Genomic DNA, 71,007 nt, shown 5'->3' on the forward strand with positions numbered 1-71,007 from the left:
TCACTGTGTGACACCAACCCGAGTGACGTCACTGCCCCTATTACACCTGCTTGTCGACAGGGGTAACAGGAAACCCAATTTCAGCGGCTTAAACCATGAAAAGGCTTTATGATCCCACATCGCAGGCAGTCCTGACGTAGGGTAACTCCAGGGTTGGCTACTTCAGCAGCTCGATTTGGTGCCACCCAGAACCAGGTCCTTTTCCCCTTTACCACCCTCTACTTGCCCCTTCATTTGCTGGCAAGATGGCGGCGCAGGTCAATGTAGACACGCCGAAGTCCTGTCGGAAGGACTTCCTGTGAGTTTCTTTAAAGAGTCCCTGGGTGGTGCAAACAGTTAACATGCTCGGCTACTAGCTGAAAGGTTAGAGGTTCAAGTCCACCCCGAGGCACCTTGGAAGAAAAGCCTGGTGGTCTAATAAAAAAAAAAAAAATTTTTTTTTTTTTTTGGTCTACTTCTGAAAAATCAGCCATCGAAAACCCTGTGGAGCACAGTTCTACTCTGACATGGATGGGATCACCATGAGTCACAACCGACACAATGGCAACTGGTTTGGTTTGGTTATTTTTTAGTTTCTTAAGAGCCGGTAAACGTTGTCTAGAAGGGCCCATTCCCCCCGGCAGAGTTTCCTGTGTAGCTCATTGACAGGCCCATTCCTAAGCCAATCACAGACAAGGAGAATGGCACCACCATGGCTAGCTCAGCCAGTCAGGATTGGGCTGGGCAGAGCTGGGCCCTCATTCCCCGAAACGGTGGGCCACATGGGCAAGGAAGAAAGAGGAGGCTGCTGTGTGCCAGCCAGCAGTGTCAGAATGTGCCAGCGTCAGGGTTGGAAAAAAGGGTTTCACACCCTGTTCTGTTTCCTGTCAAGACTGCACAGTGTTCAGATGCCCCGCTTGTTGAACTGGGATCAGGGGCAGTCCCAACAGTCCTGGCTCCCGGAGTGGGTGTAACTTGCTGGGCCTTGGTGGGGACAAACACTGCAAACTCCGGGTGTTTGGGTGACTGTTCGAGCAGGTGGCTTGGGCACCTGACCCTACTTCACAGCCTTCCGGGGCAGAGACTGTGGCCTGTGTTGGCTTCTTCCCATGCCAGCCTCTGCGGGTCTCCTACGGAAGGCCATGGTGCGGATGGTGAACACACTCAGCTGCTAACCAAAAGGCTGGAGGTCCTTCCAGGCAGAAAATCTCCGGAAAAATCCAGAGAACAGGCTCTAAGTGATGGTGTGGAGTTTAGCAATGAATTCGAGGTGCCGTACACCCCGTCTACCGTGCCGAGGGGCTCTGTTCTGATGCCTGCCCCCTTTCTGTGCTTCCAGGTCGGGCTGCAGGCCTGGGGCCCTGGGTCTAAGAGTCTCTGCTTTTCCTCTCACTAGTGTGTGGCCTTGGCAAATCCTAAACCTCCTCGAATCTCAGCTTCCCTGCACCTGTTACTGAGGGATCAGACAAGGATTAATTAATTCAAGAAAAATCTCTTGTTTCTTTGAAGAAAATCAAAGACACAAGGGAAAGATTAGTCTGAAGGACTAGTGTACCCCAACTACCATGGCCTCCACCAGACTGAGTCCAGTACAGCTAGATGGTGCTCAGCTACCACCACTCACTGTTCTGACAGGGATCACAATAGAGGGTCCCGGACAGAGCTGGGGAAAAATGTAGAGCAAAATTCTAACTCACAAAAAAAGACTGGGCTTATTGGTCTGACAGAGACTGGAGAAACCCTGAGAGTATGGCCTCCAGACACCCTTTCAGCTCAGTAATGATGTCACTCCTGAGGTTCACCCCTCAGCCAAAGATTAGACAGGCCCATAAAACAGTAACACACATAGCTCAACCAGGTATACAAGGCTAAATGGGCACGCCAGCCCCGGGGGCAAGGGCAAGAAGGCAGGAGGGGACAGGAAAGCTGGATGAATAGAAATGGGGTTTCCGAGGTCAAGAAGGGGAGAGTTTTGACACGTCACAGGGTTGGCAACCAATGTCACAAAACGATATGTGTATTGACTTAGGAGATAATATTGGAGCCATTATTCCTTGTCCTTGAGTATAAAGAATGTACCCAGCTAGAGCTGGACTCACAAGGACCCACAAGGACTCACAAGGACACATCAACTGGGCCCTGAGGTATTAATTAAGACAATAGCTAGGACAATCTTGGAAAACATCTTTTAGGGCACCTTTCACATAAACAAATCATAAAACAGCACAAAATACCACATACTTTCCACTTGTCTCTGTTTCTGTTAGCATTTAGTGAACAGTAAGATTTGTTGGACCGATGAAGACCCTCCTGACTGTCGTTACTGAAAACTGCACCAATGATTGTTAAGAAAGACAATTCAAAATGTAGAATCGGGGAGAGTTAGCAGGTTCTAGCCAACCTGTGAAAAGGTGAAGCTTCCAATGGTTTTGCCCTTTTGTAATGTTAATATGTACTGATGGCTGTAACCTTCCTTGGACTCCGCAGACAAGCCTGTCCGTTTCCTGCTTTTGCTTCTTTAAATATATGCTGAATAAAACTTTTCTTTTTGCTTTGCTAAACTTTGTGTTTTTACACTAGAACAGTACTGTTTAATGAGAAACTAATTTGCTCTCTAAGCTTTCATCTAAAGCACAATAAAAAAAATCTTTTAAAAAAATCACTCTTTTTAACACGTTTTTTAATTATACCCATTGCTAAACCTATTGCTGTCAAGTTGATTGCAACTTACAACGACCCTATAACATGAATAGGAAACCCTGGTGGTTAAGAGCTACTTCTGCTAACCAAAAGGTCGGCAGTTCAAATCCTCCAGGTGCTCTTTGGAATCTTTATGGGGCAATTCATCTGTGTCCTATAGAGTCGCTATGAGTCAGAATTGATTTCACAGCAACAAGCTTGGTTTTGAAAACCCTGGTGGCTTAGTGGTTAACAGCTACGGCTGCTAACCAACAGGTGGACAGTTCGAATCTACCAGGTGCTCCTTAGAAACTCTATGGGGCAGTTCTACCCTGTCCTATAGGGTCGCTATGAGTCGGAATTGACTTGATGGCAACGGTTAATATGAATAATATTCTTGTGAGCACCCTCTGCTTCTTTATTCTTGCCTCAGGAGCAGAGTTCCCTCCAGCAGCAGCAGGAACCCACACCCGGCGATGGGCATGGCCTCCACCGGGTAGACAGTGGGAGGCAGGAGAAGGTCCTCTGGGAAAAGAGCCCTGTGAGACAAAGGCTGTCGTGTTGAGAACAGCTGAGGTGGTCCCAGGGCCACCCCAGAAGGGCAGATTGAATTGTGACCCCCTAAAATATATGTTGGAATCCTAATCCCTACACCTGTGGAGTCGGCCCCAGAAACAGGTCTTCTTTGTTGCTTTAATGAGGCCGTGTCAGTGTAGAGGGTGTCCTGCCCTAACCACTTCTGAGTTGTACAGGGCAGAACAGACACTGAGACGAGCAAGCACATACAGGGGGAGACAGGCGCCACGTGGAGATTGCCAAGGAACAGAGGAATGCTGGGGCTGCAGGAGCTGAAGGAGACCAGGATCTTCCCTAGAGCTGACAGCGAGAGCCTTCTCCTGGAGCTGGTGCCCTGAATTTAGACTTCCAGTCTCCTGAACTGTGAGAAAATAAATGTTCTTTAGAGTGCCCTGTCACAGCAGCCCTAGGAGACAAAGACCTGGGGGTTATAACAGCTAAAGAAGACACAGGAGGGCAGGAAGCAGGAGGGACGGGGACAGTGCGAGACACACTGGCCAGGAGGCCTCGGTGGGTGTCCAGAGAGCTCCTGCACAGGGAGAGAAAGGTAGGTGTGGAGCCGGGGAGAGGGCCAGGCTACCACGTGAACTCTGCTGTGGAACCTCAAAGAGGGTATGGGGCTGCTCACCCTTTCTTCCCTGAGAACGTCTTCCTGTCCCGAGAGCCCCACGACAGGGGAGAGGTGATTGGTGACCGTGTTCCCCTGGCAGGACCATACACACCCAAGAGAGCTGGCTTACCCGGGGAGAGAAGCAGACGTGATGGCCTGTGCACCTGTGTTGGAGCCAGCAGGGGGCAGCTGATTTCTCCACAGCGTGGAGTCCAGCAGACAGACACACCAAGTCCACCTGGTCTGGGAACTAGGAAGGGTTGATTTTTGTTCAGAACCCAAGGTGGATTGAGCAGTGTTTTTTGTGAATTCATGTAAACTTGAAGAGTACCTGGCGGTAGGCAGTGGTGTGCAGGAGCTGGTTTGTACCACGATTGTTCAGGAATTTTGTTAAACTTTTGGCAGGCTGAAATCAGTCATGGTGGGGGTATTTACACCACAAAAATTGGCAAATGCTGCCGGTCGGGGCTCCCCCACCCCCTCCTTTGAGTCAGTTGTTGCACTTTTACCAGCGTATCACTGAAAGTGGGTGAACAAATAAAGATAAATACTATTTCAAAAAAAAAAAAAAGGAAGGAAGGAGGGAAAAAGGAACTGAGAAAGCCAGAGCTACAATGGCCTTAAAGATCTGGTCCAGTGCCAGCTGTTAAGTAACTGCCTCTCAGCAAACCATATTTCTGCCCTGCTTTTTTATGAGCGCTAAATGAAAGGTTGGCCTTCCAAACCCACCCAGAGGCTCTTCAGGAGAAAGACCTGGTGATTTGTTTCCATAAAAATTACAGTGTAACCCCGTCTCCAGTATAAGCCAGGGAGAATGAAGACAACCAAAGACCCGAGGGAAAGATGAGTCCAAAGCACTGATGGACCACGACTACCACAGCTCCACCAGACTGGGTCCAGCACAACTAGACGGTGCCCGGCTACCACCACTGACTGCTCTGACAGGGATCACAATAGAGGGCCCCGGACAGAGCTGGGGGAAAATGTAGAACAAAATTCTAACTCACAAAAAAAGACCAGACTTACTGGTCTGACAGAGACTGAAGAAACCCAGAGTACGGTCCCCAGACATCCTTTTAACTCGGTACTGAAGTCATTCCTGAGGTTCACCCTTCAGCCAAAGAGTAGTCGGGCCCATAAAACAAAATGGGACTAAAGGGGCAGACCAGCCCAGGGCAGGGACTAGAAGGCAGGAGGAAACAGGAAAGCTGGTAATAGGGAAACCAAGGTCAAGAAGGGGAGAGTGTTGACATGCCGTGTGGGTGGCAACCAATGTCATGAAACAATATGTGTATTAATTGTTTAACGAGAAACTAATTTGAAAAAAAAAGTACAATAAAAAACAATTACAGAGTAGAAAATCCTATGGGGCAGTTCTACTTTGTCACCTGGGGTCACTATGAGTCAAAATCGACTATGAGTTGAAATCAAATCAACCCCTGGGTGGCGTAAATGGTTAAGTGCTTGGCTATTATAAGTTCTGCAGTTCAAATCCACCCAGAGGTGCCTCTGGAGAAAGGCCTGGCAATCTACTTCCAAAAGAGCACAAACATTGAAAACTCTGCGGAGCACAGTTCTACTCTGACACACATGGGTCACCAAGGGTCCAACTGAGTGGAACCCAGTCCAACGGCAAAGACAAGCGTTTTAGTTTTCCTGGGTTTGCTCCCTGTGAGGTTATGCCAACAGGTGCCACTAGAGGGAGCCCGTAGGGCGCGTGGAGATGGGACTCGCCCTTCCTGTCTGCTTCCTGAGAGCATCGCCCACCAGTGGCAGTTCCCACCCGCAGCTGCAGTTTGCAGATGTTTTAGCGCTCACAGAACCACCCTTATTGTGACCACCCTTATTGTGGGCCTCACAGTGCAGCCCACAGACCGGCAGCACGGGCATTGCCAGGGGCCCGTGAGAGAGGCACGCTCAGGACCCACCGAGCCAACAAACCAGAAACTCAGGAGGTGGTTTCCCAGGCTGGGATTCTGTTCTGACAGGAAGTAGCAGTTGTCAAGTTTTTGTCAAGGCCATCCATTGCTATAGCTGAGCATCTGAGCTTCAGTGGACCTCCTGACTCTCCACACTGGCTGCGTTGTCATCTTGGCGCACAGTGGGTCTTCGCCTTTGTCTTCAGGTTCCCACCCTCTTCACCTGTTTCCTGCTCTGCTCTCTTCAGCAAGGGCATGTCAGCTCTAATTCCTTGGCCCTTCTCTTCCCAGGCATGGTCTCCCTCTGCCCTGGTTCAGCAATATTTGTGATTTCTAAGGAGCCCCTGCCTGTTGCCGGGCCCCACTTGGGAAATCCAGCTGTAAGTGAATCCCTCTCATCTTCATCCAGGGAAAATTCTCTTCGATTTAGGAAAAATATTTGTTAGAATCAGAAGACCTGACGCAGCTTGTCCTCAGAGCCTTCTAAGCAGCTGAGAAACCTCAGAGACTATATTTCCTTCCTGGGGAAATAAAATAAGCTTGTTGATTAGAGCCCCAGAAGGAAGCTTTCCAGCCAACCATCCCCAAAGAGCAAAGGAAGTTTATCTTCACTGGAAAGGCGACCACCACCGCCCACCGCAGCCCCACACAGTCTGAATTGTCTGGAGATGTGGCAAGACGTCATAAGAGACATTTAACCCAGAGTGAATAGTGGTAAAACATCACGCCTTTGAGACGCACGGCACGGCACCGTCCCACTACAGAGGTACAGAAGCGATGTTGTTGTTGTTGTTAGGTGCTGTCAGTTCCGGCTCGTGGCAACCCCATGTGCCACAGAACGAAACGCTGTCCAGTCCAGTGCCATGCTCACAATCGTTGTTATGCCTGAGCCCATTGTTGCAGCCACTGTGTCAATCCATGATGCGATAGGCTCATTTAATCTCATGGCGGTTTTTTCCCACCGATTTGAGGATTTCTTTACTCACGTGAAAAATCTTACAAAAGCATACAAATAAAATCATCTTTTTATTTCATGAATCATTTTTATTGAAAAGAAAAAAAATTGATGAACTCGGGATAGCTGTCAGACTCCAAGGCGAATGTCTCTGGTGACAGCAGAGCCCAAGTGGGAGCACCTTGTTTCTCTCGTAAGGCGTCAGCAATGCGTTGCCGACGGGCCTCTCAGACCGAGCAAACACAGGCTCTTCTCTGCCTTCTAAACAGGATCCTCGCTGGGAAACAGGACCCTGAAGCCCAGTCTTATGGAATAGCAAATGGATAGCAAATTCTGGCAGAAAACAATTAACTTCCACGTTTCCTCAGCAGGGGATTAAGGAAAAGATTGTCTATAAAATTATTAGAGCAACACATTAGAAGTACCATTTAATGCTTGTTTTTTCATGCTTCACCTTTCTCAAAAGCACTTTTGTACAGATTAAGCCTGTGATGTAGGCAAACACACCAAAAAAACGCATTGCCGTCAAGTTGATTTCGACTCACTATGACCCTACAGGGCAGAGTAGAACTGCCCCACAGGGTTTCCAAGGAGCGGATGGTGGAGTCGAACTGCTGACCTTTGGGTTAGCAGCCATAGCTTGTCATAGCTCTTAACCATTGTCTCGCCAGGGCTCCAGGAGGGGGGATCTTGCCTATTTGACAAGTGAGGAAACTGAGGCACAGGGAGGTTGGGGGGTCTGGTTCAAGGTTGCACTGCAAGGTACCTTTAGAGCTACAGCTCAGGGCTCCTGACCTTCCAGCTCTGTGTCCTGTGGTTGTTCAAAATGCCATGCTTTGTTTTTCAGTTTTAAAAAGGGATTGTTCCATCGTTCAACATTTATCACGTACCTGCTATGTACTATTTTAGGGGCTGGACATGAAGCCAAGGTCCCTTCCCTCAGGGAGCTGACATTCAGGAGTTGAGATACAGCTTGTGGCCTAGATAATTCTAGAAGCAGGAAGGGCCATGCTGACATTAAGGAGGAGCCCTGGTGGCTCAGTGGTTAAGAGCTCAGCTGTTAACCAAAAGGTCGGCAGTTTGAATCCACTAGATGCTACCTGGAAACCTTATGGGGCAGTTGTACTCTGTCCTATAGGGTCCTTATGAGTCGGAGTAGACTCGACAGCAAGGGGTTTGGATGAGTTTTCTGGGAAGTTGGTAAAGGTCATTCAGAGGAAATGACATTGAAGCTGAGTCTTCAAGATGCTACTTACTTTCTGAGCAGCCTTTTCTGACTCAAGTTGCCAAACGGAGATCTGGGAAGACAGCCTCTCATGAAGAAGGAGCGGCGAGTGGAAACAGGCCTGGTTTGCTCCAGGGACAGATAAAGAGGTCAGTCTGCAGGAGAATGATGAACGAGAGGGGGACTCTGAGGAGAGGAGGGAAGAAGGCTGGTGGGTTGGCTTGTGACAGTGATGCAGGTCAACATGTTTGGATCCTTAGGGCATGGGAGACCACTGCCGGCTGAAGGAGTGTCACCTGATCGAATTTCTGCTTTTAAAAGATCACATAGTAGAGGTGGAGCCAAGATGGCGGAATAGACAGATGCTTCCGGTGAGCCCTCTTTACAACAAAGACTCGAAAAAACAAGTGAAACGAGTATATTTGTGACAAGCTGGGAGCCTTGAGCTTCAAAGGCAAGCTTGGACAACGAACTGAGGGGCAGGGGAAGGAAGAGGCCATTCAGAAGCAGACAGGAGTTACCGGACCTGAATCGCGGGGAGCCCTCAGGCACCACTCCCAGAGCGGCGGCTGCAGCGGCGGGCTGGTCCTAGGGTTAGGCCGCAGTTTCCTCAGGGAGAAGCAGCCAGCCATACAGCCTACTCACACCTCTGGAGCCTGAGGAGAACGGTGCTCTTGGCAAAAGCTAAGAACTTGCGTATATTTTACCGTGCCCCACCCCCCCCACCCCCAAGCCGGCTTCAGCGGCCAAATTCCCTGGGCCTGAGATAGGCCCTGTTGAGCACCTAGAGCCATCCTCTCGGCCTTGGGGAAGGAAAAAATTTGCATTTGGGGGAAAAGATAATTTGCTAGCTCCACTAACTGGGGGAGCTTAGGACAGAAGCAGCTCCTATCCAGGCATAAACTGTCCGTGGATTTTGAGCATCTTTCCCTTCTGCATGGACCTGTGTGGGCCTATTTCAGGAGAATAGGCCCTTGTTGGCAGACTCCAACCATTTCAGTTGTGCGGTGGAGAGGTGGGTATTTAATATTTGACATTGCTTTGCCTATTAAACAAGGTCCTCACCTACCCACATCAGGGACCTAAGCACTGGTAGCCCCACTCAGGTCACCCAGCCACCCGCGAAAGGGGTCCAAAGATAACTGGTACTTCTCAGTCCTTACAACCAAAAACTTTGGGTGCCCATGGTCTCTCTGCAGAACCCACCCACCTGCACACTCTAGGGAACAGGGACGTGTTTTCTTCAGAAACACTCGGGGGTTGGTTCTCAGCCCCCTGCCTTGTTCAGAGCGTGAACCCCTGCTGCAATCAGACACCAGTATATATACCAATTACCCCTGCCCCTCTAAGACTCTACGACAGAGCCTATACCACACACTTGATGATCAGCTACCTGGAAACCTCAGCTGAATTCATACAAGAAAGCTGAATGGACTCCTAGACTGATATATCTGATAACACCTCTAGCCAGCTGGGGACAGGACACCAGAGCTCCGAAGGTGAAAATAATCAAGCTAGCTTACTCAAGCAACCCATAGGGGTATACCAAAACAAAACAAAGCAAGCAGCTACGACATAGTAAGCAAGCATAAACTAATACAATAACTTATAGATGGCTCGGAGGCAACAGTCAATATCAACTCACATAAAGAAACAGACCATGATCATCTCAACAGGCTCTCAAAACAAAGAATCCAGGGATCTTCTAGATGAAAGTGCATTCCTGGAATTACCAGAGCCAGAATCCAAAAGTTTAATATACAGAACCCTTCAAGACATCAGGAAGGAAATGAGGCAATACACAGAACAAGCCAACGAACACACAGATAAAGCAACTGAATAAATTAGAAAGATTATTCAGGAACATAATGAAAAGTTTCATAAGCTGGAAAAATCCATAGACAGACAGCAATCAGAAATTCAGAAGATTGACAATAAAATTACAGAATTAGACAATAGAAAGTCACAGGAGCAGAATTGAGCAAGTAGAAGGTAGAATTTCTGAATTCAAAGATAAATCACTTGGCACTAATATATTCAAGGAAAAATCAGATAAAAGAATTTTTAAAAATGAAGAAACCTTAAGAATCATGTGGGACTCTATCAAGAGAAATAACCTATGAGTGACTGAAGTACCAGAACAGGGAGGGATAACAAAAAATACAGAGAGAATTGTTGAAAACTTGTTGGCAGAAAACTTCCCTGATATCATGAAAGATGAGAAGATATTTATCCAAGATGCTCATCGAACTCCACAAAAGGTAGATCTTAAAAGAAAGTCACCAAGACATATTATAATCAAACCTGCCAAAACCAAAGATAAAGAGAGAATTATAAGAGCAGTGAGGGATAAACAAAAAGTCACCTACAAAGGAAAGCCAATAAGCTCAGACTACTCAGCAGAAACCATGCAGGCAAGAAGGCAATGGGATGACATATTTAAAAAACTGAAGGAAAAAAATTGCCTGCCAAGAATCATATATCCAGCAAAACTGTCTCTTAAGTATGAAGGTAAAATTAAGACATTTCCAGATAAACACAAGTTTAGGGAATTCGTAAAAACCAAACCCAAAACTACAAGAAATATTAAAGGGAGTTCTTTGGTTAGAAAATCAATAATATCAGGTATCAACCCAAGACTAGAACACTGGGCAGAGCAACCAGAAGTCAACCCAGACAGAGAAATAAAAAAAAACAAAGGAAGATTATTTAAGAAGAAAAAAAAGCTCAAAACAGGGTAACAGCGATGTTATTATATAAAAAAGACAACATTAGGATAATAAAGAGGGAGTAAGAAATGCAATCATACACCTTCCATATGGAGAGGAAGATACGGCGATACAAAGAAGTAAAAGTTAGGTTTAAATTTAGAAAAAGAGGGGTAAATAATGAGGTAACCACAAAGGAGACAAACTATCCTACTCATCAAAATAAAATTCAAGAAAAAAACACAGACTCAGCAGAAACAAAATCAACAACAACAAATATGAGGAAAGGACAATATATAAAGATAATCTACTCAGCACATAAAATTAAGTGGGAAAAAGAAACTGTTAACAACACACAAAAAAAGACATCAAAATGATAGCACTAAATTCCTACCTATCCATAATTACCCTGAATGTAAATGGACTAAATGCACCAATAAAGAGACAGAGAGTGGCAGAATGGATTAAAAAACAAGATCCGTCTATATGCTGCCTACAAGAGACGCGCCTTAGACTTAGAGACACAAACAAACTAAAACTCAAAGGATGGAAAAAAATGTATCAAGCAAGCAACAATCAAAAAAGACCAGGTGTGGCAATATTAATTTCTGACAAAATAGACTTTAAAGTTCAATCCATCAGAAAGGGTAAGGAAGGACATTATATAATGATTCAAAGGACAATACACCAAGAAGATATAACCGTATTAAATATTTATGCACCCAGTGACAGGGCTGCAAGATACATAAAACAAACTCTATCAGCATTGAAAAGTGAGATAGATAGCTCCTCAATAATAGTAGGAGACTTCAACACACCACTTTCGGTGAAGGACGGGACATCCAGAAAGAAGCTCAATAAAGACACGGAAGATCTAAATGCCACAATCAACCAACTTGACCTCATAGACATACACAGAACACTCCACCCAACAACAATCAAGTATACTTTCTTTTTCTGGTTCACGTGGAACATTCTCTAGAATAGACCACGTATTAGGTCATAAAGCAAGCCTTAGCAGAATCCAAAACACTGAAATATTACAAAGCATCTTCTCTGACCATAAGGCCATAAAAGTGGAAATCAATAACAGGAAAAGCAGGGAAAAGAAATCAAACACTTGGAAACTGAACAATACCTGCTCAAAAAGGACTGGATTATAGAAGACATTAAGGATGGAATAAAGAAATTCAGAGAATCCAATGAGAATGAAAACACTTCCTATCAGAACCTTTGGGACACAGCAAAAGCGGTGCTCAGAGGCCAATTTATATCAATAAATGCACACATCCAAAGGGAAGAAAGGGCCAAAATCAAAGAATTATCCCTACAACTTGAACAAATAGAAAGAGAACAACAAAAGAAACCCATGGGCACCAGAAGAAAACAAATACTAAAAATCAGAGCTGAACAAAATGAAATAGAAAACAGAAAAACAATTGAAAGAATTAACAAGACCAAAAGCTGGTTTTTTGAAAAAAAACCAACAAAATTGGTAAACCACTGGCCAAAATGACAAAAGAAAAACAGGAGAGGAAGCATATAACCCGAATAAGAAATGAGATGGGTGATATTACAACAGACCCAACTGAAATTAAAAGAATCATATCAGATTACTATGAAAAATTGTACTCTAACAAATTTGAAAACCTAGAAGAAATGGATGAATTCCTAGAAACACACTACCTACCTAAACTAACACAGAGGTCGAACAACTAAATAAACCCATAACAAAAGAAGAGATTGAAAAGGTAATCAAAAAACTCCCAACAAAAAAAAAAAAAGCCCTGATCTGGACAGCTTCACTGAAAAGTTCTACCAAACTTTCAGAGAAGAGTTAACACTACTACTACTCAAGGTAATTCAGAGCATAGAAAAGGATGGAATACTACCAAACTCATTCTATGAAGCCAGCATAACCCTGATACCCAAACCAGGTAAAGACACCACAAGAAAAGAAAACAGACCTGTATCCCTCATGAACTTAGATGCAAAAATCCTCAACAAAACTCTAGCCAACAGAATTCAAAAACATATCAAAAAAATAATTCACCATGACCAAGTGGGATTCATACCAGGTATGCAGGGATGGTTCAACATTAGGAAAACAATTAATGTAATCTACCACATAAATAAAACAAAAGAATCACATGATTTTATCAATTGATGCAGAAAAGGCATTTGACAAAGTTCAACACCCATTCATGACAAAAACTCTCAGCAAAATAGGAATAGAAGGAGAATTCCTCAACATAATAAAGGGCATTTATAAAAAGCCAACAGCCAATATCACCCTAAATGGAGAGAGCCTGAAAGCATTCCCACTGAGATCGGGAACCAGACAAGGATGACCTTTATCACCACTCTTATTCGACATTGTGTTGGAGGTCCTCGCCAGAGCAATTAGGCTAGATAAAGAAATAAAGGGCATTCAGATTGGCAAGGAAGAAGTAAAAGTATCTCTATTTGCAGAAGACATGATCTTATACACAGAAAACCCTAAGAAATCCTTCAGAAAACTACTGAAACTAATAGAAGAGTTCAGCAGAGTATCGGGATACAAGATAAACATACAAAAATCAGTTGGATTCCTCACACCAACAAAAAGAACATTGAAGAGGAAATCACCAAATCAATGCCATTTACAGTAGCCCCCAAGAAGATAAAGTACTTAGGAATAAGTCTTACCAGAGATGTAAAAGACTTATACAAAGAAAACTACAGTACACTTCTGCAAGAAACCAAAAAAGACTTACATAAGTAGAAGAACATACCTTGCTCATGGATAGGAAGACTTAACATTATAAAAATGTCTATTCTACCAAAAGTGATCTATACATTTAATGCAATTCCAATCCAAATCCCGAAGACATTCTTTAATGAGATGAAGAAACAAATCACCAACTTCATATGGGAGGGAAAGAGGCCCCGGATAAATAAGGCATTACTGAAAAAGAAGAACAAAGTGGGAGGCCTTACTTCACCTGATTTTAGAACCTATTATACCTCCACAGTAGTCAAAACAGCCTGGTACTGGTACAATAGATACATAGACCAATGGAACAGGATTGAGAATCCAGACATAAATCCATCCACATATAAGCAGTTGATATTTGACAAAGGCCACAAAACAGTTAAATGGGGAAAAGACAGTCTTTTTAACAAATGGTGCTGGCATAACTGGATATCCACCTGCAAAAAAAATGAAACAAGACCCTTACCTCACTCCATGCACAAAAACGAGCTGAAAACAGATCAAAGACCTAAATATAAAATCTAAAACGATAAAGATCATGGAAGAAAAAATAGGAAAAACGTTAGGAGCCCTAATACATGGCATACAGTATACAAAACATTACTAAGAATGCAGAAGAAAAACTAGATAACTGGGACCTCCTAAAAATCAAACACCTGAGCTCATCCGAAGACTTCACCAAAAAAGTAAAAAGACTATCTACAGACTGGGAAAAAGATTTTAGCTATGACATATCTGATCAGCACCTGATCTCCAAAATCTACATGATACTGTAAAAACTCAACTACAAAAAGACAAATAATCCTATTAAAAAATGGGCAAAAGATATGAACAGACACTTCACTAAAGAAGACATTCAGGAAGCTAACAGATACATGACGAAATGTTCACGATCATTAGCCATTAGAGAAATGCAGATCAAAACTACAATGAGATTCCATCTCACTCCAACAAGGCTGGCATTAATCCAAAAAACACAAAATAATAAACGTTGGAGAGGCTATGGAGAGATTGGAACACTTCTACATTTCTGGTGGGAATGCCAAATGGTACAACCACTTTGGAAATGAATTTGGCACTTCCTTAAAAAGCTAGAAATAGAACTACCATACGATCCAGCAATCCCACTCCTCGGAATATATCCTAGAGAAATAAGAGCCTTTACACGAACAGATACATGCACACCCATGTTTATTGCGGCACTGTTTACAATAGCAAAAAGATGGAAGCAATCAAGGTGCCCATCAACGGATGAATGGATAAATAAATTATGGTATATTCACACAATGGAATACTACACATCGATAAAGAACAGTAAGGAATCTGTGAAACATTTCATAACATGGCAGAATCTGGAAGGCATTATGCGGAGTGAAATTAGTTGCAAAAGGATAAATATTGTATAAGACCACTATCATAAGAACTTGAGAAATAGTTTAAACCGAGAAGAAAACATTCTTTTGTGGTTACAAGAGGAGGGAGGGAGAGAGGGTAGGAGAGGGGTACTCACTAATTAGATGGTAGATAAGAACTACTTTAGGTGAAGGGAAAGACAACACACAATACAGGGGAGGTCAGCACAACTGGACTAAACCAAAACCAAAGACGTTTCCTGAATAAACTGAATGCTTCGAAGGCCAGCGTAGCAGGGGCAGGGGTCTGGGGACCATGGTTTCAGGGGACATCTAAGTCAATTGGCATCATAATAAAATCTATTAAGAAAACATTCTGCATCCCACTTTGAACTGTCTGGGGTCTTAAACACTAGCAAGCAGCCATCTAAGATGCATCAATTGGTCTCAACCCACCTGGATCAAAGGAGAATGAAGAACACCAAGGATACAAGGTAACTACAAGCCCAAGAGACAGAAAGGGCCACAAGAACCAGAGGCTACATCAGCCTGAGACCAGAAGAACTAGATGGTGCCTGGCTACAACCGATGACTGCCCTGACAGGGAACACAACAGAGAACCCCTGAGGGAACAGGAGAGCAAGGGGATGCAGACCCTAAATTCTCATAAGAAGTCCAGACTTAATGGTCTGACTGAGACTGGAAGGACCCCAGTGGTCATGGCTCCCAGACCTTCTCCTGGCCCAGGACAGGAACCATTCCCGAAGCCAACTCTTCAGACATGGATTGGACTGGACAATGGGTTGGAGAGGGATGCTGGTGAGGAGTGAGCTTCTTGGATCAGGTGGACACTTGAGACTATGTTGGCACCTCCTGCCTGGAGGGGACATGAGAGGGTGGAGGGGGTTAGAAGCTGGTGAAAAGGACACGAAAAGAGAGAGTGGAGGGAGAGAGCAGGCTGTCTCATTAGGGGGAGAGTAATTGGGAGTGTGTAGCAAGGTGTATATGGGTTTTTGTGTGAGAGACTGACTTGATTTGTGAACTTTCACTTAAAGCATGATAAAAAGTATATAAAAAAAAAAATCACATAGCATTTTCAGATAAAGATGGCCGAGTGACCTTACAAGCTGAGCTTTCTCCTCCTTGACTACAATAGAATGACAGTAGAGAAGACAGGTATAAACCCAAGAGGACAAGGAAAAAGGAAGAGAGCAGCAGCCGGGCCTCCACGGGGGAGGACGACGGAAGCTCCCTGCTTGGGCCCTCCCACAGTCTGCTCACGTGTCCCTTCCTCTGGCTGGTTAGTTTGCATCCTTTCCCTGTGAGTATAACACATCAGCCAGTTCTGTGAGTCTTCTTAGCCAGTTATGGAACCTGTAGCCAGCTAGTCTGGAGTGAGGGTGGCCTGGGATAGCCCTGAACTTGTGGCTGTTGTCTGAAGTGAGGGCAGCCTTGGGGAGATGCTGGCTCTGACTCTGCAGTTTGGTGCTCTTTGCACCCCGTTCCCCTCAGGTTATGGGAAGAATTCTATGCCGCTGTGGGTGCGGTGGGTCTGTGGGGCTGGGCGAATCTCTCTGAGCCTTTGCTCTTCATTACTGAGCCTGCGGTTTGAGCAGCACATGGAACAGGGGCCAAGAACAAAGGCTCTGGAGAAGAATTACCGGGCTCAAGGCCATTAGCTGTCTGTCCTTATGCCCGTTACTTTACCTTCGTATACCTGTTTTCGCTTCTGTCAAATGGGAGTGATAACAGTGTCTCGTGGGGTTGCTGGGAAGGCTGAAGGAAGCAGTTCCCAGGAGATACTCGGCGGGCACTTGGGGAAGGCTAGCAGCTATGAGCACCGTCACCATCTAGCAGGATTCCTAGGTATGTGAACAGGGACAACCTTGAAATCTGAATCTCCAGCCAGTGACTTCTTCCTCCTCTCCCCTGCAAGGCGCATCCCGCCAGCACTTGAGTATTTCCCGCCTTACACTGGCACGGGGGTGTCTCGTCTAGCAAGCAAGGGCAAGGGCCAGGTCTAATACTTATCTCATACTCATGTTGTGCCAGGTATATCGTTCAGAATTTTAAGTATTACACACACATTTATAAGCATGCACACAATGTATTTTGACACACAGAATGGAAATAGGTGTCCATATTCAAGACGTTTTCTTGCCCTCTCCTGCCTCTGGCCACCTCCTTCCTGGGTGATCATGACACCCAGGAAGGGCAGAAAACTTTAATCAAGGACAGTGAGTCAAGGTGCTGGCTCCCAGGCTGCGATGGAGAAGGGAAGAGAACATGCAGGCTCCAGCCATTGGCCAGAGCCTGGCCACAAGTCCACACAGCTCCTTCCTCCACCAGAGCATATGTGCCCAGGTCACTGAGAAGAGATGGGTCTCCTTCTACTGTCTTCTCTGCAGGGAACTCAGTCCCCTTGCCTCACGAGAACATCAGCAAGGTCCTCAGTTCCTTCCAGCTTCAGGTTCTGGGGGAGGATGGAAACGTGTACGCACTTGGGTTACCGAGAGCATAGCAATCAGACCAGCTTCTAATCAAGTAGCGAGGCAGTGACTACAAAGATGGCAGATAAAATTCTATCAGCAAATACAATTTTATGAGAAAGCTGATTTCAAATCCCTGCTGATCGCAGGGGGGTGGGGGTGGGGGGCAAGCCTCTCCTGGTGCCTACAATAATCCCTAAAACGCCCGAGAACTATGCTGTTTACCTCAAACAAGCTAAGTGAAGCAGATGGGTCCTGTCCACCACTAGGAACTATGACACATTTTTATCAAACTGAACTTGAGCTGAGAGCTGCCCATAGCTCCGCAGGCCCAGCAGACCTGTCCTCACACAGCACCTGGCACCCGAGGCTTCTCCAGCCCTCATCCTCTTGGCCCTGATGCCTCATACCTTTATAACAGCCATGACGGCCACCCTCTAACTCTCATCTTTGCTCAGGTTTTTCCGTACCTCCTAACTCTTCCCTCACCTCACCCAACCCTCTCTCACCCCAGAAATTCTCTTCGCCAATCTCAGGCACCGTTTCCCTGAGGACTAAGCAATTCTAAGAAGCCTTTTTTGCCTAACTTCACCACAAACCATCTGCCTGCTTGCTTTACACGGGCGGCAAATACGATGTCTTGGCATTCAACATCCACTACACCCTTCCTAGTGCCCCTTCCGGTACCACTGAAACGTTCCTGTTGGGGTCCTCGTCATCGTCTTCATTGCTAATCATACCTGATGGCCTTTTCTAAGTCACTCCCAGGCGCCTGATTACTCCTTTTGGTTGAAAGCACTGCAGAAATCACTGTTGAAGGTAGCCCATGGAAGAGCCGATAAGAGGTTCAAATGGGTTGACACAAATAGGGAATGCCCCCCCACCTACCAGGTATACCTACCTTTTCATTGGCTAAATGTAGGAGACAGGCAAAGGCCAAAGGTATGGAGAGGTTCTGGGCCATGAGGGGAGGCAGGCTGTGAAGCAGAGGGCAAGCATTACGCTCGGTCACTGCAGTTCCAAGAAGCAAGGGCTCTTTCAGCAAGCACGGACGATACACATGTGCCGTGAGTAAGCCGACAAGAACCGATGAAACAGCTCAGGTGCATTTTATAAGCAGGTTTTTCCAGTTTATTTGGAATTAAAAAATCGCTTGTTCCATTCCAGTCATTGGAATGAAAATGTCATTTTCAAGTAACAGGTGCCATGGCTTGTATTAACTTATCGACCAATACAGAGAAGAACTAGAAACACTGCTGAAAGTGTTATATAAAACTGACCACACAGCAGGTCATGTGGGAAGGGGCCCATCACATAGCCCAGGCTGGGGCACCCTTAGCCAGAGCTCAGAGGGGCCCATTAGATAGCTCAGCTGGGGAACCCTTAGCCAGGGCTCAGAGGGTCCATCAGATAGCCCAGGCCAGTACACCCTTAGCCAGGGCTCAGAGGGCCCATCAGATAGTGCAGGCCAGTACACCCTTAGGCAGGGCTCAGAGGGGCCCATCAGACAGCCCAGGCCAGTACACCCTTAGCTTGGGCTCAGAGGGGCCCATCAGATAGCCCAGGCCGGGCACCCTTAGCCAAACCTCAGAGGGACCCATCAGATAGCTCAGCTGGGGAACACTTAGCCAGAGCTCAGTGGGACCCATCAGACAGCCCAGGCCGGGGCACCCTTAGCCAGAGCTCAGAGGAAAGAGACAGTAAGCCCCCTGGTGTTGCCAGCACGCACCTCTTCTTCAGGTCCTTTGTGAGCCCACTGAACAGCTTCTCATCAGCCACCTCCTCCAGGCCCCCTTCTTTTTCCATCTCACTGTGGTTTGCCTAACAGAACGACACGTACACAGCAGACATTTACGACCGGTACATTTTTGAGAGAGCAAGGTACAAAGCTGTATCTTCAAAAAGAAAAGTCTACATCTGAACAAAAGCAGGACATTTTCTTACTTTCTGAAGAACAAGGGTCTACATAAAGGGAAGCAGCACCTCAGTCCTGGACTAGGACAGTGATGTTTACCTATTGATGTAAACATGGATGTCAAAGACCAGTAAAATCCTGGAAAAGAGGACACTGCAAAGAGGCTTCTAGAGCCCTTGGGGAAACAGAAAATAACAAAACAACAAAAGCCACGACCGTTTATCGCTTCAACTGGACCCCACAGCTACAGGCAGCGCCGACTGAAGCGTTCCACTTAGATAATAATAATCTGCTGCCTCCTTGCTCATAGGCAAGTCTTTATGAGAGAATACCATGTCCGGGATTGACATTAAAATAACTCTGAATACGTGCATGGGGAGGTGAAGGGCGTGGAGTCGGGTGAGAGTACAGATAAAACACTGCTAACTACCGGGAATAGAGATCCGTTATACTGTTCTCTCTACTGTTTCCTCTACTTTTCTACATGTTTGAATATTTTCATAGTAGTTTCTTTTTTCCCTTAAAGAATGAACCCTTACTAACCAGAATTCCTGGAAGTAGGGTATTACAAGTCACTTAAAGTTTAAGCAGAACCCTCTCCCACTTTTTAGAAAGCACACCTCTCTTCAAGCATTTGCCTCCCATTCTGTTTTAGTTGATAAAAGCCCTCTGAATGTGACTGAAGCTTTATCTGATATCCTGTGTACAGCTCACGGTCTTCCATCTAAGCAAGAACTTTCACTTCTCAGGCAGCAGGAGAAGGTATAAGACCACGGGCTGAGTGTGGACAACTCACAGCATTCCCAAGCGGACGGGTACAGATGAGGAGATGGAGGGTGTTGCTAGCGGGGAGCATCAAGGTAATCTCCGTTCTCTAACGGAGAAAGAGATGATCTGACAGCATAATACATGTTTTTTTTTTTTAAACTACTTTCTTACTTAAAATACATTCCCCAAACCAGAATTACTAGATTAAAGGGTAAAACCTCTTAGGGCACCCGAGATGTAGTTGTCATCTGCTTTATGTCAGCTCAGATCGCTCCCAGTACTCCGGTATTTTCCTCAACCTCAGTGCTGAAACACAGCTTAATTGCTAAAACTGTTCTTTTTTTAAAGCAACATAAAGATATCTTCATTTGTTATTACCAGCAAGGCTGAATAATTTCCCATTTTTATTGCTTTTGTGTAACCTGCCTGTTTGTGTACTTGGTTCATTTATCTTTTAGAGGCTCGATGTCTTCCTTACAGTTCTGAGTGCTTCCTGTATCAGAGCTATAGACCAAATCAAGGAATCCCAAGACTCTTGGAAACCAGCCACTCCAGTGCCCACACACGATGGGCCATCTCGAGACGGGTGGAAACCCTGGTACCTCTGCGTCCACTTGCTTCTTTGAGAACTTTGTCAGCAAACCCCACATGCTCTGCTTCAGCTTCTTCATGTCCATCTTTTTGGCAGTCTTGGCATAATGAATCTCAATTTTATTTACCTGAAATAGGTATACGACAAAGGAAAACTAAGCAGGAGAAAAACACATCTACCCATGAGATTCCACCACATGAATTCATTGTAAAAACAAAACTCTGGAGTTCAAACAAACAGGAGTCCAGTTCAAAACAAGGAGTTCCAGAGCTCTCTTTGGACATACTAGAATACAGTCCCTCATCTCAAATCTAATTTCTTTTTGATCAAGTGCAGTCTACATTAAGGCTAGCATGGAATTCCACTGTAACAGTGGTAAGTGCATCAGATATACATGAAAGCAGCAAGCCTGTCACTGGCATGGACTAGACATGCTCACCTAACACAAACCGAACCTGGCCAAGATTCTCCAGAGCCAAATAGCTAGCCTTACCCAGTGGTATAAACACGTTTTCTCTGCCTTCACTCACACACTTTACTTGTGATGGCTCCACCCTAGTCACGTGGCTTATCCAGGTCTTCGGAGAGATGGACAGTTCCACAGAAACCTAACTAGCAACCGCTCACTCCCTACAGCCCTGTTTAAGACGCACCCACTCAAAGAGCCACAGGCTAAACCTGAGAAGAAAAAACTCAAGCTGAGACTAGCACGACTGTCACAGATGAGGCAAAATAAACAGACCTCAGGGGAATGGTGCAGTTCTTGGCTGCTCCGTCCTTACCTTCTGAGGCTCAGCCACCAGATTCGACTCCCCATAGGTCACGATGTCTAGTCCTTGGACTTCGGGGGCATTGTTATTTTCTTGCATTGTCTTAGGTGGATGGCCAGGATAAAGTGTGAGGTCAAAGGCCCCAGTAGGTCCCACGAATAAGTCATCCGACTCTTCGTAATCACTGTCAGCAGCCTGGGCAAGGAAACAGCTCTTAAATGTTCGACGGAAGCTGTCAAGAGGGGCTTAGACACCTCCTTACACAGCAAGGAGAGAACATCCCGACGGTGCACGAAGTGAGTCAGGCCTAGGATGACTTCTAGGGCCTCTGGCTGTCTTCCTAAACAAATCCAGCTCGGGTGCTATCTACCTGGAGATCTCTAGACGGGGTGAAAAGAAATTTAATAATCATAACTGCCAGAGCATTCCCTTTGACTTCTGACCTATTTAGGATTTCATTTTACCAAAAGCATTCCTCAAACACAAGAGATGAATCACTGACTCAGTTCCTCGATCACTATCGTCCCTCACTCAGAGAGGACACAGATCCAGAGGTCACCTGGACTCTGCGCCTCACAGTGCAGCCCAGAGACCAGCAGCACGGGCATTGCCAGGAGCTTGTGAGAAAGGCATGCTCAGGACCCACCTGGAAAAAAAAACAGAATCTCAGGAGGTGGGGCTCAGAATCTGTTTTTTTAATAAGCTTTCCAGGTGATTCTAATTTTTAATAATTGAAAATTAATCACTGAGATAATTATTGGTAATTATTTTAATTATTACATTCAATAATTTTTAATAGGCTTCCCAGGTGCATCTGAAGTTGAATAAGCATTGGTAAAGAAGGCAGCTAACTTTCCTCCAAATAAGAAAAGGTGAACATATTCTTTCCCTAGGCACAGGTGAGACAGGTGAGACTCATGGGTATGGAGATTACCTTGAGGGACGCAGAGTGGTCTGCACAAGTCCACAGTGTGAGAACCGAAATCCGAGCTGGATGCCTGGCTTCAGACCCACTCCATAGATCATTTTCCCCATGACATCACGCCCCCTTCATATGTCTACCTGTGTTGTCTCCCTAGCCAAAACATGAGCTTCTAAGAACAGGGTGAGTGTTTTATATTCTTTTGAAATCTCAAAGAGACAAGGTGAGTGCTTTTCACAGGCTAAAGGCTCCATCCACAGGCTGATGGGTAGACGGGGGTATGCCAATTCACTTACTCATGTAAGGCTTGCCCCACCTGTCTGACACTTTGTCATACTGTGGGGGCTTGTGTGTTGCTGTGATGCTGGAAGCTATGCCACCAGTATTCAGACACCAGCAGGGTCACCCATGGAGGACAGGTTTCAGCTGAGCTTCCAGACTAAGACAGACTAGGAAGAAGGACCCAGCAGTCTACTTCTGAAAAGCATTAGCCAGTGAAAACCTTATGAATAGTAGCGGAACACTGTCTGATATAGTGCTGGAAGATGAGCACCCCAGGTTGGAAGGCACTCAAAAGATGACTGGGGAAGCGCTGCCTCCTCAAAGCAGAGTCGACCTTAATGACGTGGATGGAGTAAAGCTTTTGGGACCTTCATTTGCTGATGTGGCACGACTCAAAATGAGAAGAAACAGCTGCAAGCATCCATTAATAATCGGAACCTGGAATGTATGAAGTATCAATCTAGGAAAATTGGAAATTATCAAAAATTAAGTGGAATGCATAAACATCAGTATCCTAGGCATTAGTGAGCTGAAATGGACTAGTATTGGCCATTTTGAGTCAGACAATCACATAGTCTACTGTGCTGGGAATGACAACTTGGAGAGGAATGGTGTTGCATTCATCGTCAAAAAGAACATTTCAAGATCTATCCTGAAGTACAATGCTGTCCGTGATAGGATAATATCCATACGCCTACAAGGACGACCAGTTAATACGACCACTATTCAAATTTACATCCCAACCACCTCGGCCAAAGATGAAGAAACTGAAGATTTTCATCAGCTTCTTTAGTCTGAAATTGATGGAACATGCAATCAGGATGCATTGATAATTACTGGTGATTGGAACGTGGAAGTTGGAAACAAAGAAGAAGGACTGGTAGTTGGAAAATATGGCCTTGGTGACAGAAACAATGACGGAGATCGCATGATTGAGTTTTGCAAGACCAACGACTTCTTTGCAAATACCTTCTTTCACCAAAATAAACAGCGGCTATACACATGGACCTCGCCAGATGGAGCACACAGAAATCAAATTGACTACATCTGTGGAAAGACACAATGGCAAAAGCTCGATATCATCAGTCAGAACAAGGCCAGGGGCTGACTGTGGAACAGATCACCAATTGCTCATATGCAAATTCAAGTTGAAACAGAAGACAATCAGAGCAAGTCCATGAGAGCCAAAATACGACCTTGAGTATATCGCAACTGAATTTAGAGACCATCTAAAAGAATAGAATTGACACGTTGAACACTAACGACCAAAGACCAGATAAGTTGTGGAAGGACATCATACATGAAGAAAGCAAGAGGTCATTGAAAAGACAGGAAAGAAAGAAAAGACCAAGACGTATGTCAGAGGAGATTCTGAAACTTGCTCTCGACGTCGAGCAGCTAAAGCAAAAGGAAGAAATGATGAAGTAAAAGAACTGAACAGAAGATTTCAAAGGTTGGCTCAAAGTATTATAACGACATGAGCAATGAGCTAGAGATAGAAAACAAAAGGGAAGAACATGCTCGGCGTTTCTCAAGCTGAAAGAACTGAAGAAAAAATTCAAGCCTTGAGTTGCAGTAGTGAAGGATTCTATGGGGAAAATATTAAATGATGCGGGAAGCATCAAAAGAAGATGGAAGGAATATACAGAGTCATTATACCAAAAAGAATTAGTCGATGTTCAACCATTTCAAGAGGTAGCATATGATCAGGAACCGACGGTCCTGAAGGAAGAAGTCCAAGCTGCTCTGAAGGCATTGGTGGAAACCAAGGTTCCAAGAATTGACAGAATATCAATTGAGATGTTTCAACAAACAGATGCAGTGGTGGAAGTGCTCACTCGTCTACGGCAAGAAATTTGGAAGACAGCTACCTGGCCAACCGACTGGAAGAGATTCATATTTATGCCTATTCCCAAGAAACGTGATTCAACTGAATGCAGAAATTATCGAATAATATCATTAATATCACAAGCAAAAACAATTTTGCTGAAGATCATTAAAAAGCAGCTGCAGCAATATAGCAACAGGGAACTGCCAGAAATTCAGGCCTTACTCAGGAGAGGGCGTGGAACCAGGGATATCATTGCTGATGTCAGATGGATCCTGGATGAAAGCAGAGAATACCAGAAGGATGTTTCCCTGTGTTTTATTGACTATGCAAAGGCATTCGACTGTGTGGATCATAACAAATTATGCACAACATTGCAAAGAATGGGAATTCCAGAACACTTAATAGTGCTCATGAGGAACCTGTACACAGATCAAGAGGCAGTTGTTCAGACAGAACAAGGGGATACTGAGTGGTTTAAAGTCAGGAAAGGTGTGCATCAGGGTTGTATTCTTTCACCATACCTATTCAATCTGTATGCTGAGCAAATAATCCGAGAAGCTGGACTACATGAAGAACGGGGCATCAGGATTGGAGGAAGACTCATTAACAACCTGCGTTATGCAGATGACACAACCTTGCTTGTTGAAAGTGAAGAGGACTTGAAGCACTTACTAATGAATATCAAAGACCACAGCCTTCGGTATGGATTACACCTCAACATAAAGAAAACAAGAATCCTCACAACTGGACCAATAAACCACATCATGATAAACGGAAAATATTGAAGTTGTTAAGGATTTCATTTTACTTGGATCCACAATCAACACCCATGGAAGCAGCAGTCAAGAAATCAAAAGATCCATTCATTGCTCAAATCTGCTGCAAAGGACCTCTTTAAAGTATTGAAAAGCAAAGATGTCGCCTTGAAGACTAAGATGCGCCTGACCCAAGCCATGGTATTTTCAATCACCTCATATGCATGTGAAAGCTGGATGATGAATAAGGAAGACCGAAGAATTGACGCCTTTGAATTGTGATGTTAGGCAAGAATATTGAATATACCATGGACTACGAAAAGAACGAGCAAATCTGTCTTGGAAGATGTACAACCAGAAAGCTCCTTAGAAGCAAGGATGGCGAGACTGTGTCTTACATACTTTGAACATGTTGTCAGGGGGGATCAGTCCCTGGAGAAGGACATCATGCTTGGTAGAGGGTCAGCGGAAAAGAGGAAGACCCTCAGGGAGATGGACTGACACAGTGGCTGCAACAACGGGCTCAAGCATGACAAGAATTGTAAGGACGGCGCAGGACCGGGCAGGGTTTCGTTCTGTGGTATGTAGGGTCGCTGCGAGTCAGAACTGACTCGATGGTACCTAAGAACAACAACAACATGTAAGGTTTGAGGTAAGGCAGGCCAAGGCTGAGGAATCACCTCAGCTCTGTTCAGTTCCCTGATGCCTGAGGCAGGGCAGGCCCTGCACGCACAAAAGTCTGGCCTCATTCAGAATGTCCTACATCCTTCAGCCATGCAGGGAGAGGGGGAGATGGAAAGCAGGAAAGCAAGAGTCTTCTGCTTAGAAGAGGACAGAGCTCTCCTCCTTTACCTGTAGCCCAGGGCAAAAGTTGGATGTGTCGTTAGGGTTATTGTAATCATAGTCTCCAATTTCTTCATATTGCTCAGTTCCTGTCTTCTGGTCCTGCGCCAACTTAAGTAACTACGGAGAAAGAACAAGTTCAGAAAGCAATTTTTAGAAAAGCAGCTACTGAACTAGGTCAGGCAAATAAATAGACCTTAGTTTCTGTGATCAAACTCCTCCTAGGACTGTAAAAATTTAGAGTGAGAAAGGTCCTCCAGTCCAATCAGATTTTCAATGGCACAGCTCCCTCTGAGCCAGCCCATGGTAGTGGGGCTCAGAACCTCCGCGCATCCAAGAGACCAGAGCAGCTCCTTTTCTATTTGGTTTGTGGCAAGGTCTTCTGCACACAACTTTATCTGAAAAATGGTTCTTTTATTAAAAATAAGGAGCCCTCATGGTGCAGTGGTTAAGTGCTCTCCTGCTAACCACAAGGTTGGTGATTTGAACCCACCAGTCCCTCTGCAGGAGAAAGATATGGCAGCTGGCTTCTGTAAAGATTACAGCCTTGGAAACCCCCTGGGGGAGTTCCACTGTGTCCTATAAAGTCGCTATGAGTTGGAATTGACTCAGTGGCAATGGGTTTTATTAAAAACAAAACGAAAGCTGGAAATCCCTGTTTAGAGCTTTCTGAAAGAAAGTCAACTTGTCGTTTGAACAAATTGGATGGAAAACTCAATCCCTTAATTTGCAGGCAGGCTGTCCCAGTCCTAGGTAGTAACCACTGCTCCCCACGTGGCTAAAGGGAGCAACATCCCCCTCTTCTCCCTGTCGTTACACGCGTGGGTCCTTGGTCCGCCTTCCACAGAACAGGTTTGCTTCCTCTTTGGGGAGTGCCTGTTGACCACACATCTTCAATATTTGCAGGCCCTTAGACCAGCGGTTTTTACCCAGGCATGTGACTCTGTGGTGGGGGAAGGGAGGTCCATGGTTTATACAGTTTACAAACACACACTGAGTATGTTAATACAACCTTATACTTTGAAAAACAAGCCCTCCCCAAAAAACCCTCACAATGGCTCTGTAATACAAATCAAAAATAATATTAAACAATAAATACGTGTTGAACGAAGAAACGCACAATGTCTTCCACAGTTGCTCACGTGACACAATCTCTAATTCCCTCTCCATTTAGAATACTCGGTACCTCCTATGCTACAAACAGGAGTTCTGGTGGAGCAATGGGTAAGTGCTTGGCAGATAACCAAAAGGTCGGAAGTTCAAGCTGACCCAGCAGCTCCATGGGAGAAAAGACCTGGTGATCTGCTCCCATCAAAGCTATTAGCCTAGGAAACCCTCCGGGGCAGTTCTTTGTCCAATAGGGTCACAAGGAGTCAGAATCGACTTGAAGACACCCAACAACAATACTGTACTACAGTTTGGCCACAGCAGCGGCTTAAAGGAGCCAAGGAACAGCCTTACCCTGATGCCTGGCTTGAGGTGCAGCTGGACAAGGTTATTAGTCTCATAGTGGAAATCTGTGGGAAGAGTTGTGGACTTCCAATTCTGGTTCTCCAAAGTGGACTTGGTCAGAACAGTAGCAGCCTACGATAAAAGAGAAAGTGATTCTGACCCACCTTTAATAAGGATGGTCAGAACGTCTTTTTTTTTTTTTTTTGAAGGAAACTGGAGTTTGGGCAGCACTAGTCTACCTGGGTGGTATAAACAGTTAACATGCACAGCTGCTAACTGAAGGATTGGTGGTTCAAGTCCACCCAGAGGCAATGCGGAAGAAAGGCCCGGTGAACTACTTGGGAAAACCCCGCAGAGCACAATTCCGCTTTGACACACACGGGGTCGTCCGGAGCTGGGAGCTGACTCAACAGCATCCAGTAAAGTCTACCATTAGCATTCCCAGGGTTTTGCATAAGAAACTGATTTTGCTAGACACTATTTCCCTTACGATAAACTTGATTCTTTCTGCAACTGAGTCTGGGACTATTTCTCAATCCCTCTAGGGACTGAGGGAGAATGAAAACATTCATTTATTCTAAGAGTTAAATTCATAATGGATTTTAAAAATAAAATCTGAAACAGGAAGAGGAGTATAAAGAGTGATTTAAGAAAGCACAAATGCTAATAAATGCAGCACAAACCTTTGTTTTTTGAAAATACACATCAAAGTCAATATCATCTTCAAAGTTAATTTCAAAGTCTTTCTTTGCACTCTTCTTTTTGTTCTCTGGTTTTGAGGAAGCATCTTCTGCAGAAATGAACACAGATGGCCTAAATCATTTACTCATCCCACAAACCCACGGACAGCCTCATCAACCACGAGGCTGTGTTTGTGTCTGAGCATAACCACTTAAACAACGTAAGTCATATATAATTTGGACTTAGAATTTGTTTTTGCTAACAAAATGTAATAAAAAATATATGCTAATTCCTTCCTTTCAGAGAGAGAATGTAAAATATGTAACACTGGCCTAGCCCTTCGGAGGTCTGTAGAGCACAGCCTTGTGTGCAATAACTCACGTGGGCCCTCCAAAGTCTGGAGGTCATGCCCACCTATTCCTGTTTGAGGTCGTGTGGATACTAGGGAGTAGTACAGGACACGAGCCCACTCTCCTAACTCAGGTACTCACATTTCCCACTCAGAGGACCTAGTCTTAACTGATGCTTCACCAACTGACCGGCCAACCAGGAGGCCGCCTCATCTGTATGCTTCCTCAGTTTATCAGATAGTACAGCCGTGTAGCAGCTGGCACTTCCCTTCCTTGGCTGAACTGCTGACCGGCTGGTCATCTGTGCTATCTTGTTTCTTAAAGCTCCATCTACAAGTACATACGTTTGTGTCGGGGTCTGAAGCGCCAATGATCCGGGCCAGCCCACATCAACATGGTGCGGGGACTGAAATAGGAATATTCTCCAGGTTTCATGGACAGAAGGGGGCACATGGTCCCAATGTCTCCATCCCCAAGGGGAATGACATCTTCCCTGCAACACACATGAAATCAGAATGTGTTTACTTATGAAAAGCTTGTGATGTAGGTGAAGAAGGCTCCTCTGCCTGCCCACTTTTCTGAACAAGCAGCATCTCTAAGAGTAAGCCCAAGGTAAATACTTCACTAATAATCCTTTGTTTTTCACTTTTCGAAGTGCTTTCGCCTCTCTTCTCCTAATTTGATGACAATATGATCATGTCTATACAAGTACTTTGGATGTTTCAAAGCCCTTCATAAAATGAAAGTCTACCCATTTGAGAGACAAAAAAACAGGTACAGAGAAATTCAGTTTTCATATAAAGCCAGATGGCTGGTAAAATGCCAGTGCCGGCAGCTGGACACGATTCTGTGAATGCCAGCCTCAGGGTCTCTCCACTGCAAGGCCTCCTGCCACACAGGGTGGTAATCCTTCATTCCTTCTTCACCACACTTTCTAATAAAACTGAAAAGAGATGTTATTTTAATTTACATCTTTAGCCTCCCAAATGGCTGCTGCCTCTACCTGTCTCATATGTCATCCAGCTTTCTTCTTTGCTGTCCATGAAGTACATAACTGACCAGTTTAGCATGGAAGCTTGTGTTTGGTTTGGTTTTTCACGTTTGCTACAAGGTGCTAAAATGTTCCAGGTAGCTTTATCCTAAGGCCTCCGACTTGTTAGAAAACCTGCTGGTGCTGCGACCCTGTCCTCTGAAGGTGAAGGTAACAAGGAAACACACAGGCAGCAGCTTTAGGCTTGAGCTGAGCCACAGATATAAACCCCCTGTACATCAAGCCTTATCGAGTTAACTGACAAAGCTATAAAAGGGAACTTTGACTTAATCTTCTTTTTTTAAACCAGGAGACTGTATTTAGACTGTATTTGTACATTTACTGGGTAATTAAGACTTCATTTTTAAAATTAAAATACATTCATCTGTAAGACCCAGGGCGCCTGATGTCCAGCTCACGCTATGAAGTAACAAACACACTGCACTCTGAACCCCACAGGGAGAAAGACAGGGGCGACAACAGCATCCCCGCTGAATTCTCAGGGATCTTCTGTTAAAAAGTTGTGGCTGTCGGGCTGGGGCTTTACTGAGAACTTACAGGCAAAGGTGTTCAGAGCTGGGCTTCCACTTCCCCGAGAGTCTGTGGACCAGGCTCTGGAGGCTGGAATTCCAGCCTTTCAAGAATTCCTTCAACGCTCCATCCTGCATGACAGGCACCTGCTGGTCCCTGCCCACCGCTTCACAACCGCTCCACAGCCAGCCTGTTCTCTAAGACCTGCCCGCCACTGAGATCCTCCACTCCCCTCGGGGAGAACCCTGCAGTGCCCAGTCACAGGATCCTCCTGCCCATCAGCACATCACCCTCATGGCCATGGCTGGCTCCCAGAACATCACCCAGCACGCAGCAAGATGCCTCCTCATTCTTGCCAGCGTGGAGCAGGCTGTGCTCTGGGCCTTGACCACAGTGAGCATCTCACAGGCATGCGCCACCAAAGGGTCAGCTAGGAAACACTCCACCGCTTCAGGAAAAGGAGGCACGGGAGCTGCTGAGGCACAAGGCACTTTATCAGATACTTCAGGAGGCATGGAGTCCTGGTGGTGCAGTGGTTAAGAGCTCAGCTGCTGACTGAGCAGGCAGGCAGAGGTAGGCAGTTTGAATCTACCAGCTGCTCCTTGGAAACCCTATAGGACAGTTCTCCTCTGCCCTATAGGGTTGCTATGAGTCAGAATTGACTTCAAGGGTGTTTTTTTTGGGTCATTGTTAACATATGCGTGCGGACAGCTCCAGGTCTGAACACCATGCGCGGCTGTTAGAGCATCCTACAGAACACTAAAAAAAAGTCCCACTGCTGTCAAGTTGATTCCGACTCATAGCGGCCCCATAGGGTTTCCAAAGCTGTAAATCTCTATGGAAGCAGGCTGCCACATCTTTCTCCCGCAGAGCCATTGGTGGTTTCGAACTGCCAACAGTGAATCGCTTTAACCACTGCGCCGCCAGGGTTTTTACAGAACACTGGTGTTTACAAACCAGTGTTTTCCCACCCCAACTGGAGCTGTAGAGGCCTTAAAGGCCCTTCCGCACGGTACTCAGTGGTTCTTAACCCTGGGTGCACAATACAGTCACCCAGGGTAACTCAAACAACAGCAACACAATGCCTGGCTTCACTGCAGAGACTCTTGTTTAACTGGTCAGGGGTGGGCCTGCACGTCAAAAGCTCAGTTAGTGCAGCCAGGACTGGCTAAAGTGCTGAGTGACTCCCAGTTCCACCACATTACCTAGCTTCTCTGAGCCTGTTCCCACATCTGGGAATGTCAGTACCTAATTACAGGGCTGTGGTGAGGATTAAGTAGTTACATTTTGTATGTTATACAAACTATGTGAAAGCATGCACTGAAGAACTCAGCACAGTGTGCAGTACAGAATAAGGAGCTCAATAAAGATCAGGTAGTAGCATTATCATCTAGTCCCAATCGCTCATTTTACGGATGAGAAAACAAAGGGTTACAAGACTTGCCCTTCCCCACTCAGAGCTGTGAATGGTAAGGTCAGGTCTAGTCCAGTTCAAATACTTACTGAGCTCCTGGTAGAGGCCCAGCACCACGCCAAGGGTAGGGAATTTAAGGATGGACCAAACTCGGGACTGGAACCTAACCCTCCTACCCCTAATACACTCAGGAGGATGGATCCTAAGATTTTGTTCTGTTTGGAACTGGGGAGAGAAATTTATTAAAAATAACCAACAGAAGAAACCTTCCAAAAACAAAATGGAAGTGACTAAAGCCCTCTGCTCTCATCAGTTCCTCAGACGTCACCTCACCGCTTAGGAGAAGTGGCAGCTCTTCATGACAGCTGACGAGACTGTGAAAAGGGCCCATTTCACCAGCCTGCCTACCGTTTCTCACACCTTAGGAGGTGGGACAGGAGCAGGGGCAAAGCCATGGGTACCTTAATAGTACAAATCAGGAGGGGTGGGTGCTGATGGGCTTGGATGGACAATTTTGCCTTGAGGTTCTGAACGTTCAGCCCCCCAAGTTTCAACCTCGACTTGAAAAGATGTTATCGATCTAATCATTTCCCATGTGGGCCTACAAACAGAGCTCAAGAAGGAACTCTCTTACTCTGGAGACACTCGGTGTCCTTAATGGGATTTCTGCCTTGAACAACTTGTAAGGTTTTACTCAAACTAAACCAGCTTGGCTGTCCCCAGGCCCAGGCTTGCAACACTGCTGATGTGAGTATGGAGTTACCAGAGGCACAGGCATTCTTGTCTCACGGCATCACTAGGCCCATTCGAGACCTTTCAAGGCCCTCGGCACTAAAAAGGATTGTGGGATCCCACTTCCAAATCATACTCAAAATTAAAACACTGCTAATCTCTTGAGTACATATTATAAAGGCTAACAAAGTTCTGATTATTTCTCTTATGATGCCCGCTAATGAAGTTTAAATTACTAAATATCAAATTCTACCTCTCCAGATACTGACATGCCCAATTCTATTTCTTTACCAGGATCCCTGCTTTGCTAGTCCCTATCTGGTAACCCAATCCTGCCTATCCCACCTCTTTGCTTGACCCATCAGGTGGGAGACACTTTTTCCTGTAAGTGACATGTAAGCCTGTTTCTATCTGTAAGTGATACGGCGTGACACGGCCCGACTACGTGCAGCGTGTAGAAAGGGAGAGTGCTCTGTGCTCCCAAACACAACTGGTCACGAACAGCCACCTCTTAAGTAGCTGCCACTTCCTGGGCATCTTTTCCCAGCGCTCAGGTATTTCAGTTCTAATCCTCACACGTCCCTGCAGTGTCAGTCTCATCACTTGCGCCGGCTGAACCAACGTTCGAGGCCAGCATGACTCCACTGCGAGTCAGAGCAGCTCAGCTGGTGCGCACACGACAACACAACAGCCAATCAAAGAGGTGAAATTAGGCATCCCGGCAGGATGTCTGTAGGAACTGATGAGCACCTCGTATGGAAACATTTCCAAGGCGCTGGGACCCTTACTGGTAGCTCTGAACCTGGCAGGGCTCCTTCCAGCTCCTGAACTCTTCCTGATTGCCAGCTGTGGCATGGTCAGCTTCATCGTTGGCATAGAAGTCGTCCTCTGGGGGCTCTTCAGGGCAGTCTCCGCAGTCGCTGTCCTCCACCTCGGCGTTCATGTCAAATACCTGGTCGTTCTTCTTAAATTTGTCCACCAGGGCTGACACAGACTGAAGGGGACAGAAAGACGGTTCTCAGGGGTTCTCCCCACTGCCATCACCACCCCGTTCACCACTGGAGGGACAGCCTCCCCACAGGACCTTCCTGCCCTGCCCCCTCAGGGCCAATGTTCTCACAGTAGTGAGCACGAGGAAGTTTACATCGTGTAGCACAGGATGGAGCTGTATTGTTGGCCGGCACATTTCATAAAACATGAGACAGGAATCCAAATCTATTAACTACATGTTTAGCAAAAACAATATTCCATGGAGACCATTTATTTTTGAAGTTGTAGTAAGTAGACCAAAGGGGGCCATGCTAAAAATATACAGAGGAAAGCTTCACACATGACACTTTCTCAGGAAATGCTGTGCCACGGGACTTAACCCCAAGGAGCAGGAAATTCCTGGAGCCTGACAGCAGCCTAGGAGACAGAGGTCACGGGTATAAGCATGTTTGGGGGTAAAACGTTCACCCACGAATGGCAATGCTGCCTCATCCTGGGGAAGCAAAGAGGGGACGTGAAATTGACCCCAGAATTCATTCAGTTGTCTGCTGGTCCTGCTGGGGTCCACAACCCCATCCCTCTCCCCTACAGGCTTTTGTGTCTACAGGAGTGCCAAAGGAAATGTTTTCTGCACTCCTGGCTAAACAAACATGATGCCACAGAGTCTGGTTCCCATTGGGCAGCGCTCATCATGGGCCATTTAACCGAGACCTCGAGCGGTTGGAGAAATGCCCAGTGCCCTCGAGTCCAGAAGCTGACCACACCTCGTTGTGTGTCTCACTGTCCCACTGAGTAAACTGGAAGCCGGCCAGGGAGGGGCAGATCTGGCGGTCCTCTGCACACTGCTGCAAGGGGGCTGCAGATGACAGGAGATCAGAGAGGGATTAGAGGTGGGTCACGCACATTCCCCATTCCTTCCGAGACGACACTGAGGAGCATGATGGAGCTGAGAGGCTCGCAGCCGCTCCATTACTCTCTGGCCAGAGGCTCGAGTGCCAGCCCTGACTGGGTGGGTGGCTGCAAGCCAACCTCTCCATCTCCAGTTACCCTCCTGGGAGTGTGCCGACGCACGGTCTGCCCCACGCTCCACTTAGATTACATGTGGTCATTCCGAGAATTAGTTAATACCAGGATGGAAACCCCGAAGCACAGACCTTTTGTTCTGAAATAAACTGCACGCCCTATGCCATAGTCAGGAAATCAAAAGCTCTTCCTTAAAATGTACTCAGGACATACCCAATCCTGTAATGTCTCTTATTTTTAGTCCCAAACTAAACTTGCTACAGATTACTGATCTCAGAGGATCAGAGTTCCAGTTTAGAGTGTATAAACTTGGAAAAGAGACTGTTTGCACAAAGCAGTTACACTTAGCAAATATTAGACAAGAATAGAAAGGATGGGACTGTAACATCTGCCCCAGGGGAAGAGGGCCAATTTCAAGCGACACATAAAACAATTACACTCACTGTGCGTCGTCACAACATCCTTAGGGGATCACCCCCGGGGGGAGGGAAAGGCGATACAATAGGAAGGGGTACGAAAATCCTTGGGAGGCCAGTATAAGAGGGCCACAACAGGACAGGTCAGTTCTGAGATGGCCAAAGAGTACTGTGAAAACAATTCACAATGCCCCCTTTTCCTGAGAACCCCCTGTACTGATAATAAATAAAAACAAGGCCTCTCTGGCCGGACAAGTCTAGACTCTGACAGCCCAGGGCCCCAATAACATGAGTGTGAGAACCACAACAGTGGACACCTGAACTACGTGGCATATAGAGACCAAGAGCAACGGCGAATATTAGCTACTACTGTTTCAGACTCCATGCTGCGGAGAGGAAAACAAGTACTGCCTTGTGCTAGGCACTCCCAAAGGGATACCCGGTTTGGTACCTTCTGGGTAATTTAAATAATCAGCCTAAGAGCATAATGGGGTGATCACACCCACAGTTACATAAAAACCTCTCTGATGACCAGAACGCTCTGGCGAGAGGGAGTATCTGTACTTACCTTCTAAATCTGTCATTTCCACCCAACCTAAATCAGGAAACTCAAGAGGTTCTCTGGTGGATAGAGTCTGCAGGTCAGAAGGAAAAAGCAACTCGCTTCTATAGTCATAGCAGTGGAGGGTAGAGAGGAACACCCCTGCTGTGCTACACTCATCGAAGGAGGCTGCAGTCTTCTGAAACATGGGGTCAATCTGAACACAAAAACAAAGAGAGGGAACCAAAGAGATACACAGTCAACGCCCATGGAAGCCCAGACCCAGCTGAAGCAGCAGTCAAGAAATCAAACAGCATATTGCACTGGGCAAATCAACTGCAAAAGACCTCTTTTAAGTGTTCAAAAGCAATAAACTGAATGCTTCGAAGGCCAGCGTAGCAGGGGCAGGGGTCTGGGGACCATGGTTTCAGGGGACATCTAAGTCAACTGGCATAATAAAATCTATTAAGAAAACATTCTGCATCCCACTTTGAACTGTCTGGGGTCTTAAACGCTAGCAAGCAGCCATCTAAGATGCATCAATTGGTCTCAACCCACCTGGATCAAAGGACAATGAAGAACACCAAGGACACAAGGTAATTACAAGCCCAAGAGACAGAAAGGGCCACATGAACCAGCGACTACATCATCCTGAGACCAGAAGAACTAGATGGTGCCCAGCTACAACCGATGACTGCCCTGACAGGGAACACAACAGAGAACCCCTGAGGGAGCAGGTGAGCAGTGGGATGCAGACCCCAAATTCTCAAAAGACCAGACTTAATGGCCTGACTGAGACTAGAAGGGCCCCAGTGGTCATGGCCCCCAGACCTTCTGTTGGCCCAGGACAGGAACCATTCCCGAAGCCAACTCTTCAGACATGGATTGGACTGGACAATGGGTTGGAGAGGGATGCTGGTGAGGAGTGAGCTTCTTGGATCAGGTGGACACTTGAGACTATGTTGGCATCTCCTGTCTGGAGGGGAGATGAGAGGGTGGAGGGGGTTAGAAGCTGGCGAAATGGACACGAAAAGAGAGTGGAGGGAGAGAGCGGGCTGTCTCATTAGGGGGAGAGCAATCGGGAGTATGTAGCAAGGTGTATATGGGTTTTTGTGTGAGAGACTGACTTGATTTGTGAACTTTCACTTAGAGCACAATAAAAATTATAAAAAAAAATACTGAAGTGTTCAAAAGCAAAGATGTCACCTTGAGGACTAAGGTGCGTCTGACCCAAGCCGTGGTGTTTTCAATCATCTCATATGCATGCAAAACTTGGACAATGAATAAGGAGACTGAAGAAGAACTGATGACTTTGAATTATGATGTTGGTGAAAAATATTGAAAATACCATGGACTGCCAGAAGAACGAACAAATCTGTCTTGGAAGAAGTACAGCCAGAATGCTCCTTAGAGGCAAGGATAGCGAGACTTTGTCACACGTACTTGGGACATGTCAGGAGGGACCAGTCCCTGAAGAAGGACATCCTGCTTGGTAAAGTAGAGGGCCAGTGAAAAAGAGGAAGACTCTGAACAACAACATAGTGGTTATAATCCCATTTGAGAGTGGATTTTCTTCTTATGTTAATGAGGCAGTATTAGTAAAGGGTGTGTCTTAAGTCAATCTCTCTTGAGATATAAGAAAGCAGAGATGGGGGCAGATAGATGCCACACTACCTGAAGATCAAAAAGGAACAGAAGATGAAAAGAGACAAGGACTTTCCCCCAGACCTGACAGAGAGAGCCTTTCCCTAGAGCCGGCGCCCTGAATTTAGATATCTAGCCTCCTAAACTGTGAGGAAATAAATTTGTTTGTTAAAGCCACCCCTGTGGCATTTCTGTTCTAACAGCGCTAGTTAACTAAGACACTGTGTCAATGTTTGTTTAGCAAAATCCATCACTTCCCTACCCTACTACTCTGAGCCCACCTCACCACTCCCATCTGCTATGAGACCACTAGAACAATTCCCATTTTATTGCCCTTTATCTAGTTTATTTATTAATTACACAAAGAAGACCCAAGACACCCGGGAGTCTACATTCCCCAGACTCTAGATCCTACCCAGCGCTGTACATCTCCCTTTCGACCCCCTCTCCCTCCAGACTCAGTCAGTCATCACCAACATTCCCATATACCCTGCCTCTCCCTGAAGGCTCCTCTACCTTCTTGCTCTAACTCATGCATTCTCAATGGGGGTGATACCGCCCTCAAGGAAGTGAAAATTGGTTCTTGCCGGCAGTGAAAAAAAAACCTTAGGTATTACAATAATTTGTGGCTTTCCAAACCTCAACCCGACTTGACAAAATCTTATCCCTTAGTATTTCATTTCAAGGAACAAAACATCTGGAGGCTCCTTAGAAGGGACAACAATGAAAAGAGCTTGAGGGGCACTACTGTTTATGAAGCATGGTGCTCCCACAGGACACTGCCTCCCCAGCAGCCTCTCCACAGCAGCTGTCTTCTCTCCCAAACCCTTCAACCACTAGGCCCAGAAGTGAGGCAGACGATTTCCTTGCTCCTCATGCAGCTTCCAGACTAGTCTCCTTCCCAATTCCCAAGAACTGTCAGCTTTGAATATAACATAAGACTCGGCCACCCTCTTCCCATCTGTGTGGCAATCACCCTCCAATCCCCTGGTCACAATCCTATGCCCTGTCTTTGAAGACTGAGTATTAGCTCCTCCCTCGTTCCTATTCTCCACTGTACTACTATCGTAATTCGGAAGGATTTCAACATCCATCTAGTTCTCTGGCCTCTCAGCCACCTGACACCCTCCCCCTCAATGCTCCTGTCCACCGTCCTAACAACCCTCCATCTCTGAGGTCTTAGCAAGACCCCCACACCTTAGTCCTCTCAGCCTTTCGCCCCCTTGCCTGTTCCCTGAATTGTCATTAGAGTACAATCTCTCCATAAGCTCAATTCCAAGCGCCCCTTTCTGACAATGACCTCCTGTCTTTCCAGCTTACGCCTTCTTGTCTGCCATGCCAAGTCTCTGACGCCCACCAGGACCTACAATCTACTAATTGTACCACTTTCCTGTCCCTCACTCCCTCCCCTCTTTTCCCAGCTAAAATTCCATGAGCAATGATTATAACCACTTCCTTGCACATGGTTTTAACCCAATGCCCCTTGCTAGCTGTGTCATTCACTCAGCCAGACACACTGCTTTGTTAAACCCAACTTCCTGCCCACTTCCTGCTTGTACCCAGACAGCTAATCATGGCCGGGAAGGACAAAGCCATGCTGTCTGGCCTCACTTTAAATGTGTCTCCACTACCCTCAAAGGGCCCTGCGTGTTATCTGGCAACCAAGCTGTGTTTCCCTGGTCCATCCCTTGCCCACCTTCCTGGAGGACTCTTTCCTACCTTTTCTCTCTCCTTAAACCTCCAATGTGTTCCTTCCCCACATTCACTGCCAGCTGATGGCCTGGCTTTCTATTTTACTGTGGAAAAAAGACATCCCTACAAAAGGACATCCAGAAGGCTCCCACGTGTACACGCTCAAGCTCATCCCCTACCAGTCGCTGGTGCTCCTCAGCCAACCCCATGGGACTGTCCACTCCTTCCCTCATTATCCGCTTGCTCCAGAAACTCTCCCTTCTTGTCTACATCATCAATAACCACTCCTCTGCTAGACTGCTGGCATCAACAAGTAAACAAGCTCTTAATTCTCCCATTACCTTACTCTGCTCCCATTATGGGAAAACTCTTCGGAAGACCTGCCTGTACTCAGTGTCTTCACTCCTCCCTCCCACTGTTCTCTTTCTGTTTACTATGAAAAATTTCAAGAGGTCGCAAGTGTGCTGTGAGGCTAATGAGTCAACACAGGTCAAAGGCTTAGGGCAGCACACGGCACCCCAGAAGCGCAGTTAAACTTTAGCTATCGTTCCTGCTGCTTCTACTAGGAAAGAAAATGAATTGTTCTATTGATCAGGTTTCTCAGCAATTTGCAATCTCTTTCTACTTCATCGTTCTGATAGACTGAAGGGAAAACAGGGACTTAGCACCTTCAGGCTTCACTGTAAAGCTAAAGGGTAGCAGTGCAAGGATGCCAGGTGAACACTGTCCTCCTCCGAGGCTTACACAAGCACACACCCATAATGCAGCAAGCCCTGCCAAGCACCAGACCCTGAGGCTCTGAAGCAGACAGAGACTACGCTGTGCACACAGCGCCTCACCTCACACTTCCGATCTGCTTCGGAGACGTTGAGGTTGTTAAGGTTCTGCTCAATGGTTTTGTATGAGTGCTTCTTTTTTGGCTTCGGCGCCTTTTTGCTTGTTCCCACTTCGGTAGCACTTGCATCTGAAAGAAGGAATAAGATTGTGGAGTGTGAGGATTGCTTTGGAGCATGTAATGGAACTTGTTATTATCAGTTCAAGTTCTTCAGAGCCCTGAAGAGTAGTCATAACTTCAACGTGCACGATTCTCTGAAAGCAACAGGTACATCTGATCCGCAGCTCAGGGGAAATCTAACTACGGTGAGACCTGTGAGAGCTGGAGCTCCACATGGCTGCTTTGTTTTCCCAGGTCTTGCACGTTTTCTGCCTTTGACAGGATGCAGTCTTACCACTTTTCTATCACTGTCCATTAGTGGAAAATATTTGAGTTTTCCTTCTCTGACAGGTTTCTGCCTTATGCAGGTTCTGGCTTCTGCAGGTTTTGTGTGCTAGATCAGTTATTTGGCTTCTAATGCAAGTTGACTTCCAAACACCCCCACATCTGAAGCTCCCTAGCTGGTGTTTACTCAACCTTGCCAAAATAAAATCTAAAAGCTTTTATAAGGCCCTTCTCTTTTTCCAAAAAAAATAACTCATGTTTGAATAACTTCTCATGCAAGACAATATCCAATTCTGAAAATGTCCATGAGGTAATCGATTCCATGAGGTAATCGTTCCAGTATATCATTCAAATAACTACCTGTTATACCCTAAAAGAGGAAACTCTGGTGGTGTAGTGGTTAAGATCTATGGCTGCTGACCAAAACGTCAGCAGTTCAAATCCACCAGACGCTCCTTGGGAACCCTATGGGACAGTTCTACTCCATCCTATTGGGTTGCTATGAGTCAGAATTGACTTGTGGCAATGGGTTTGGTTTTTTTTTTTAAACCCTAAAAGAAGCCCATTAAGTCCAAACCCCAGTCTGCACACCTGCATCGTGGCCCTCCTCTTCCGGGGTCTCTTTGCCCAGTCCCCCAAGGACTCGGTACACGTCGGCATGAACTGCGTCAACACGCACAGCATAGATCTTGGTGCTGGCATCCAGAGTACCAGCAGCCACCTGGTCAGACAAGCAGAGCTACACTCACAGGGATGTTCAAAAAGCTGCTTCTGAACAGGCAGAAGTCCCATTAACACTGGCGGGGAATAACCAGAACATGACACACAGGTATCTTATCTGCATTTCATCAGGTTAGGAAACACAGCGAAGTAGCTAACAACATCTTAAATGAGAGAGGCTTTCATGTATTTGCAGAATTCAACTATTGTCTTATGGTGTTAGAAATAGTCATCATTATTTCCAATGCAAGACAATGGACATCCTTCTTACTTTAAAGTTGGTCGGTTCGGTGTCTTTCTGTTTAAGAATCTCTGACATAAAATCAATCAAATGCAAGCCAAAAGCATTCTTGGTAGTGATTTTCTGAAAACGGAAAATTACAGAAAGCTTTGTTATTTATAGCCTAGATTGATGTAAATAATTCTACAGTGAACAGAACAAGCTAAATTTTTATATAGGATTATCCTATACCACACCCCTGACCTGAATTCCCAGAAAAATCTGGCAAATAGCCAAATCCAACATATGTTCCTCCTCATTCTCAACGTCTACACAGCGAGAGCACAAAATTCCTGTGTGTCCGTAGTGTGCAGGCCCTGTTCTAAGCACTACACATGAAGGGACTCAGTCACCTCAGAACAACTCTCTGAGGTAGGCCCTTGTCTTCACGTGAAGGGACTCGGTCAGCTCAGAACAACCCTCTGAGGTAGGCACTAGTCTCGTCCTCACATGAAGGGGCTCTGTCACCTCAGAACAACTCTCTGAGGTAGGCACTAGTCTCGTCCTCACATGAAGGGACTCTGTCACCTCAGAACAACTCTCTGAGGTAGGTACTAGTCTCGTCCTCATTTGACCTGAGGACCCTGAGGCAGAGTGGTTGGGTAACTTGCCAAGGTCACACAGCTTGAAAGTGGAAGAGACAGGATCCCAACTCAGGAAATCTAGTTTCAGAGCTCACACTATTAACATAAGCCTTCCTGCTTATCTAGATACACTGCAGGTGGCAGTGATATGGTGGGGGCACCAAAGTTCCACAAGAAACAGTAAAAACATTGAAAAACATCAGCATTAAGAGTTACGCACCCTCTATGTTTGTCTGCCAACTGTGCCCCACTATTTGCGTAAAAATGCAGTATACAATTACGATCAATCATGCACTCTCTATGGAATCAAGGAGACCAGACCCCTCTGCATCAAGCTGCAAAATATTCAGGGATAAGCCAGCAGATACTCACATTTTCCGTGGATAATTTGATACAGGTGGAGTAATGCTCTGTTATCTGTGTGTTTGTAAACTTGGAGATTGTAACTGAACTGTCAATACTCCTAAATGGGAAACAAACATAGAAAACTCTAGCCAGGATCCATGATCCTGTGACTTTTCAAAACCCAGGCCCATGGTGGTATCATGGAGATGCAGGACACAGGCTACCCATGTCACAGCGGCTCCCCAAGGGAGCCAGCCCAGGAACACACTCACCTACTGGAGGGAGAGGCCAGCACATGAGGCGAGTCTGTGCTGAACTGCAAATCGAAGACCCTGGAGCGCCTCCGCTGCAGTCGCTCCTTCTCATCATCGTTCTGCGGAAAGTCTTCAAGGATAGGGGTGCCAGGGGTATTGAGGGGGGCCTTCCTGGGCAGAGGCATTGCGAATGCCCGTTCCGACGGTGAGGAGGCACTGTGGAGGTGTCCACGGGTCTCTGAAGCAGAGTTGTTCATTGGGACTGATGGCAACGGAACAAAAACGCTTGCTCAGGCAAGGTTCAGCAGAACGTTCCTCTATCTAAAAGGGGTTGTGGGGCCTGTCACGGGGCGGAAGGTCACTGCACCTTTCCTTCAAGTATCTTTTCTGACTCTAATACTCTGTGACTAGAACCTCTGAGTTGGGTTTCTGGGAGGGTGATAGGTTTCTGCTGCTTCCTTGCCGATCTGGGACAAAAATCCACTTCATAGCTAGTTATTATGAATCTAAGCACTGTACAGGATATAAAAGAGGGATAAGATAAAGGTGCTGCTTCTGATAACCTCACAGACTCCTGGAACAACAAACACGTATAGCCCATAATGCCAGGCAAGGGAGAGGCAGGTGCTGAGACAAGGGTTGGGGATAGGCTAATTCCAGCTCTGCCATATCTTGGGAGACAGAGAATAAAAAAAAAATATATTAAATAAATAGCACATTCCAAAGAATCACCTGCTAGTTGCAGAGGGAAAACCGTCTTTTACAAGGAAAGATCTAGCCATCACCACTTCAACCAGGCAATCACGTGTAGCCTAACACACTCAAAAAGAACAGCCTGAAATTCATTCATCTCTCAGCGATGCAATATAAAATTCACAGCACCACTCATGAACATTTTTGCCAAAAGTGTCTGACTTTAGCTCCAACTTCAAAAAAAAGAAAAAAAAAATTTTTTTTATAAGGGTAGAGGAACAAGCTAAATGATAACACAAGGAAACATCCCAAAAATCCAGAATGTGGGAGAGTTTACAAGACAACGGGCTTCGCCTCTTAAAAAAGTCAGTTATTCCACAGAAGAAGTAGGGGGACTCTTCTGGAATAAAAGACCAAAAACAATGTATGACCTTTGAGCCAATCCTTGCCCCCCCGCCCCACCCAGTAAAAAAAAGAACAGCTATAAACAACATTTTGTGGATAATTAGGGAAATTCTGGGTATAGTCTAGATATCAAATAACATTAGGGAATTTTTTTTGACGGTGACACCTGGCAGGACGCAGGGGCCTTGCTTAGGGAATTGATTATTTTCTTAGATGTGATAATGGTATAATAATGTAGAAGAATGGCATTGCTTTTAAGAGATGCATGAGAAACAATTTTGGGGGAAGTGGCATCATGTAAGGAAACCCTGGTGGCACAGTGGTTAAGTGCTATGGTTGCTAACCAAAGGGTCGGCAGTTTGAATCCTCCAGGCGCTCCTTGGAAACTCTATGGGGCAGTTCTACTCTGTCCTATAGGGTTGCTATGAGTCGAAATCGACTCGATGATAGTGGGTTTGGTTTGGCTTTTGGACATCATGTATGCAACTTGCTTTCAACCGGTTCAGTCAAAAAATACATACACGTGAGGGAGGAGACCAACATAAATATGACAAAATGTCAACAACTATGCGATCTAGGTGGTGGGTGTAAGGGTATTTATTGTCCTAGTCTGTCAATTTTCCTGTGAAGAAACTAAGGCGTGGACGGGGACTGAGGGGATCTGGGGAGTGGAGGTGGGGGTCATTTTAAACAGTGGCCAAGAAAGCCTTCACCAAGAACTCGCTGCCGTCGAGTCCATTCCGACTCACAGTAACCCTATAGGACAAAGTAGAACTGCCCCGTAGAGTTTCCAAGGAGCGCCTGGCGGATTCGAACTGCCGATGTTTTGGTTGGCAGCCGTAGCACTTCACCACTGCGCCACCCACCAGGGTTTCCATTTCACCATAGGACAGAGCAGAACTGCCCCCATAGAGTTTCCAAGGAGCGCCTGGCGGATTTGAACTGCCGATGTTTTGGTTGGCAGCCATAGCACTTCACCACTGCGCCACCCACCAGGGTTTCCATGTCACCAAGAAGGGAGCCTTAGAATCAAGGCCGTGCGGATATCTGGGGAAGACATATGGAAGTAGAGTGAAGAGTAAGTGCCGAGACAAGAACATCCTGGCATGTCTGAGAAGATCCGTGTGCAGGAGCGGTGCAACCCGGGGAGTAGCCACAAAAGTTAGACAGGCAGTGCGGGGTCAAACTGTGCAGGGGCTGGTGGAGCAGGAACACCAGATAGTCAGGATGAGAGAAGGACAACTGGAAGGGACATATCATCCTTGCTTACAGGCCACTGTAATGATTTTGCCTTTTACGGGAGTGAGGAGGAAAGTGACTGGAGGGTATGGAGAAGAGGAATCTGACTTAGGCTGTTACACTGAGGACAGACTGGAAAGGGAGCAAGAACAGAAGAGCAGGACGGTCAGTTAGGAGGCGAATGAATAACCAAGACAAGAGCGAGGTGGCTCAGATGAGAGGGGTGGCAGTGGAGGTGGCAATTTAATCTCCTGATGGGTTAAACGTGGGGCAGGAGAGAAAATAGAAGACTCAAGAATAACTCCAAGGTTATTCTGAACAACTGGTAAAATGGAGTTGCCATGAACTGAGAGAGAAAGACTACAGAAGCACATTTGGGGAGTAGGTGGATGGAGGGAAGGTCAGGACTCAATCCTGGACATGCTAAACTTGAGATGCTTATTAGTCATCCTATGGGGCAAACAGATATGTGAACCTAGAGTTTAGAGAAAAGCTCCAGGCTGGTTACATAAATTTGGAAATCGGCATATAAAACCAAGAAACCAAACCCATTGCCATCAAGTCAATTCTGACTCATAACAACCCTATAAGACAGAACAGAACTGCCCCATACGGTTTCCAAGGGGCAGCTAGTGGGTTTAAACCACCAGTCTTTCGGTTAGCAGCCAAGCACTTTAAGCACTGCGTCACCAGGGCTTCCATCAGCATAAAGACAGCGTTTAAAGCCATGAGTCTGGATGAGATCACCAAAGAAATAAGTGTAGATAGAGATCTGAGGCTAGGTTCTAGAACACTTCAAAAATTTAAAGAGCAGGCACATAGACCAATGGAACAGAATTGAGAACCCAGATATAAATCCATCCACGTATGAGCAGCTGATATTTGACAAAGGCCCAGTGTCAGTTAATTGGGGAAAAGATAGTCTTTTTAACAAATGGTGCTGGCATAACTGGATATCCATTTGCAAAAGAATGAAACAGGACCCATACCTCACACCATGCACAAAAACTAACTCCAAGTGGATCAAAGACCTAAACACAAAGACTAAAACGATAAAGATCATGGAAGAAAAAATAGGGACAACCCTAGGAGCCCTAATACAAGGCATAAACAGAATACAAAACATTACCAAAAATGATGAAGAGAAACCCGAGAACTGGGAGCTCCTAAAAATCAAACACCTATGCTCATCCAAAGACTTCACCAAAAGAGTAAAAAGACCACCTACAGACTAGGAAAGAATTTTCAGCTATGACATCTCAGACCAGCACCTGATCTCTAAAATCTACATGATTCTGTCAAAACTCAACCACAAAAAGACAAACAACCCAATCAAGAAGTTGGCAAAGGATATGAACACACATTTCACTAAAGAAGATATTCAGGCAGCCAACAGATACATGAGAAAATGCTCTCGATCATTAGCCATTAGAGAAATGCAAATTAAAACTACGATGAGATTCCATCTCACTCCAACAAGGCTGGCATTAATCCAAAAAACACAAAATAATAAATGTTGGAGAGGCTGCGGAGAGATTGGAACTCTTATACACTGCTGGTGGAAATGTCAAATGGTACAACCACTTTGGAAATCTATCTGGCGTTATCTTAAAAAGTTAGAAATAGAACTACCATACAACCCAGAAATCCCACTCCTCGGAATATACCCTAGAGATACAAGAGCCTTCACACAAACAGATATACGCACACCCATGTTTATTGCAGCTCTGTTTACAATAGCAAAAAGCTGGAAGCAACCAAGGTGTCCATCAACGGATGAATGGGTAAATAAATTGTGGTATATTCACACAATGGAATACTACGCATCGATAAAGAACAGTGAAGAATCTGTGAAACATTTCATAACATGGAGGAACCTGGAAGGCATTATGCTGAGCAAAATTAGTCAGAGGTAAAAGGACAAATATTGTATAAGACCACTATTATAAGATCTTGAGAAAGAGTAAAAACTGAGAAGAACACATACTTTTGTGGTTACGAAGGGGGGAGGGAGGGAGGGAGGGAGGGAGGGAGAGGGTTTTTTATTGATTAATCAGTAGATAAGAACTGCTTTGGGTGAAGGGAAAGACAACACTCAATACATGGAAGGTCAGCTCAATTGGACTGGACCAAAAGCAAAGAAGTTTCTGGGATAAAATGAATGCTTCAAAGGTCAGCGGAGCAGGGGCGAGGGTCTGGGGAACATGGTTTGAGGGGACTTCTAAGTCAATTGGCAAAATAATTCTAGTATGAAAACATTCTGCATCCCACTTTGAAATGTGGCATCTGGGGTCTTAAATGCTAACAAGCGGCCATCTAAGATGCATCAATTGGTCTCAACCCACCTGGAGCAAAGGAAAATGAAGAACACCAAGGTCACACGACAACTAAGAGCCCAAGAGACAGAAAGGGCCACATGAACCAGAGACCTACATCATCCTGAGACCAGAAGAACTAGTTGGTGCCCGGCCACAATCGATGACTGCCCTGACAGGGAGCACAACAGAGAACCCCTGAGGGAGCAGGAGATCAGTGGGATGCAGACCCCAAATTCTCATAAAAAGACCATACTTAATGGTCTGACTGAGACTAGAGGAATCCCCGCGGCCATGCTCCCCAGACCTTCTGTTGGCACAGGACGGGAACCATCCCCGAAGACAACTCATCAGACATGAAAGGGACTGGTCAGTGGGTGGGAGAGAGATGCTGATGAAGAGTGAGCTAATTATATCAGGTGGTCACTTGAGAGTGTGTTGGCAGCTCTTGTCTGGAGGGGGGATGGGAGGATAGAGAGAGAGGGAAGCCGGCAAAATTGTCACCAAAGGAGAGACTGAAAGGGCTGACTCAATAGGGGGAGAGCAAGTGGGAGTAGGGAGTGAGATGTATGTAAACTTATATGTGACAGAGTGATTGGATTTGTAAATGTTCACTTGAAGCTTAATAAAAGTTAATAAAAAAAAAATTTAAAGAGCAGGAAAGAAAGAGAAACTAACCAGAGAGATGAGGATTGTGCAACTAGTGAGGTGGGAGGAAAACGTGGCATCCTAAAAGCCAGGTGAAGACAGTATTTCAGGGGAGGGAGGAGTAATGACCTGTGTCAAATACGGCTGGTTGGTCAAATCAGGTGAGGAGTGGTCACTGCATTTAGCAACTCAAGGGTTATTGGTAATCTTGACAAGAGCAGTTTTCATAGAGCAGTTATACACAAGAAACACTAATCACTGCCATGATGCAGAGGAAGCAATAGGAAAGGGGAATAGAGATAACAAGGAATAAATAAGTAAACATGAGGAAAAGAACTTCATATCCCCTGATGGCTTCACAACGTGATTAACCCAACTCTCACCTGAGGTCAAACAACTAAAAGAAACATTCTGACCTCTAGAGAGGTCATAGGCATTTTCAGAGGCAAAACCAGGAGGTCTTGAGGCTACTTGGATGTGGGAAAAGGGCTGGAGTTTGGGAAAAAGAAAACAGAAATAGGAAGCACCAAAGGGGGAATTTAGTATATCTGCAGGGGAAACACGAGTTGGGAATTAGAGGCACTCTTTCATTCTCTGAATTTTCTTTCCCTGATTTCTCTTGTTGCCTTCAACATAATGCATCCATTCATTCAACACATAGTTAAAAACCCATCGCCACTGAGTCGATTCCAACTCATAGCGACCCTAAAGGACAGAGGAGAACTGACTCGTAGGGTTTCCAAGGCTGTAATCTTTACAGAAGCAGACTGCCACATCTTTCTCCCTCGGAGTGGCTGGTGGATTTGAACTGCCAACCTTTCAGTTAGAAGCCAAGTGCTTAACTACTGCGCCACCAGGCTCCTTCTTGGGAATTAGAGGCACTCTGTAATTCCCTGAATTTTCTTTCCCTGACTTCTTTTGTGTGCCGGACGTAGTGTATCCATTCATTCAACAGTTACTGAGCTCAGAAACATCTCCTGCCCCTACTTCCTCACCTCCCTCTCATTTTTCAATCCCTTCTGGCCTGACTCCCATTCCTACCACTGCACGAAACTGCTTTTGTGACGATCACCTGAAATGTCCGTCCATGTTGCCAAATCCAACGGCCACTTTTCAGGGTCTCCCTTAGCTTCAGCAGCACTTGAAACAGCCACAGCCCCCCCTTGAAACACTCCTGGCTTCGATGACACCACTCTCTGCTTGAGTTTTCCCAGCTTCTCCCTCTCTAGCCAGCGTCTAAAGGCTGGCCCTGGGAGTTTTCTCCACAATGTTTTCCTAGAGATTCCATCTGTTCCCATGGTTTTAAATATGATGTATACGACAGTGATGTCCGAGCTTATTTCTTCCTCCTCTTCTCTGACTGCCAAACTCTTGTGCAGGAGACTGACCCCTTCACCTGGTGTCTCTCAGGCATATCACACTTAACATACCGAAAATATAACTAAATTGTCAAACCTCTTACCGAGGCCTACAAGGCATGTCCAACCTCACTAAGCTTGATCTCGAAGTTCTGGTCAAGTCATAACCCAGGCCAGGCTCTTTCCCACCTCACTTTTGCACTTGCTCCTCCTGCCTGGAATTTGCTTGAACCTCTATTCTAAAGGAGGCCCCCCGCCTCGCCCCGCCCCGCTAGTCTCAATCACAGCGCTCAGCCCCAGTCTGAACTTATTTCTTCTGCTTGTTACTTCGTGTGTTTACTGTCTCCCCGGCTGAAAATAAGCTCCAAAAGAGCAGGGATCTCGGCTGTTCTGTCCCGTACTGCATCCCTGCACCTGCCTGAGTCTGGCCCAAAAGGAGCGCTCAGATACTTGTTGGATGAATGCAAAAATAAACGCAAGCGTGGTAAACATACAGCGGTAACCAATTCGTTTCCACGGCCCTGACACTAACGCCCATTCCAGGAAAACCTGCCTTTCAACGGTGACACCGGAAACCCTGGTAGTTCAGTGGTTAAGTGCTATGGCTGCTAACCAAAGGCTCGGCAGTTCGAATCCGCCAGGCGCTCCTTGGAAACTCTATGGAGCAGTTCTACTCTGTCCTATTGGGGCGCTATGAGTCAGAATTGGCTCCACGGCAATGGGTTTGGCTTTTTTTTTTTTTTTTTTTGACGGTGACACCTGGCAGAACGCAGGGGCCAAGGAGAAGGCGCCCCACGCCCCGCCCAGGCCAAAGCCCCGCGCGCCCCCATGGCCGCCCAAGCCGGGACCTAATTGGCCGCGCACGCCCGCCGCCCGCCCAAGCCGCGTCCTGATTGACCGAGCTGGCCGCGCCCGCCCAAGCCGCGTCCTGATTGGACGAACGCGCCCCGCTTGCCTGCCTGCCCGCCCGCCCGCCCGCCCGCCCGCCCGCCCGCCCGCCGAGACGATGCCCCCAGGCCGGCCTCCACACGTCGGCGGGCCCACACCGGGGCTGAGGGCTGCCGCGTTCTCCGCTCGGGGGCCCTACCCGCCCCCGGGCCACTGCTTCGCCCTGGGCCCTTCCTGCTGCTCCTCCCGCCCGCCCGGCCTCACCTCGGCAGGGAGGTCCCATCCTGCCTTCCGCCTGTCAGGAGCTGGGTTTAAATCGCGCGCGCGAGCCTGCCGAGCGCGTAACGGCCGCGGTGACGTCACCTGGGCGGGGCTGGTGGCGCGCCTGCGCAGACCGCCCGGCTCGCTGCCCCCCCCCCCCCGGTCCGCCCCTTCCCTCGCGGAGACTTCCCCCGCGGGACGAAGGGGGCGACGGGGCCCATGGTGCCGGTGCCGGGCTGAGGATCCCTGGGGGCCAGTGGTTTAGGTGCCCGGCTGCTAACCAGCAGGTCGGCGGCTCTAACCACCCAACTGCTACGCGGGAGAAAGACCTGGCGATCTGCCCCTAAAGAGTGCAGCCAAGAGATCCAATGGGGCAGTTCCGGTCTGTCATATGGGGTCGCAATGACTTGAGTCCATTTGTCAGTGGGTTTCTGATCCAGCGGGCATCCTGAAATAGCATGAAAAGGCACTCCTTCGGAGCCCTAGGGCGAGCTGGGACCCGACGTCAAGGCCGACAAGGGCTCTGCTGTCCTGGACCTTACTCCCCAGGAGGGAGACAGAGGCCCGAGGACCTGTGCTCGAGGGCAGCAGGACGCCCAGGTAGAAAGCGGCGGGTGTGGAGAGCGAGGCGACCACCTACAGAGGATCGTTCCGGGAGGGAAGGACCGAGACAAGGTGTCGTGTACCTTTTACCGTTAAAAAGGCCCCGGGAGATGCCTCCTGCAAACCTCGCCCTCCCGCTTCCGTGACAAAAGGTCAAGGTCGGAAATGAGACAGGTGTGAATGCCGCCTGTCCCTTCTCTGTGTCTCAGCGGCCCCAAGAATTTATCATGGGAAGAAGGGCCAGGGCGATTCCCTCAGATATGCCTAGAACATCCCGTAATGTCCTAAAACTCACACATCTTTTACCGCGCTTCTCAGGAGTGCCGTTGGCATTTGGAGTGAAGCAGTTCCTGACCTGTGGGACGACGCACACCCTCTTTGCTGGGCTGTCCTGTCCCTGACACTCCCTGCCCACTAAATCTGTCAATGCCCCTCAGTCATTTTGGCAGCCAAGAAGTACTTCTTTTGTTGAAAACCACTTTTTAAACCTATTTATTTTTTGCCTGAACTTGTTCTTACAGGAAACCCTGGAGGTGTAGTGGCTAAGAGATTGGCTGCTAACCAAGCCTGGCACTTTGAATCCACCAGGTGCTCCTTGGAAACGCTATGGGGGCAGTTCTATTCTGTGCTATAGGGTCGCTATGAGTCCGAATCGACTTAACGGCCACGGGTTTCATTTTTTGGTTTGTTCTTACAGTGACCACCTTCCAATCTTTAATGTAAGGCAGTGTGGGAGAGAAGACAAGGCATTTACAGTGTTCTCTATGAACGACTCCACCAGCCACCCAGGGACCCGAATCAGCACCAGTCACCTTGTTCCCTCCTGGTTAATCCCCACACACAATTATCAGGGTCTTTTTACTTCTCCTCGATCTGAGTCTCTGTAAGTCCACAGGACCCTCCCCACACTGGTCTGCAACACCTTTGACGCCCACCCACCCCACCCCCACCCCCCAGGCCCACAGTGGTGTTTGCCAAGTTCAAATCTGACCTGTCACTCTTACTTCCTGTTCCCCTACCCCCCACCCCCACTTCCTCCCCAAAGTCTAAAACCTTCAAAGGCTCCCAAGGCCTTGGGAGCTCCCTGCAGCCTCTCCAGTTTTGCACCAGGCCTCCCCTTGCTGCCTGACCTCCAGCCAGGCAGGCCTTCTTTCACACTTGCCCTCCCCACCCTCCACCATGGAGCTCTGCACATGCCATTTCCTCTGTTGGGTCCTCTTCCTCCTAGTCTTCACTTGTGAGCTACCATCAGGTGTCAGCTCACGTCACTACCTCAAGGAGGCCTTCCCTGATAGTCATGTCCCCTTACCGCAGGCTTTAGTAGAACTTGTCACCCTTGCAGTTTTACATCTGTTGTGACTATTCCTTGTCTGTCTCTTCCTTAGACTCTGTGAGGACACAGCTGTGTTTCTGCTCACGAGTGTTTTCCCAGGACCTGGTATTGACCCTGGACACAGCAAGTACTTAAATAGTCAATGAAATGAGAAGACTAGTTTAAATCCTGCCTTGGGCAGCCTATTTTTCTGGGCCTCATTTCTTCCCTGTATCTCAAATGGGGGAAACCTTGGTGGCATAGCAGTTAAGTGCTAGAGCTGCTAACCAAAGGGTCAGCAGTTTGAATCCGCCAGGCGCTCCTTAGAAACTCTATGGGGCAGTTCTACTCTGTCCTATAGGGTCGCTATGAGTTGGAATCGACTTGACGATGCTGGGATTGGTTTGATTTTATCTCAAATGGAGATGATAACACCACCTTTGCTGGGCTTTGTGAGAATTAGGTAAGACACTAAGTGCCCCCTCTCCCGACACCAGCATGTAGGGGTCCTTGTAGCCAAGTGGTTAGGAGCTACACTAACCAAAATGTCAGCAGCTAGAATCCACCAGCTGCTCCTTGGAAACCCTGTCCTACAGGGTTGCTATGAGTTGGAATCGGCTCGACGGCAAGGAGTTTGATTTTGGTATTTCTGGAGAACATGCAGGCTCCATGTGTGCTAGGATCCCTGCCATCTCACCTGCTGAGAGTATCTGAGGGAGGAGAGTGGGAACACTGGGATCTTCTGCACTTCCTGTGTGCACTAAGAGCAGTGGAGGTGGGAGGGTGCCAGGCGGAAATGCATCAGGAGCCTCTGAAGAACCGCCTTGGCAGTCCTGGCAGAGGAAGGGTCCTCGTTGACCCCCTAGATGGAGGCAGGAGGCTGATCTGTGGTGATAATGGAGCTTCCTGGGCTGACTGCTTAGAGTCCCTGGGTGCTACAAAAGGTTAAGGCTGCTAACCGAAAGGGCACCTTGGAAGAAAGCCCTGGCAATCTACTTCTGAAAACCCAGCCATTGAAAACCCTATGAAGCAATATATTATGTTTATTTTCACCACGATGGAATAAAAGAAGAAAACCCTATGGAGCACAGTTCTACTCTGACTCACCTGGGGTCCTCCTGAGTTGGAGTGAACTGATGGCAGCTGGTTTGGTTTCAGGCTGATTGCTTGAGGCAGTGCGGTGGGGGACGGAGCCAGCTCCACCCCCAGTGTCTCTGTGGGCCCGGCCTGCCCGGGGCAAGCTGGTCTTTCACGTTCTGCTCTGAATGCCATCTTTGTTTCTTGGCTTCAGAGGATGCCAAAAGACTGAATGATCTATCTGTGGTATGCAAAGCTTAATTCCTCTTTTTGTACAAAAATATAGTGGCAGTGGGGCCACTCCCCCATTCCACATCTGCCAGAAAAGCAATGGGGGAACCATTCCCCTCCTCCACCTTACTCCTCACCGGGAATTCTTCCGCAAAATAAACTGGAAACATCCTGGGCTCGGGGTTGTTGTTGCTATTGTTGTGTGCCCTTGACTCATAGCTTAGAACTACTGGCATCAGTCGGGCTGCCTGAACAGCAGTCCTTTGACTGCAAACTTGCCCTGAGTGTCCAGCCTACCGCTGATCGACAATGCAATTAAGGAGATAAGCCGTTAAATCACCGTGAGGCTCAGTGGACTCCTAGTGGGAACTAGGTTTGCATTCATCTTGGCCTCTGAGCAAATGCCTGTAATTTTTGTGTGTGATATGAAATTCCTGATCTCCTAAAGACTGGGCCAAGAACCAACAATTTCTGTCTTCTAGAATTTCCAAACAATCACACACCACCCTTCATCTTAACATTAATACAGTACTTCTTTGCTTTTCAAAGCACTTTAACCCCTTCATTTCATTTTATTCCCAAGACCACCCTGAAAGGTTGCCAGGGCAGATGCTTCCCGTGGCTCTGTCACTTACTGGGTGACCTGGAACGAGATGCATTCCCTTTGTGTGCGTCATGTTTCCTCAGTGTACGGTGGAAATGGTGAAGTGCCTACTCCGTGGGTTTGCAGTGTGAGGATTAAATGAGTTACCAGATGTAAACCACCCCCACTGGCAACACTCAATGAACCTAAGAATTCCCACTGTTATCATTGCTGGTATATCCTGGGTGCTAGCCAGGTTTGTTTTGGAATAAGGCTCAGCTTCCTAAATATCTGCAAAGGTTTCCTCTTTCATTGTAAGCATGTTCCCAGAACACTGCAGCTCTGTTCCTCCCATTACTATTTGTTTTTTTCCTTTCTTGCACCCTCTGCCCCACCCAAGCTTTGCTGACTGTTCCCTTTGTAAGTCTTCTACCCACACATAACTTTACATTCCCTTTCTTGATTCTTAGCAGACTAGAAACAACCCTGCAGTCCTGGAAAATCACACCACCTTCTTTCTGCCTGAGGCAACTTGTTTCTAGAGCTTATGCATTTGTTTGTAAGATCTTTGGTTTGGGCACCCTGAAAAACAAATAGCCTGTACGTACCTTACCAAAAAACCAAACCAAACCCAGTGCCATTGAGTCGATTCTGACTCATAGCGACCCTATAGGACAGAGTAGAACTGCCGCATAGACTTCCCAAGGAGCGCCTGGCAGATTAGAACTGCTGACCCTTTGGTTAGCAGCAATGGCATTTAACCACTACGCCACCAGGGCTTCCGTACGTGCCTCGGCGCTCTTCATTATCCATTCCTGGCTACTGGCCACGCCGCCGGGCAACCACGGGGCAGATCAGTCGAAGGTACACTGAGAACGGCAGAGGGTTCTGCATCAAGCTACTCCAAGTAACCTCAACTCCTTGGAAACAGGCCGGTGCGAACGCTGATCTGCTGTATGTGACTGCAGAGATTCCAGTTGGTACAGAAAACAGCTCTTTATTGATGTGAAACAAACACCAGCAAATTATTTTCTACACACAAAGCAGATGCGTGGTTTTTAAAACACCAAAATTCCACCATCATTGCACCTCAGCCTGAAAGCAGTACCTGGTGGATGCTAGCAGGCGAGGTGGACGCTCGGGTGTTGGCCGGCATCAGCTGCCGGGACACTTATTTTTGCCAGGACTGAAGCCTAAAAAGGCCACATCTAAACCCCCTGAGGTCATGTTAAACCCAGGCCAGGTTTTCCTCCCCAGCAGGTCTTCCTGTCCTGGGTAGGTAGCGACAGTATTAGCATTTCCAAAACAACCACATCCACAACTATAGTTGTTTCTTAACCCTCCTCAGGAGGCCCGAGGTTTTGAAAGGGAAAAATACATCAGTCATATCTCTAGAATCACTACTCTGCAGAGCGGGGCTGCTCCACAGTCCCTTCCTGTCCAACCCTGGCAGTCAGCCTGGATGGTGGTGAGCCCGCTCTTCAAAACTGCAAACATCCTTCAAATAATCCCTTTGTCTTCTCTGAGAATCACAAAGGTATTCCCAGGCTGAGAAAAAGCGCAGGTATAGATGGTAGCCAAACCTTCATTTCTCTCACAGTGATTCCCCCTCAGGAACAAAGTAATTGTTTATCTTAGAGCCCCAAAACAGATTGTCCTTGTTAAGGGCTTTACAGTGTTCCTTCCAGGTGCTACAAAGGTTGTCAGATGTGGGCTCTTACCTGTAGTAAATACATCATCTCAGTTATGGGACAGGTCACTATGACTCAACATCTGTTTGTTAAATCAGTGCCAAGAAATTATTTGGGTAGCCTTGGGGTCTTTTCAGATGCATAAAAATAGCTATATTGTCATATGAAAATAGGGCTAAATAAAGAAAATGGAAAATAAACATCTTGTTATATTTTTAAATTAGATCCTAAAATACATGAAGTTGCCATCACAGTATTTGACTGGAATAAAATGAAGTGCCATCAACTCTGATGTGAATTAAGCTAACAGTTCAACCAGGAAAGCAGCTGACAAGGAATGTGCTGGGAGTCACTCACACAGGCACAAGCTGAGATGCAGGTGTTCGCTGGTTCTCCTTCACTTCCAGTACTGAAACAAAAACCCTCTGGATCTCAATTCTTCAGCAGTAAGTCCCTCCCATAATACCTGTTTCCCTGGACCCTCTTTGGGTCATGATGAAAGTTAAGTCAGGAGAAGAAAACTTCAGAAGAACCACCCCGAACGGGGCCCTGCAGACTGCACCCCATCCTCGTGACCACCTCCCGTACCCGTCAAGTGTCTTCATCTGTAATGGCCCCACTGGCAAGGGGAAGGTCACACACTGCTGAGAATATCTGAAAAATAAACTCCTCTGCAGCCTGAGGAACCAGAAATACCGCCTCCCCATTTTAATGGCCTTTACATCAGTGCGCTCCAGCCAGTGGAGCACAAGGCAGGGTTTTCACCTGGGTCAGGAGGTTGTGGAACTCTTCCACTGCCTGTGAGTGTGCCACAGGGTTTAGCACCAGGTGCTGGAAGAGATTGACGGGCTCAGCATTCCGAAACGTCTTAGGGATGGGGATGGTCAGGGGCAGGAAGCTGTTCCCAATGAGGAAGTGATGGAGGGACCTCTGCTGGAGTCCGCGGCCCAAGAACCACAGGAGGTCTTGCAGCCGCTGAGACAGCCTATCGTGCTGCCAGTCTGTCAGGGGCAGCCGGAGCAGCAGGTGCATGAGGGCTGTTTTGAAGTGATAAGAGGTGAGGACAGGGCAGGACGCCCCCTGGGGTAAGTCTTGGAGCTCCCAGAGACTTAAAATAATCTGCAGGCATTTGAGGTGACACGTGTTCTCTGGAGCAAAACGCCCTACCAGCTTCAGGAACAAGTGCTCACAGGCTGCAAAGGACTCGGGCCAGTTGACACTGGTGAGCTCTTCCTGGTCAGGGGCCTGACTCACCAGGTAGACCAAGGTGTCTTCCCGTTGCACCCCCAGGACCAAGCTGATTGAGAGAAAGCGGCCTGAGCGGTAGTCCAACCTGAGCTTGCAGGAGGTGGTGGACGGCGGGAGGCTGAGATTAAAGTCATACTTGTGGGCCACAAGGGCCCAGGCATTGCCTACCATGTCACGGAACCACTGTACGGTCTTGTGCACATCCAGGTGGGAGCCGGTGCAGAGGGACGCCTTAATGGAGCTGGTCGACTTCCCCGGGGCAGCTGGGTGGTCCTTGTTATGGTGCACCAAGCACAGCACGTCACCTGGAAGCTTCTCACACTTGCACATGCACTCCAGCTCCACAAGCACGCAGCCACAGCGTCGGCCCAGCGCCGGATCCCTCATCTCCAGGACAAACATGGAGCCCTGAGGGGGGACTATGGGCACCAGGATATCAAATGTCTGGGTGTCGTGGCGGGTCCCCCATTTCTCGAAGGCAGCCCCAATGCCCAGGCAGTCTTCCAGCTGCAGGTGAGCCTCCCGGCGGCTGAGCATCCGACAGGCCTCAATCAGGTCATCCACAAAGCTCTCCACGAACTCACAGGTGCAGGGCAGGTCATGGGTAGCGCTGTGGACATAGTGCTCATAAAAGAATTCCAGGGCCTCCTGGGAGGGGAAGTCCATGAGCCAGCTGCAGGAAGTGACGGGCACAACATGGAATTCTGCCTCCTCCTCATCACTGCTGGACTCAAAGGCCGGCTCATGCTGCAAGCTCTGTCGCAGGAGCTCAAAGAGGAGAAAAAGGCAGAAGAGGCCAACGTTCCACAGGTTTCCCAGCATCCAGCCCAGAGGTCCCTCCTGGCTGTCAGCCTGGAAAGGCCACCCCATGTCCTTCTTCCCTAGCACTAACTGGTCACTGGGCGCTTCTCCCCTCCAGAAGTTCTCGGCCTTCTGCCTCTGTTCAGCGGCTCGCTTTCTCTCTTCAAACTCTCTCTCTAACTGGCGCATCTCCTCGCTCATTCGCTTCTCCAGCTGCCGACTTCTGGCTAACGTGTCCAGGTCCATCCGGTCACTGACCATCAAGGGGTGGTGAACAACATACATCACTGCCAGGAAGAGCAGGCTTATCACAGCCATGGGGGCCTCTGTATCTGCAGAAGGAGGGTGAGGAGTCAGTGGTGGTCTTCTGGACGCATCTGCTCTCTAGTGTGTACATCCCCCAGAGCCCTGTAACCCTAGTCCTCAAAGTCAGCTACTTAGGAAGAACAGATAAAGCTCACAGAGCTGGAGCTGGACACAGCACGTTGGTCTGCCCCAGAGGACTGAGAGAAAGGGGGATGGCGAATGTGCCACTCGGTCTCTCTACTGCCTTCCTTCCACATGGTGTGGGTGTATTTAGGCCTTCAGAGTGTGGACGTTCCTGTGTAGGATGGGGGGGACCTTTGTGGCAGGGTGGCCTCACCCGACTCATGAGTCCACCACGGACACCAGAGATGCCCTGCTGGTCCCAGAGGCTCCCTTCCACAGGCAGAAAGCACTGAAACCACCTGCTGCTGCCCTTCCTCTCCCGGCCACGGCCCCAGGCCCCAGGAGTGCTGCCCACTTCCTCTGTGACTTCACAATTCTCATTCTGCTCACTGTGTCATCAAAGCGCTGGGCCTCTCCCACTCTGACTTGCCCAGTGGGCAAACCCCCAGTGCTGCCAGCCACCTCTCCACTGCTGGCTCCTCTGCCCTCTAAGCCCCAGAGAGGGCTGCCCGATGCCCCTCTGTGGGCCAGGCCCAGAGGCAGGCACAGCTCCACCTCTAGCCCAGGAAACAAGAACTGGTGCCCAAGCCCCACCTGGTGGAGCAGGAGCGGGCTCCTGTTTCCCCTCCCAGGAGACTGCAGCTTCTTGCTTCTGCTTCTCGCTTCCGTCCCTCCAGCTGACAAGCTATTGGGCTTACCGAGATTCATGAAGAGCTGAGCTGCGCGAGGCTGAAGCCCGGTGGGGACTCTCCTGCCCTTTGGAACGTGGCCTTGCTTAGTCTCACTGCCCCTCCAGGAACCCTGTTAAAATTTACAAGGTACCTGGGGGTTTGGGCTCAAAGTGGGGAGCCCCCCCACCCCACTCATAACTTCCCCAAATTCCATGGCCTGAGACTTGTACTCTCACGGCCTATCCAGACTAAGCCTCCTGAACCAGGGCCCCTCCCTCCTCAGGGTTTCTCCCTGATCGGGGGCCAGGTTACTCACCGTTGGGGTTAGCAGGAACATGGTCTTAAAGGGACAGCGCGGCCTGACGGTCCTCGCCCTCTTCCTGGCGGGGTGGCGGCTCCGCGTGCATGGCTGGGTCCGCCCGCCGGAGCCGCCCCGCTCCCTTCTCCCGGGAGCAGACCACGTTTGTGCGTCTGGGGCCCGCAGCGCGCCATCGCGGCCTTTCCCTGCGAGCCCCACGGCGAGGGCGGCTCCGAGGGCGCCCGGCTGCAGCCCCACGGCGCGGGCCGCTCCGAGGGCGCCACTGCTGCTGCAGGCTCCCGCCGTCCGGGCTCCTCCCAGCCCCGCCCCGCGGCCCCGACACGCTCCTCCTGCCAAACCCTCGCGGCCGAGCGCGCGGGGAGAGCGTCGACCTGGCCCGCGAGCCCTCGGCACTCACGCACCTGGGCCCGCTGCGCCTCGCGTGCACGCACCTGGGCCCGCTGCTCCTCCGCGTGCGCGCACCTGGGCCCGCTGCGCTTCGCGTGCGCGCACCTGGGCCCGCTGCGCCTCGCGTGCACGCACCTGGGCCCGCTGCGCCTCGCGTGCACGCACTCTCTCAATGGTGGCACTGACTCCACCGGGCTGTGAGGAGAGCGCAGGGGGCACGGAGTCGGGCTGAGGACCCTCAGGGCCCAGCTACTCGGCGTTGCCGGGATGGCACAGGGGGCACTGCCGGCCCTCGGCTTCGCTCAGCTCAGCTCAGGGGAGAGTATATTTATCGGGAACCTAGGTATGAGGATGATGGTGGCAAAACTAGGAATTGGCAGAGGTCAAGTTTTTCCCATTCTGGAGTGGCCTGAAGAAAACAGTGCAGGAGACAGTGTTTTCAGCACCCTTCACCTGCCTCGCTGCTGCCCCACACCTGGCTTTGGGTCTCCCTACTTCCTTGTCCCATCAGAGTGATTATAGTGAAAGGACCAGAGGCTCGCAAAGAAGTCCTGGCTGCAGGCCCAACTGGCCCCTCACTAGCCCTATGGGAACGAGAGTGTTAAACCTACAGGGTAGCTCTCTTGATGAGAAAGAGCTTTATAAAGTGAGGAGAGCTGGGTGAGCAAGCCAGGATTGTTGATATTATGAGACAAACATTGACAGTGAGACAAGGCTTACAGCTTTAAACCCGTCGTGGAATTTCAGGTTCTTTGACTTCGTGTCTTCCCAGCCCCTGGAAAAGTACTTGAAATTTATCTGCTCGCCTTTCTCACACATTAGGCACACTGAGCATTCAAGATAAACACGTGTCTTTCCCAATAGCCCTGGCCTTGTGTAATACCCCTGCCCCAACTGCCATCCTTTACAGTTTGCCTGAAGTATGGAACCTAGAGGAGAAGCTTAGAGAAACCTCAGTGCTAGCCCAGATGACAGCGGTGTCTGGGAACATGAGTCATGATATTTCCTAATTACACAAGACCTTTCTTTCTGAGTGGGGTCCCTGAGTGATGAACAGTTAACATGACAACTGGAGGTTCCCCCCAGAGGCATCTCAGAAAAAGGCCCAGCAATCTACTTCCAAAACACCAGCCATCGAAACCCTTATGGAGCATTTTGATCAAAGGTACCTGATCAAAAGGGGGAAAATGCAGAACAGATTTCCAAATTATCATAGGTTTCAGACTTCTTGGAGCCAAGGGAGATGGATGAAACCCTGAAACTATTACCCTGAGGTAATCTTTAAAGCAAATGGAAAATATTCCCTGAAGTCTTCTTAAAACCAAACAGTAGTTAGCTAGCAAAAAACGTCTGCCTTGACCATCATGCTGTTTTAAGAACTAGCTGTATGGAATCAAAGTGACAGTGACTGGAAAGATTAGACAGGAAACTTAGGGGGCAGTGAGCTTCTGTAAATGCGGGAGGAACAACTCAGAAAAGGAGGTGGGAATGGTCACACAACTCAGAAAATGTCATCAGTGTCACTGAATTGTCCATGGAGAAACACTTGTGTTGGTGTATGTTTTCTGTGGATATGCTTGACAACAACAACAAAATAAAATTTTTAAGAAAAAAAGGAAACCTTACAGAGCAGATTTCTACTCTGACACACACGGGATCACCATGAATTGGAATCAACTCAAAGGTAACTGGTTTCGGTTTAATCATCAGATAGTTATTTCCAAGCAGGAGTTGGCAAACTACAGCCCGTGGGTCAAACTCAGCCTGAGCCAAAAAAGGTTTTTATATTTTTAAATGGTTGGGGGAAAATATCAATAGAAGAATACTCTTTTGTAGCACATAGAAGTTATATAAAATTTCGCTGTCCACAGATAGCTTTATCACACACAGCCTCGCTCACTCCTCTGCATACGGCTGTTTTCCCTGCATCAGCAGAGTTGAATAGTTGACAACAGACTATAGTGGCCCACCCATCAATCCAAACTGCACAGCAAACTGCAAATCACGGTGACGCAGGTCTGACTCAGTGACGTTCCCAGTGCTATGCATCACTGTACCAGTTTTCCTTATTTTTTTTAAACTGGTGTCTTCCCATCATGTCAAAACAAGAAAAGTAGACTTTGAATATCACACTTTCAAGGCTCAGCAGGGTGTGGATTATTTTGTTGTTAAAATAGATGGAAAAGTATTTTGTTTGTTATGCTACACTAGTATAACCCGTTGCCGTCAAGTCGATTCCAGCTCATAGCGGCCCTGTAGGACAGAATAGAACTGCCCCACAGGGTTTCCAAGGAGCGGCTGGTGAATCCAAACTGCCAGCCTTTTGGTTAATAGTCAAACGCTTAACCACTGCACCACCAGTGCCTGGCTATACTGCTATGCTAAAAAAAACCAAACCCACTGCCGTCGAGTCGATTCCGACTCAAAGCGACCCTATATAGCTGTGCTAAAAAGATATGATATGGGTTGGCTTTACCAGCCTAAGCACTCATCACAGTATTCCTAACTCAGGAAAACAACAGTCAGACAAGTTAGGGGATTTAAAACAGACTATCTCATCACAGCAGAAATTCTTGACAAAAATGAAAATGAGGCTGCAACCGTGGGAAGTTCCTGAGTGGCACATTTGTTAGGCAAGCAAGGAAAGCCACTTACCTATGGTGAATCAGTTAAAGTGTTTGATGGATCCAGAAGAAATAAACTTGCTTAAGATAATTAGCCTTCTGGTGAGAACGGCTACCAAAGACTTGAGAAGGTTGGGAGAAACAATAATCTGAAAAACAAGGCAAATGGTTCTGAGTGGTTTTCCTTGGCTCTTGACAGGAATTTCCCATATTGCTCAGTTGTTGTTTATTCAAGAAGTCAAAGTAGAGCTTGAAAGCACTGAAAAACTTGCCTCTGTGGTTAGTTTACATGGAACTACAGGTGAGAATATTTCAAAGAAGGTGAGAAAACATGAATTCAGTACGATTTCAGCTGGCACCTACTAAGACGTGCTATAACTAATGGTGCAAAACCTTATGTGGAGCAGAAAAAGGCTTCAAGGAACCACAATCAAACCCATTGCTGTCCAGTTGACTCTGAACCACCCTGTAGGACAGAGTAGAACTGCCCTGTTGGGTTTCCAAGGAGTCACTAGTGGATTTGAACTGCGACCTTTTGCTTAGCAGCCAAGCTCTTAACCACTGCACCACAAGGGCTCCGAAAAAGGCTTAGCTGGACAAATTTACAAAGCTCCTGAAAATGTAGTGTTTAAAGCCTATGACATTCATTGCATAATTCATCAGTAGGTACTTTGTGGAAAAGAGTTGAATCTACCCTGTTTTAGTGAACCAGTAGTGTCAATGGTGAGCTTTGTTCACCTTCGTGGGCTTAATCATCATCAGTTCTGTGAATTTTTGTTAGAAATAGAAGCTGAATATCCTGACTTGCCCTACCACGCAGCAGTTTGATGACTTGACAGTAGTAAAGTTTTATTGTGATTTTTGAGCTCCGAGCCGAGAGTAAAATTTTTCCGAAGAGGAAGAACTGGCTTCAACCACTATTATCAAACACTGAATGGCCTTGGAAATTGGCTTTTGCTGCTGTGTTGACGTTTTTTAATCAACTGAACCTACAGTTACCAGCAAAACGGCACATGTATGTGAAACTTATACTGCAATGAAGTCATTTCAGCAAATTTATTTGAATCACAAGAGATATCAAGCAGCTTAATACCCTTTCCGTGCTGTCAGAAGTTAAAACGTAGTAAAATTTCCATTCCCACGCAAATTTGCAGACCTACATTTTCTGAGAAAACCTGGCGTAGTGGTTAAGTGCTATGGCTGCTAACCAAAAGGTTGCCAGTTCAAATCCACTGATGCTCCTTGGAAACTATGTGGTAGCTCTACTCTGTCCTATAGGGGTCACTATGAGTCAGAACTGACTCGATGGCAATGGGTTTGGTTTTTGGTTTCTATTTTCTGAGATAAATCACAGCTCCAGCAGGATTTTTCAGATCCCCATGCAAGTGGAAAGGACATTTCCGTATTTCAAAAATCCGTTTAACTGTGCAGTTGAGCTGCTTCCACCCAACCTTCAATGAAAAAAAAAAAACAAACCCTTCAATTAGCAAGGATTAATCTGCAACTTAACGACATGCTAGAAGGCAAATATCAAAGAGGAGAATCTAATTATAAAAATGCCTTCCCAGCAATGTGTACGCTCAATTAAAATCATATGCTTGTGGAGTAATACCAATATATAGCAGCATCTGGTAGGGTGGTAGTTGAGAACTATGGCTGCTAACCAAAATGTGGGCAATTCGAACCCAGCAGGCACTCTTTGGAAACCCTACGGGGCAGTTCTACTCAGTCCTATAGAGTCGCTATGAGTTGGAATCGCGTCGACGGCAACAGGTTTGGTTTAGTTTGGTATCTGTCTGGAGGAGCCCTCGTGGTGCAGTGGTTAAGAGCTATGCTAGCCATGGCTGCTGACCAAAGGGTTGGGAGTTGGACTCCGCCAGGGGCTCTTTGGAAACCCTTTGGGGCAGTTCTATCCTGGCCTCCAGAAATCGACTTGATGGCAGTGTGTTATGGGATCTGTATGAAGAGGTTCCTGGTGGCACAAACGTTTTGTGCTCTACTTCTAACCCAACAGCTCATGGCTCAAACCCACCCAGTGGGGCCGCAGAAGGAAGCCCTGGTGATCTGCTTCCAGGAAGGTTTGGTTGTTATTAGTTGCCGTCGAGTCGGTTTCGACTCCCAGTGACCCCATTTGTGCGCAGTAGGGTCAGTGACCCCATTTGTGCGCAGTAGGACTGCTCCATAGGGTTTTCAAGGCTGCAGCATTTGGAGGAAACCCTGGTGGCGCAGTGGTTAAGTACTATGGCTGCTAACCACGAGGTCGGCAGTTTGAATCCGCCAGGCGCTCCTTGGAAACTCTATGGGGCAGTTCTACTCTGTCCTGTAAGGTCGCTATGAATCGTCAACTCGACCGCAGTGGGTTTCAGCCTTTTGGAAGCCAATCACCAGGCCAGTCTTCTGAAGAGTTTCTGGGTGGGTTTGAACTGCCAGCCTTTGGGTTAGCTGTCAAGTGCCTAACCATTTGCGCCACCCAAATCTTTCCGTAAAGATGACAGCCAAGAAAACCCTATGGAGCTCAGTTCTATTCTGTAACACATGGGATCAGCATGAGTGGAAATTGACCCCAAGGCAACAGGCTTAGTTTTGGGGTTTATTTGTATGAAAAGACATTTTCTAAGAAGAAATACATAAAATCTCCTAACAGATGAGCAGTAAGAGACGAACATTTGCAACCACTTTGGATGACAGAAAACACTCACTCTGAGTTCCAGTTAAATGGCATGCTGTTTCCTCTCCCCACCAAAAAAAGAATTCCATCCTCAGTAGGCCTGTATCACAAGAAAAATTGTGCTGTGTTATTATAATCAGTATTATATATTAAACTCTGTAAATGAAAAGTTGTGGAAGTTTATTTTCTCTTGTTATATTCGTATCTACATAATAGCCTCAATTCTGCCTCTTGGCCCACAAAACTTTAAACAGTTACCATCTGGCCCCTTACAGATATCTGCGTTTAAGAATCAAAATGTGCACATTGCTCCAGAAGTTATTTTTTAGGTTTTTTCTTTTCATAAAAATGATACATGCTCATTGTAAAAGTGCATACTTTATAGGAGAACTATAAGAAACTGCTCCCATACCCCAGCACCTGGAGATAAATGTTTCAAATTTGGGGACCACCTTCTAGACATGATTTATGCCTTTTCTTTCCAAAAGAAAGTGCCCCTTGAAAAAGCTAGTTGCTCAAAATGACCCTCAACAAAAGGATCCTGATAACATTGTAAAAAATCAAAAATGCAAAACATGATCGTTATGGGAAGTGTGGAAAATAAAGTATGAAAGTATAAAAAATCAGTTTTTTAAAAATCCCCCTTGTCTTAGGGCTCTTTAGAGAAACAGAACCAGTGGTTGATATACACAGATCTAGAAGAACACAGAGAGCAGGGAGCAGGCAAGTCCAACATCCATCCACAGGTCAGATGCAGGCTGGAAGCTCCTGCCATCTTGTGTCTCAAAATCAATAGGTCAGTGTCTTAGTCATCTAGTGCTGCCATAACAGAAATACCACAAGTGGACGGCTTTAACAAAGAGAAAGTTATTTTCTCACAGTCTAGTAGGTTACAAGTCCAAATTCAGGTCGTTGGCTCCAAGGGAAGGCTCTCTCTCTCTGTCAGCCAGGAGGAAGGTACTTGTCCTCAATCTTCTCCTGGTCGAGGAGCTTTTCAGGCATAGCGACCCCGTGACCAAAGGACGTGCTGTGCTCCTGGTGCTGCTTTCTTGGTGGTATGAGGTGCCCAACTCTCTGGTTGCTTCCCTTTCCCCAGGGAAGCTCCCTTTACCTTGGATCAGGGAGGTGACCTAAGTAAGGGTGGTTTTACAATCCCACCCTAATCCTCTTAATATAAAATTACAATCACAAAGTGGAGGACAACCACACATGGCCTAGCCAAGTTGATACACACATTTTGGGGGGGGGACATAATTCAATCCACGATAGTTAGGCAATGGCAAGAATGAGGAGTAAGGTTATTCTGGCAAAATGTCTATTTATAACCTGGAGGCAGAACACACCTTAGGGAAACCCCTTTTTTGCTCTCAACTGATTGATTGAACCCACACACACACAAGCACACGTTATGGAAGGTAATTTGCTTTACTTGAGGCCAAGTGACCTCATCACATGTAACAACTTCATAACAGCAACTAGACTAATGTTTTACCAAACAACTGGGCACTATAGCTTGGCCAAGTTGACATGTAAAATTGACCATCACAACCCTTAACCCTGCAGTATCAGTTAGGATCCTCAGCAGGATTTGATGGCACAAACTGGGTGATTGAGGATAGTTTAATAAAGGCCCTAAAGGGTCTGTCAGTTTGTTGTACTGTGGGGCTTGCGTGTTGCTGTGATGCTGGAAGCTACGTCACCAGTATTCAAATACCACCAGGATCACCCATGGCGGACAGGTTTCAGCTGAGCTTCCAGACTAAGATGGACTAGGAAGAAGGACCCAGCAGTCTACTTCTGAAAAGAATTAGCCAGTGAAAACCTTACGAATAACAGTGAACAAACAAATCTGTCTTGGAAGAAGTAGTACACCCAGAATGCTCCTTAGACTCTGGACATGTTATCAGGAGGGACCACTCCCTGGAGAAGGGCATCATGCTTGGTAGAGAGTCAGTGAAAAAGAGAAAGACCCTCAATGAGAAGGATTGACACAGTGGCTGCAACAGTGGGTTCAAGCATTGCAACAATTGTGAGGATGGCACAGGACCGGGCAGTGTTTCATTCTATGGCGCGTAGGGTCACTATGAGTCGGAACTGACTCAGTGGCACCTAACAACAACAAAGCGTTTCAGGAAAACAAGAGATGGTTGTTGTACAACTAGGGGCTCACCCCCCAGTGAGGGCAAGGGGGAGTGTTTTAGTCATCTAGTGCTGCTATAACAGAAATACCACAAGTGGGTGGCTTTAACAAAGAGGAGAAGTTTATTTTCTCACAGTCCGGTATGCTAGAAGTCCGAATTCAGGGCGCCAGCTCCAGGGGCAGGCTTTCTTTCTCTGTCAGTTCTGGAGGAAGGTCCTTGTCATCAGTCTTCCCTTGGTCTGGGAGCATCTCAGCGCAGGAACCTCAGGTCCAAAGGACGCGCTCTGCTCATGGTGTTGCTTTCTTGGTAGAATGAGGTTCCCAACTCTCTGCTTGTTTTCCTTTCCTTTTACCTCTTGAGAGAGAAAAGGTGGTGCAGGCCACATCCCAAGGAAACTCCCTTTACATTGGATCAGGGATGTGACCTGGTAAGGTGTTACAATCCCACCCTAATCCTCTTTAACAAAATTCCAATCACAAAATAGAGGACAACCACAGAATATTGGGAATCATGGCCTAACCAAGTGGATGCACACATTTTTTGGGAGGGGGACATAATTCAATCCATGACAGGGAGGGAGTTATTTGTTACCCAAACGTGGAGAGGGTAGCTATTTGGAGAAGGTGCCTGGTAAGAAGAGTGATCTTCAGTTGAGAGGACACAGCCAACCCTCCCACCCTACAGGAAGAGTTGGGTCCTCTCATCAACTCCCAATCTCCCTTCACTTCACACTGGCCAAACCAACTGGAAACCAGATGGCAAGGGAGCCCTTAATGCAGTCCTAGGCCAGAGCCCCGGGTGCAGGGCAGGATCACCCATGGCGGACAGGTTTCAGCTGAGCTTCCAGACTAAGATGGACTAGGAAGAAGGACCCAGCAGTCTACTTCTGAAAAGAATTAGCCAGTGAAAACCTTACGAATAACAGTGAACAAACAAATCTGTCTTGGAAGAAGTAGTACACCCAGAATGCTCCTTAGACTCTGGAGGAGAACAGACAGAGAGAACCTGCAGAGGCAGAGAACAGGCAGCACACCGCTGGCAAGGGCGCCAAGCTGATTTTAGATAAGATCCAGTCTATGGTTCACGCTCCAAGACAACGCTGCTTCTGCGCGTATCTCAGGGTCACGCACGTGTTGTTGTTGCTAGTTGCCATGGAGTCAATTCTGACTCATGGGGACCCCAAGTGTGCAGAGTAGAACCGTACTCCACAGTGTTTTCACAGCTGCGCCCTTTTGGAAGCAGATTGCCAGGCCTTACTTCCGTGGCACCTCTGGGTGGTTTGAATGGCCAACCTTTCAGTTAGTAGTCCGGCAATTAATCATTTGCACCACGCAAGGGCTCCTTTCAAATTTGGGCCCATTGTGCTTGTCTCCTTTCAAAGGAAGCAGGACTCCTTGGAGGGTGACAGCACAAGACACCAGAACATCCAAAAGTAAGCTGAGCCTGGAATGTCTTGGTGATGTCAGAAAGTAGGGGTGCTGTTAGACCTGTCTCAGATGATTTCGGAAAAGATCACAAAGAAGCCACAGACAGGACTCCCATTGCTAAAGGGAATGGCAGGCTATGCATGAGAAAATAATCATAATCATTGGGATAAGCTGAGCCATGGGTCCACGGTGATATTTTCAGAGTAATACACTTGCATGCAGATTTTGTAAAATACTGCCAAGGCGTATCCACGCGTTTCCGATATTTTTACCAAAATTAATCAAATCAACTACCCTCATGTTTGGTTCCTTGCACAATATACCTATAAAAATATATACTGTATATACATAAAATACACGCATATGTTATCTATGCATATAGTATATATGTATACGGAGCCCCGGTGGTGCAGCGGTTAAGAGTTTGGCCGCTAGACAAAGGTTGGCAGTTCCAACCCACCAGCCAATCCTCAGAAACCTTATGGGGCAGTTCTACTCTAACCTATAGGTTTGCTGTGATTCAGAATGGCCTCGGCGGCAACACGTTTGTTTTGTTTTGCTTTTTTGATATGTATATACTATATGTGGGAACCGTGGTGGCGCAGTGGTTAAGAGCTCGGCTGCTAACCGAAGGTCTGCAGTTCGAATCCACCATCCACTCCTTGGAAACCCTATGGGGCGGTTCTACTCAGTCCTACAGGGTCGCTATGAGTCGGGATGGACGTGACGCCAAGAGTTTTTTAATACTACACGTGTATATACTATCGGTGTACATTATATAGAGATGCAGCTTGACATTTATGAACATGAAAAATAGACCACAACACTAACACAGCAAGTGGTGAAAAGCAAGTTACAAAGCGCCCGTTGTGTCTTACCTCTTCATACACGCGTGTTCATGTGTATTACATGCCCAGGAAGAAAGTCCCCAAGAGTGGATTCCAAAATGTTGCAGTGGTCTTCTGAGTGTAGAGGGCTTGACTAAGGTGGCGTTTACCTCGTTTCACTGCCTTTTGGAACTGCCTGTTTAACAATAATCAGCTACTGTTCTCACAAAATAAAAGTAACACAGACAGCTTCCAGCTCGTGAACAGGCTGTGTGCTCAGAGCTCCAGGGTGCCTTAGCCGACTGGAGCTCAGAACGCGTTTTCTGGACACAGGTGCGCCCCCGACGGCGGCTGCCCCAGGACCGGCAGGAGACGGCGCGGGCGGGTCCACGGGTGGGGACAGCCAGGAGGGCGGCTCCTGCCCGCGCGGCCTTCTCCCCGGACCCCTACCCGGCCGCGCCGCCGTCTCCCCCCCGTCCCGGTCTCCCCCGGGCCCCCGTCTCCCCGGGCCCCCGTCTCCCTGCGCCCCCCACCCCCCCGCCCCCGTCTCCCCGCGCCCCCGTCTCCCCGCGCCCCCGTCTCCCCGCGCCCCCGTCTCCCCCCCGTCCCCGTCTCCCCGGGCCCCCGTCTCCCTGCGCCCCCCACCCCCCCGCCCCCGTCTCCCCGGGCACCCCCCCCCGCCCCGCGTCCCACTCGCAGCGACATCGCCCCCTGGGGGCGCCTTGGCCACCGCGGAGAGTTTGGGGTACCAATGAGGAGGGCCCACCTTGCCGAAGGGAGAAAGCCTAAGAATGAGGGTCTGAGCCAGCATTCCACTCTTTTCATACACAAGCAAAGTACTTTTTGCACGGTTTTTACTTTTTGTATGGTCTGTACATTTTGCACAGCTTGGACTTTTTGCACGGTTTGGACATTGACAGGCTTTTCCTCGGCCTTCTGGGGCGCTAGGCCCTGGGCTGACTGGTAGAAGCTCTTCTAAGCTCTTCTTTTCCTCTGGCAAATCCCTCAACATCTCACCCTGCAGCTAGGGCCTTATCTTACTTTTCAACAATGTTTGAGAGAGTAGTTTTTATTTTACGAATTTCACTCTGGGATTTTTAAAAAGGACGCGAGGTTTCCAACCAGGTCAACTGTACAGCTGGGTCAGGTCCTTCCTCCGGGGGACCTGCCCCCCGAAAGATTACCCTTGTTATCAGTGCTGTCAGTAGTGGGGTGCATGGATGGTGATCACACTGTCAGGGTGACACCAAATGACTGTCTATAAAATTTTCTGTAGTATTTCAGCAGAGGTTTATTATTTTTTTTTATAAAAATATCCTGTAGGTGGAAAGGAGTGTGCTGTCACATTATAGGGAGAGCAACTAGGGTCACATAACCATGTGTGTATGAATTTTTGTATGAGAAACTAACTTGAACTGTAAACTTTCACTTAAAACACAATTTTAAAAAATCCCTGTAGTTGGTTACAACAACAAAAACATTTTCCTAAGCCCAGCTTACTTGGGTCAACATACCCACAAGGCTGAACCTCCACGCGAGTTTCCGTCCTGAACCTCTGAACGGCCTGGGTTGGAGCCGTCGTTACCGCCAGTTACAGGGAGGCTTGGGGCCTGTACGTGCTCTGTGCTCTTGTTTTCCCTGCTGCTGTCTTTATAGTCACTGATTTTGTCAAATTTTCTAGTGTTTTAGCTACAATACTGTGGTAAGTAGTATTTGTGAACCTATATCAACAGCTTTTTTGAGAATAAAGTAGTGATTAATGGAAAAAAAGGAGTGATATATGGGAATTACAATTTATGGGTAATCTTATTACAAAAAACATTGCTAAGGATTCTGTATGGCCTGGTCTGGGGGGAAGTCTATGGGGGGTGACACCATGAGTCACTGCACTGGTTGACACCAACCCTAGTGATGCCACTGCTTGTTGGAATGATCTGGAAATGAGTCCTAGGGTGCAAACCCAGTCGGCAGAAGCTCTGAGGCAGGGAACTGAGGACCCACTGGTGGGCCCACCCCAGCCCCCACAAAGGCCCGGATTCCCTGACACCCACTCCCTGCCCGAGGTTGAGGAGGAAATTCGTCCATCACTGCAATCCATCCCTCAAGGCCCGAGGGTCCTTCCTCCCTGCAGACGGTGTAGGGAGCGAGAGGTAAGCACCCCCCCACCCCTGCTGCCCCAATTGAGCCTGGGGAAAATCCAAACCTCCCTGAACCTCAGTTTTCTTATCTGATAAACACATGATAAAAGGAGTTCCTCAGTTTTCTTATCTGATAAACACATGATAAAAGGAGTTCTCTTTTAAGGCTGGTGTAGTTAATCTGGATAAAGGCTGTACGA

General features: G+C 47.3%; 2 protein-coding genes across 5 annotated transcripts; both read right to left on the reverse strand.

Annotated features, from left to right (window-relative positions):
- Positions 1–16,057: 16,057 nt before the first annotated feature.
- Positions 16,058–52,736, reverse strand: NCAPH (non-SMC condensin I complex subunit H). Of its 3 annotated transcripts, none has more exons than XM_049857047.1 (18): positions 52,653–52,736; positions 41,842–42,085; positions 41,597–41,687; positions 40,632–40,724; positions 40,232–40,361; positions 39,261–39,385; positions 35,113–35,302; positions 33,870–33,961; positions 32,904–33,109; positions 28,753–28,901; positions 28,061–28,167; positions 27,387–27,509; positions 25,935–26,045; positions 21,305–21,487; positions 20,533–20,649; positions 18,977–19,068; positions 18,149–18,224; positions 16,058–17,231 (listed from the first exon to the last, which is right to left on the reverse strand). In XM_049857047.1, the coding sequence occupies exons 2-18, from the start codon at positions 42,078–42,080 to the stop codon at positions 17,172–17,174; spliced, it is 2,184 nt and encodes a 727-aa protein (XP_049713004.1). In that variant the 5' UTR covers positions 42,081–42,085; positions 52,653–52,736; the 3' UTR covers positions 16,058–17,171. The 3 variants fall into 3 exon arrangements, with proteins under 3 accessions (XP_049713004.1, XP_049713003.1, XP_049713005.1); XM_049857046.1 differs by lacking the exon at positions 52,653–52,736 and adding an exon at positions 49,634–49,715; XM_049857048.1 differs by lacking the exons at positions 16,058–17,231; positions 52,653–52,736 and adding exons at positions 17,836–18,057; positions 49,634–49,715.
- Positions 52,737–54,401: 1,665 nt separating this feature from the next.
- On the reverse strand, positions 54,402–59,016 carry ITPRIPL1 (ITPRIP like 1). Of its 2 annotated transcripts, XM_049857049.1 has the most exons (3): positions 58,593–59,015; positions 58,304–58,406; positions 54,402–57,508 (listed from the first exon to the last, which is right to left on the reverse strand). In XM_049857049.1, exons 1-3 carry the CDS (start codon positions 58,611–58,613, stop codon positions 55,851–55,853), a joined length of 1,782 nt encoding a protein of 593 aa, XP_049713006.1. In that variant the 5' UTR covers positions 58,614–59,015; the 3' UTR covers positions 54,402–55,850. The 2 variants fall into 2 exon arrangements, with proteins under 2 accessions (XP_049713006.1, XP_049713007.1); XM_049857050.1 differs by lacking the exon at positions 58,304–58,406 and having other exon boundaries at positions 58,593–59,016.
- Positions 59,017–71,007: the final 11,991 nt, after the last annotated feature.

This window comes from Elephas maximus, chromosome 17 (assembly GCF_024166365.1).
Source record: "Elephas maximus indicus isolate mEleMax1 chromosome 17, mEleMax1 primary haplotype, whole genome shotgun sequence".
Taxonomy (NCBI): Eukaryota; Metazoa; Chordata; class Mammalia; order Proboscidea; family Elephantidae; genus Elephas; species Elephas maximus.

Excerpts from the sequence above, each read along its gene's own strand:
- NCAPH (XM_049857046.1), bottom strand. Across the intron at positions 33,962-35,112 it reads GGAAATGACAGATTTAGAAG|CCCCCTTGCAGCAGTGTGCA; the intron begins GTAAGTACAGAT and ends TGTCATCTGCAG. Across the intron at positions 20,650-21,304 it reads TGGTGGCTGAGCCTCAGAAG|GTAAATAAAATTGAGATTCA; the intron begins GTAAGGACGGAG and ends TACCTATTTCAG.
- ITPRIPL1 (XM_049857049.1), bottom strand. The coding sequence starts at position 58,613 with ATGTTCCTGCTAACCCCAACG. Across the intron at positions 58,407-58,592 it reads TGTTCCTGCTAACCCCAACG|GGTTCCTGGAGGGGCAGTGA; the intron begins GTGAGTAACCTG and ends AAATTTTAACAG. Across the intron at positions 57,509-58,303 it reads TCAGCTCTTCATGAATCTCG|ATACAGAGGCCCCCATGGCT; the intron begins GTAAGCCCAATA and ends CTCCTTCTGCAG.